Source organism: Doryrhamphus excisus, chromosome 17 (genome assembly GCF_030265055.1).
Source record: "Doryrhamphus excisus isolate RoL2022-K1 chromosome 17, RoL_Dexc_1.0, whole genome shotgun sequence".
Taxonomy (NCBI): Eukaryota; Metazoa; Chordata; class Actinopteri; order Syngnathiformes; family Syngnathidae; genus Doryrhamphus; species Doryrhamphus excisus.
This window is the reverse complement of record NC_080482.1, coordinates 7,614,976-7,687,064: the sequence shown is the minus strand read 5'-3', so window position 1 is coordinate 7,687,064 and position 72,089 is coordinate 7,614,976. Positions and strand designations below refer to the sequence as shown.

At 42.9% G+C, this 72,089-nt stretch overlaps 1 protein-coding gene across 1 annotated transcript; it reads right to left on the bottom strand.

Moving 5' to 3' along the window:
* Nucleotides 1–13,000: 13,000 nt before the first annotated feature.
* Nucleotides 13,001–71,806, bottom strand: LOC131105216 (forkhead box protein O4-like). The gene is made up of 2 exons (XM_058053104.1): nt 70,365–71,806; nt 13,001–17,829 (listed from the first exon to the last, which is right to left on the bottom strand). The coding sequence occupies exons 1-2, from the start codon at nt 70,854–70,856 to the stop codon at nt 16,183–16,185; spliced, it is 2,139 nt and encodes a 712-aa protein (XP_057909087.1). The 5' UTR covers nt 70,857–71,806; the 3' UTR covers nt 13,001–16,182.
* Nucleotides 71,807–72,089: the final 283 nt, after the last annotated feature.

Below are 72,089 nucleotides of genomic sequence, written 5' to 3'. Positions count from 1 at the left end.
ATACTCATTGTGACTGATGGTCTAAAAGATGTGGCTTAGTGGGGATGACCATTTGCTTCTTTTGTGCGCCTTCAGAATCCATCTTTTCACGCATCACATTAAGGCGGCTCATTCATTCAACTGGCTTGATCCTCTTACAAGTCATTAATAACATCATTCTATTATAATTATTGTTATTATTATCTGTAGGTCTTACATGGACTTACTATCGGCCTCACAAAAGGATGGTACGCTATTGGATCTGACAACTTTAATTAAGAGAGATTTCTTGTGAGTTCTATGTTGACCTCAGGTTTTGTGCACTATGAAAGCAATAACACTATTGCTTTTAGACATGGAGGTAAGATTTGAGAGATTTTTTTTGTATTTTTTTTCATGTCCCCTAAGATTTGGACGGCATTAAATAATGGAGGGTACACCCTGGACTGGTCGCCAGCCAATCACAGGGCACATATAGACAAACAACCATTCACACTCACATTCATACCTATGGACAATTTGGAGTCGCCAATTAACCTAGCATGTTTTTGGAATGTGGGTGGAAACCGGAAGAAACCCATGCAAGAAAACATGCAAACTCTACACAGAGATTGAATCGAACCTGTGTCTCCTAGCTGTGTGGCTGCGTGCTAAACACTTAACGACTGTGCTTTTATTCATTAATTCGTTCACATATTTGTATAGAAGGAGTATCAGGCCCATTCATAAGTGTTTGTCTATATGTGTCCTGTGATTGGCTGGCAAGCAGTCCAGAGTGTACCCAGTGTCTGTTGGGATAGGCTCCAGCATACCCGCGACCCTAGTGAGGACAAGCGATAAAGAGAGTGGATGGACTTATTTATTTCTTAATTTTTCATCCAAAATTTTGTATTTTTGACAATTTCTTTTAACAATTTCTTTAAATTTAAATAACCGTTGTGGCGACTTTGAAATCAGGAAAACGTCGAAACAAACACACACAGTATAAATTTCGAAATTCAATATCAATATCAAAATTTTGAATTGTTTGGCCTATGTTGTTATGTATTTTGAAATGTGTATGCTAAATTAGCTATTGGCTATTATGAGATCCAATATGACTGATGCATTCTGACTTCATTTTTATTTGTTTCTGTATTCATTTGATTTGAATTTAATGATTTTTTTATTAAAAATGTCTTTGTCCTGTCCAGCATTTGGAGCAGATAATTAATAAGTTGATCAGTTAATCAGTTAATCTATATGCCCTCACAGACTAAACAAATTTGCTCTACCAAGTGTAAAAATAAAATAAAATAAACATTTGGAGTTTTTATACACTATTTTGTATTTTTAAAAGTTTTATTTGAATTACATTTTTTGCAGTTTTTCATTCCAAATTTTTTTGTATTGTTTTTTAATTTTTTTTTTTTGAATGAGCGATCTTTCAATCGACAATGCCATTAGAAATGCTTAAACAAATAAACCTAATTTACTTTGGTTCCTTTGAATGAGTTTAGATCGTAGATGTGCCAAAAAAAAAAAAAAGTAAGCAAAAGAGAGCATTTGCCGCACAAGTACCGTTCATGTTCAGCATCAAGGTTCTTTCTAAGCGTGAGGAGAAGTTAGTCGCTGTGGAAGCTCCAGCTGCTTGGTTATTGCTCGTCTAATGCTCCCCTGTGGCTCGTTTAACCAGGCGAGGCAACAGACGAGAAGTAAAGGAGGCTTCATCGGACCGACAGAAAGCTCCTGGCGGGCCGACGTTGGTGAGAGAAAAAAGGTGACAAAAGAAACATGATCATCGAAGAAAATCAATGCACTGCTCATAAGACTCTTTAAGGTCTACTACACAGGTGATTAAGAATAAAAATGGACAAAAGCAAGAAGCTGAAATGTTCCTGCAATACACTGTGAAAAAATAGCGGGCGACGCATGAGCATTTACTCTGCACTTCAGTTGGTGACCATGGGGGTTAAAGGTCAAAACCAGAGGCCAAAAGCAATTGGTTCCCCTGAGGAGAGTCGCAATGCACATCTGGCCTTGAGATCCGACTAAGCATTTTCCTTCTCTCCAATCCCTGCTTTTTGTGCATTTGCTGCAGGGCGACCTTGGCAATTCCTTGCCTCCTTTATCCATCCATCCATCCTCCCTCCTAGTGTTCCTAGTCAATCCAATTGGAATCACACAAATGAATGATTAAAATTCCAGACCAGGCAAGGAACTGCATGTAAGTCTACTGCCAAGAGACTAGACCCTTGTGGGGGGCATCTACAGTATGTGTGTGGGAGGGTGGTCCTAAACATTTCCCAACATATTTCCTGGTGAAATGGAAATACTACATTTGCTTGGAGACCAATTTATCTTAACCTGGGCAGAATGCTAATAGCTATCATGCTACCAGCTAGCTTCAAAAGACTAACTGCCAAAGCCATAAAAGTCAGTGTGATATTCATATTAGACAAGAATTAAGTGACAATAACTACTTTGTACATAAAGTCCTAATTGTTACCCATTTTAATGTGGAAACATGTTCATGCTAACAGCTAGCTTCAATGGACTATCTGCTAAAGTGCTACATGTCGATGTGATATGCGAAATGCTGAAATGCTAACACTAGCACTTCAATGACTGTAAGTACTGTTATCAATAGACTATTTGCTAAAGTGCTAAATGTCACTGTCCCGTGCAAAATGCTCAAATACATATATATACGTATATATATATAAAGTCCTAATTGCTACCTATTTTAATGTACAAAAATATAAATGCTAATAACTAGCATGCTCACAGCTAGCTTAAACAGACTAATTGCTGAATGTTATATGGGAAATGCTCAAATGCTAAAGCTAGCAATTAGGTGACAATAGATAGTATGGGCATCCTGGTTCCCAATCTGGGGTACGCGCACCCCAGTGGTACACACATTGCTGGAGAATGAACGTGAATAAAAATTAAAAACGGCTTGAGATTTACGTAATGCACTCGAACATCTCATGTCAATAGTTCTACACGGTAGTACAGTGCAGAAGAAAGGTGAAGTTGTTAAATACAAATAAGTAAGTTTGACATTAAAAGCGTAAAATTTGTAGCACTTGAAGTATATTATAAGAATATTTGAAGTATATTTGTGCTTTCACAAATAATGTGTCTTCTTCGGGCGTTGCAGCCACTATATTTGGCAGTCCTTGAACACAACATGTGTGATGCAGATTGAGGCTTATGTGTATGATTTTCTACGATGCTGCACAAACACGTGTATTTTTCTATTGTTCCTTTCACCTCGTCCTTGTTCACAAATGTTAATGCTGTGCGTAAATGCACAGAGGTGAGGTTTAATAATGTTAGCTCTTTGCTGCTGTGCATTTTTGCTTGGTGCATAGTCCCATGCTATATGTGCTCATTCGTCCGTTTGGCTCTGTAATAAGCCTCGTATTGAATTAATTTTACACATTATGTGCTTTGTTTTCACAATTATTTATAATTCTTTCACGTGTAACATTTGTTGCATTGAACTGAGTTTTTTCCATGTTGTTGTTCTTCCAAGCACAACAAAAGAGCATAAAAATCACAGTTCACCCACATCTAACCACAGCTTGTCACCACTAAAATACTCAAAACACGTGCAAATACAAATGAATTCACCAAAACCGACAAAACCTGCCAGGAGATATCACCGTTTTAAATTTGTGTGCAGTTGAAAAATATCATAATATAATACTAATTTAATAATCTATCAAAGATATATAACTTCTTCGTCTTGGTGACATTGTTTTATGTTGTCTGGGCTACTGAGACTGAGGGCAGAGGCAGAAAAACACTCACAACATAACATATTTCATAATATATCAAAAATATATAATTTTTCACTATGGTGAAGTTGTTTTATGTTGTCTGCGCTCATTTTTTCCACTTTAAAATCTAGTTTATCCAAGAGGAGACTGAGGGCAGAGGCAGAAAAACACTCATAACATAACATATTTAATAATATATCAAAAATATATAATTTTTCACCTTGGTGAAATTGTTTTATGTTGTCTGCGCTCATTTTTTCCACTTTAAAATCTAGTTTATCCAAGAGGAGACTGAGGGCAGAGGCAAGAAAACACTCATAACAAAATATATTTAATAATATATCAAAGATACATAACTTCTTCACTTTCTTGATGTTGTTTTATGTTGTCTGCACACATTTTTTCCACTTTAAAATCTAGTTTATCCAAGAGGAGACTGAGGGCAGAGGCAAGAAAACATTCATAACATAATATATTTAATAATATATCATATATAGCTTCTTCACCTTGTTGAAGTTGTTTTATGGTGTCTGTGCTAATTTTTTGTCACTTTAAAATCTAGTTTATCCAAGAGGAGACTGAGGGCAGAGGCAAGAAAACATTCATAACATAATATATTTAATAATATATCATATATAACTTCTTCACCTTGGTGAAGTTGTTTTATGTTGTCTGCACACATTTTTTCCACTTTAAAATCTAGTTTATCCAAGAGGAGACTGAGGGCAGAGGCAAGAAAGCACTCATAAATATAACTTTTTCACCTTGGTGATGTTATTTTATGTTGTCTGCATTCAATTTTTCCACTTTAAAATGTAGTTTATCCAAGAGGAGACTGAGGGCAGAGGCAAGAAAACACTGAGGCTAAGCAACACTAAGCTAATTTTTGTGTTGTTGGTAGTGGCAACAGTAAGTATGTAGCGCCATGTCGAGCTGAGTAGGTACCATGCTGCGGAAAAGCCTGCCGGCATTATTAAGTGAAACTGAACCCAATGATGATCCACCCACATTCTGGTGCCAATAAAGACCCATCAGGACCCTCGAGCGGAGATTTGGAGGCCTCGCTCCACACAGTCAAGACATGAGCATCTCAACCCCATGCCTGCTGGGTGTTCTCCTGCATACGCTGATCTGAGATCAGCCTGCCAGGCCCGACTGAGCTGAGCATCAGCTCTATGGGCTCTGGTGAGTACTGAGAAATTAATTAAGAGTGAAACAGCAGCAGGAGGCAAGACAGTGAGGGGGGGAAAAGGAGGGCAGGTCTGGTTGAAGGGAATAGGAAGGAGAAAGGGGAAGGGGGGGGGCCTGCGGGAGGGGAGGGAAGGATCAAGACAATTATTGCTATTATCATGCTTTAATGTGTCTCTCTCTCTCTCTCCGCACTTGACTCTATCTTTGACTGTCGCCTCCTTCTGGACCTCGTTTGTGTCCCCCCCCCCCCATACATACACCCTCCTCCTCCTCCTCTCCTTCCCCCTCAGAGCAAGGACGAGCTGCTAGCTGGTGGTGGCCGCAGAGGAGGCCTAATGAGATGTCTATCGCCTCCGTCTAGACTGGACTACCCCCCCACCCCCCAAACAGCCCACAAGCAGCAGCGCACTAGCAATGTATTACACACTGTACTCTGTCTGCTATGCTCCAGCCCAGGGAATTGGGTATGTGTGTGTGTGTGTGAGATGTGGATGGCATGGCCAATGTGTCTTAAGGGGGTGTGCAGGCAGTGTGGTAGTGAGGAGAGGGGGGGGCATGCTGGTAGAACTGTGCTTGCACTCATGTTTGTGTGCATATGTTGACAGTGTGTGCTATAGTGGAAACGGTGCAAGGGGCGGACCCCCAGGTAGACAACACCATGATGGATGCCCTCGAACATACCCCCCCCCCCCCCCCCCCCCCGCCATCCATAAACTCCTCCTCCTCATCTTCTTCCGTTGTAATTGCCTCTCCACCCACCACCAAAAAATAATGGCCTCTAAAAGCAACCATCCTTGTTGTCACAGCCAAGCCTCCAGTTACACCTACTGCGAGGCAGTCCCACGGCGGAGCTCCGCCACAGGGACTAACCAGCACCAGGGGGACCTCAGTGGCCTCTCCATTGGCAAAGACACATCATGTCCTCCTTTTTTAATAGCTGATCTTTAGTCAAACTTTTAGGGATTTACAAAATTAATATCAAAGCAAGAGCTTTACTGGATTATTGAGTTTGGGTTATGTTTTTTAATTCAGAATTTATGTGTTATTCTCAGATTATATATACTCTTGGATGACAGTTAAAATGCTACTTTAAAACATTATTTCTCATAGGTCAGATTGGGTGAACCAGAATCTGGGACCTTAGATGACATACACAGGACACACAAGGCAATGTGACACGTACACGTGTGTACTTAAAGTGTATACCATAAAGTACACAGCTAGATGTAGCTTAGCACACATGTAAACAGATTAGTTAGAACTTAGTTTATATTTAGAGGCTGACCCACCATTGTTGTATTAGCATTAAGAACAGTGACGTGCGGTGAGGTTCATGGCTGGTGAGGCACTCCTTTGGAGTTTTCTTTCGTGTTTAATATAGGTCATGGGGTGGGCAAACTACGGCCCGGGGGGCCACATGCGGCCCGCCAAGCGTTTGAATCTGGCACGCCAGTTTTAATAAACAAACTGGCGACATGACTTGCCAGTCGGATGTCTTATTTAGTAAAAAAAAAAAATTAAAAAAAAATTAAAATTAAATTACAAAAAATAAATTATTTAAAAAATTATTAATAAAAAATATTAAAATTAAATTACATTAAATTACATAGTTACATAGGTCTGATGTTTAAAGTACTCCTGAAAAAAGGGACATGAGAACACACAGCTGATAGTATAACACTTTTACAGATAAAATTAGACAAATAATTCAAGGAAAATTATAAGCATAAAATAGTGTGTGTGTTCAATATATATTCTGGTCCCCCGGACAATTTTGTTAACTCAATGCCGCCCATGAGTCAAAATATTTGCCCTTGATATAGCCTAATAAATGTTTTCTAATTTTTACAACAGCCCAATTTTTGCAGATATTTATTGAAATTCTACACGTTCAAGTCCAATGAATGGCTTGGAATGGTGCAAAGATACAGGAAGTGGGGAAGTGCCACAGGTTACAAAAAAAAAGAGTGAAAAATAATGCGTATTTCGGAATTCGACAAAAAGGCCTGTTTCAGGGACCACAAAATGAGTTTATTTGTGTAGAAACTGAGGTTGATCAAACCTTGGCAGTTGGTGCAACTAATTCCTACAAACGACAACAACGCCAAGACAGGATGTGACAAAGTATATCTACATAGTAGTACTATTCATTCTGTGATATACCATGAAACTGGTAACCACCCTATGCCTAATGTTGGCTGTCAAATTCATACATTCAATCAGCAGAACATGAAAAAAAAAAAAAAAAAAAAAACAAATAATACGCTGGAAGGACAGCAGTGACAAGCATCTTCCAGGATCCCTTCAGGATGAAGAGGGTACTGCAGCAATATTTATGTTCCAAATGATTTAAATCATACAGAAAATACATTTATAAGCACATTACTGATTAAGAACAAGACCTATTACTGACAAATAAATGTTAAACTTCTTATATAAGCGCCCTATTTAATTTGTTATATATTTTTTTGTCAAAAAAGGGTCAAGAATATAGAAAAATGTAATCAGGATACCATACTGTAAATATTACGAAAGAACTGTTGTGATAAAACTCCCTTGAAAAAAAATCTGTTATCATGAAACCACGATAAATCAAGCGTACTGATGACATCATCAATGCGCTTCCTGATTAAAGGACAATTACCAGGCAGGAAATCCTCCCATCCATCTCTGCTTATTGCTCCAATCAGAGCGCCTTAATGAGTCCAAACCTTCTCACCTCTTTCTCCTCTTGTCCCCATGTCACCCTCATCATCCTCATCCTTCAGCCCCCCGCCCCCCCATCATCATCATCGTCCTCCTCCAGCACAAGCCACGTCTAATCAGATATTTGCTGGTCTCCTGATCCACTCAGGAAGGATGAGAGGAGGTGTTTGTGCGTGCCTCAGAGGGGGGAGGGGGGTTTGGGGGCGGGGGAGCTTTGAGGTTGAGTACATTGTGTGTGGCGGTAAGGGGGGGGGGGGGGTCAATAAAGTGCAAGACGACACAATTAATGTCAAATTAATGCCTCTCTCTCACACCGACATCACCTCCCTCTTGTGTCACCCCCCCCCCCCCCCCCCCCCACCCACCCACCATCACATTGCCCGATATCACACATCTCAGCCTCTGTGCGAGCTAGCTTCCAGATCACTGTAGCGCTAATAGGGGCTGGGGGGTGGGGGTGGTGGGGGCGTCTTCAGCCTGATTGGTGTCTCTAATTACGGCTTGATACTAAAGAGTAATTAATGAGTTTGTGGCTGATGGCAGCAGCAGCTTTAGAGCATCAGCCTCCGATGGCGGCGGATAAGAGCTGTTTGAGGCTGCCGCCGCCGCCGCTGCTGATCCCACGGGACATACGCTTGCACTCACGCATAAATAACGCAAAAGTGCCTCTGATTATTAAACGTCACTCCCCCCCCCCCCCCCACCCCCCTCTCTTCCAACTACTCCCTGGTGAAGTATAGCGAGGTGAAGCCAGGTGAAATATTTTTGGGTGATGCTAAATGCTAAATGCTAAAGACAGCAGTGTGGTCTAATGAGGCCTGCAGATCAGTGTGGGAGATACATGTTGGGGGGGGGGACTTAAAAGGCGAGTCACCTCATGTACCCTCTGCCGCCACCTGGGATAAGGAACGAGAGAAGGATGGAGAAGGCGGGACAACAAAAAAAAGAAAGAAAAAAGAGGCGGGGCCTCCCACTTGAGCGAGTAACTGGAGCAGACTTTCAGCATGGCTGCTAACGAGATCCCTGTCTCTCTTTCAGTTCTCTCTTTCTAACCCCCCCCCCCCCAACACACACAAGTGGTGCTTTAATGAACTGGATGTGTGTGTGTGTGTTGCAGGTTACCATGAGCGATGCCCCTCACACACACTCCAGCATCTTTGATTGTGCGCACACACAAAGAAGCAGAGGGAGGCCACCATGGTGACATGAGCTCTCCATCAACAAACAGAGATACGATAAGGTAGCAAAATATACAGCAGTTGAGTTGAATCTGGATCTGATCCAGATTCAAATGTAATGTGTAAACCCTCAATGTGACAGGTCCAAAAACATAATGCATGTGCCAAATCTGATCAAGTCAGGTTTGTCATTTGTCTTTATGATTATCTTAATGTATTAAAATTGTATTCATTCACTCGTTAATCTGACAGTGAACGACTCCTTCATGCCTTGGTGGAGGTCTGGCCCTGCCAATGGGAACTATGGTGGTGATGGTCGTGGTTATGTCTGGAACTGTGTAATAATATACTTTATATATATATTTTTTGTTTTAATATATTTATATTTATAAAATATATAATAAATATTATATAAATAAAATATAATAATTGATATAAATAAAATAATAAATTAATTAATAATAATTTAATTTTATATATTTATATTTATAAAATGTGGAAAAAGCGGTAGAAAATGAATGAATGAATAATAAAATATAATAATAAAGATAAATAAAATAATAAATAAATTAATATAATAAATACATAAATACATAAAATATAAAAATCTATATGAATAAAATATAATAATTAATATAAATAAAATAATAAATGAATTAATAATGAATTTAATAATAATTAAATTGTATATATTTATATTTATAAAATGCATAATAAAATATAATAATAAATATAAATAAAAGAATAAATAAATTAGTATCATAAATAAATACATAAAATATAAAAACCTGTATACATAAAATATATTAATAAATTAATATAATAAATACATAAATACATAACATATAAAATCTATATAAATAAAATATAATAATAAATATAAATAAAATAATAAATGAATTAATAATGAACGTAATAATAATTAAATTGTATATATTTATATTTATAAAATGTATAATAAAATATAAATAAATAAATATAATAAATAAATTAATATAACAAATAAATAAATACATACAATATAAAAATCTGTATAAATAAAATATATTAATACATATAAATAACATAATAAATAAATTAATATAATAAATAAACTAAACATAATAAAATTATATATATATGTATTTATAGTATATATACATTTATATATACACTCAACTAAAATAGTTACCTTGTTGAAATATTACACCATCAATAAAAGTAAAGCATCTTTTTAGATTGTTGACAAAGATTGTGTATTCGGTGCAGGTCCACTCGTAAAGCTCGTCATTGTACTGACGTGGCATCAGTTCTGGCGCGCCTGTGAACGTGTGTGTGTGTGAGATGAACTCAGCGTGATTACATTAACCGAATATAGACACCGCCATAAGGCGTCATGTGCAACAGATTATTAGCATGGTAGTTACGAATATCACGTTTATTGATGCATCTCACAATATGTAGCGCGTAGTTTTTAATGCATCACTGCAAGTCACGGAAAGTGATTGACAGCTCTATTTAATACATGGACTTATGGTGGAGAGCAACAACAACAGTGGTTATTATTAATGTCTGCTGCTACTGTTCAGGCTGTGTTTACATTAACATGATGAAGTGCAAGCCGTCTGAGGTAATGCAAAGTCTCCTCCTGAGGTCCGCTTTATGGAGCTTTAATAACTTAAGTTATGTCCACCAGGACCACTAATTGTTTGGGCCTTTGCGCACCAGTTGCACCCCTAATGTTTATTTTTTATTTTTGATGACCTCTTTGAAATGTATTGTCGCTTTTACAGCAAAAAAAAATTAAATACTGTACAATCTAAAACATCAATATATGACCATAAAATCTGCAGGTTGGCGGGTAGCGTCCCAATCCGACCTTTCCGCTCAGAGGGCGGTCTCCTCATCCACGATGGAAGGAAGGACCTTCTCCCAGATGCTTGAGTGGATGAGTAATGATGCCCTAACACTGCTTCTCTCTCTCTCTCTCTCTCTCTCTGATAATGAGGAACAGAGGAGCAGACCCTCCCCTAGGCATAGCACCTGGACTTGGCTGTCGACTGTACCCTGCATCCCTCTCTGGAGTGCCACACAAACTGTGGATCCAAGCCAGACTCCGAAGAGGCCGCCCCGCTTCCCGGCTATAATTTAGCACGTGTTTCCTTGCTGGCAAACGTACTCAAGTTAAGGTGACGCTTACTTGATTTGTGTCCACGTAACATTTTGGAGCCTGAAAAATGTGAAAACATTTTAAAGGTTTCCAGAGGTGTTCAAAGTATTGCACAGGAGCCACTTGTGGTTCACATCTTGTGTTTGTGTTGTACGTTCACTACAACAAAACTAATACTGTATGTATACTGACAAAATGTATTCAAAAGGTCCTTTTAAGAGTTGTACTCAATGCAGTAATGCATGTACATTGCGTTAGCAATCATTATGCTAGCATGAGGGTACTCAGCATATTTTATAAATATGCCTCTTTGCATTGTTCTCAAATGTGTATGTGCAAACATACGTGTGTACATGGAGGTGGGGTGAGGTGGGGTGGGGGGGGAGTGTCCCCCTTGGGGCCCAGCAGTATGGCACTGTAGTGCTGCACACTCCTCCCTGTGAAAACACCTCCGGTGGGACCGGGACAGCTGTGGCCAACCTATCCCCGCTTCATGGGCCATAACGAGCCTCATGACACACACCTATTACTCCGACACTGACAATCTGGCTACACACACACACACACACACACAGAGAGAGAGAGAGAGAGACAGACACAAAGCTTTTTTCCCATGCAGTAAGAAAAACAAATGACGCGTCCACATGTAATGTGAATCCACCACTATAGAGTTCTGTAGGCTTAATACAGTTGTCATCTGCCAAATAATATGTATGGAATATTAAGAATTACAATAATTCAACAACAAATTACTAACTGATTTCATCAGACGGACGTATTCGGCTTTCGTTTAGGGTTTACACAACATTGGAATAACTGTCAATCTGGATCAGATCAGGATTAAACACAGATTGACAGGAATGGGACTAATGCAATTTTGAACGTCTGTTTTTATATGATAGCTAATTCAATATAAAAGACAGATTTATTCATGAAGATCTGTCGATTCTTGCAAAAATGTAACGGGAAGCAACATTGATGATTAGCAAATAATTCTGATTTATTCTGATAATAATAGTAATTATTATTATTAATAATATGATAATTATTATTATATAACAATAATTATTATTATTAATATAAAAAATATTATATAATTATAAGTATTATTATATAATAATAATTATTATTATGATTTTTTTTTCTATTGAAGAAGGTCTCGAGCTGCGTGTTACGTCATATCTCAGCATTCGCTGAAAGAACGCACCCGGGAACAGGAAAAGATAAAGTTCAATCTTGCTAATATTTTATAATTAAGCTCGGCACATGTTTTATATAGATATGTATTTTCTTTTTTAATAAAACTGGACTTGTGAATGGCATATAGAAGGGTTTAGAATCTGTTCCACTGATGGCGGTAATGCACACGAAAGCTGCTAATAATAATAATAATAATTAGTATTATTATTATTAGCAGCTTTCGTGTGCATTACTGTATAATAATATAATAATAATTATTATTATTATTATGATAATATATTGATAATTCTGATAATAATTATGATAATTATGATCTATTTATATACAGTGGAGGCCTAAAGTATGGACATACACAACACAAGTGAAGGTCCCAAGAAATTCCACTACGCAACACCGACATGGCACACTTGATGACCTTGACGACCTTGTGAAGCTCATTGAGAGAACACCAAGGGTTGGCCGTAAAAAAAATGGATAAAATATGTCAAAAATATAAGAGATATTTAATTATTTACTGCCTTTTTGTTAAGTACATAATTCCACGTGTTCATTCAGAATTTTGAGAATTATTTTGTTTTTATTTTCATGTAAATAGATTGACTTTTCTTGATAGACTTGATAGACTTAATAGTTTGTAGGCTATATAAAAAAATACAAACCGAAACTTAAAATAATAACTCAAAACAAATATTTCTAAATAATATTAAAATATTTTTTTTCAATAATTCACATTTTCTTAATACTTGCACATATGGAATAAATAGCATATTTTGTGTTTTTTTTTATATTGCAACAAACACACAATCAGGGTTTTTTTGTTTGTTTTAAATGCATTTATTTAACAGTCACCAGATGATGAGATACATTCTCTTGAAAAAAAGAAATAGACATCAAAACTGATATTCTTTTGAGATTTTTTTTTCTTAAAAACTATTTTACAATATTCTTAATATATAGATTTTGTACAAAATAAATGTAAGTAAAACAGGGACGGGGGGGGGTTGACATCTTAAAAAACAGAGGCGAGGGGAGAGGATGTAGGGGGGTGGGGGTCAGGGGGGGGGTACAGGAGTTGACTCAAAACAACTACCACATTTAGGATTTGACAAAGACCCCATCTCTTTCATAAATAAATATAGGAAAAATTAGACATCACGTATAGCTCTCTTTTTCTGGCTAATGTATAGCGCAGGTTGTAGCACAACTTGCAAGGGGGGGGACGCCGGCCATTTTGCTTCAAAAAAAAAAAAGCACACACATTTTCCCGCAGCGTGGCCTAAAAGCCCTGCAATAGAGGCGTATTTGCCTCAGTAATGGGTCTGATAGTCTCTGCCATGTTTGACCTTTGGCTGGAACAATAACCACTCTACCCACCTACCTCAGCCCAAGCCCCACCCACCTTTTTGTGTACAAGCCCAAATGCAAGAAGATTCTCCTTGGGGGGGAGCGAAAAGGGGCGAAAGGGGAAAAAAAAAAAAAAAAAAAAAAGGATGTCCTCTCCATAACTCCCTCAAGGCCAATGATAACGAAAGCTTCAGACTAACCCACCCCACCGCCACCACACACTCCACTCCAACACCGCCCCCATCCTTCACTCACAAACACAGAGACAATTGAGCAAAGCACACATGTGGGCGGGCGGAATGGTTTTCCCGACCAGGAAGATGGGAGGAAAAAGTCATACTGCACTACATCATTTCACCGACAGAATTTCCTCGGCGCACACAACACACGAGCGCTGTTGGTTCGTAGAGTTAGCAACAACACAACGACAAAATACACGACAACAGAATAAACACACAGAAAAAAAGGGTTTTAGGGCAGGGGGGGACTGGTGTTTTGGGGCGGATGGCTTTGCGGGCTTCTCATCGACCTTGTTAAAATTGTTCTATTTGCATCAAAAGCGTAAGAAGCTCATGTTTGATACTCCGTCTCACCTAGTGAATATTCCTGGAACGGGATGGCAACTCGGCTTTCTCAGCACGTCAACGTCGGACAGGGGGCAAAGCGGCTGTCCCCCCCCCCCCTCCGGATGTGCCCCCCGGGGAGGTGAGATATGGTAGGACAATGTGTTAGCTTCTCAATAATGACGCATCGCTGCCGCATCACTTTGGAGATTAAAAGCAAGATGCTGAATTTCAATCAAGCCCCATTAATGGCTCGCTGTGAGTAATGGCCACTTTGTCTCTGCTGGCAGGCGGAAAAGAGAACGCCACTTTCCAGACAATGCCAGCGAGAGAGAGAGAGAGAGAGAGATATAGCGAGTGAGGCTCAGGAGGCCCAGGTGAGACAAGGTGATACAAGTTTTTAATTCACCAAATTGCATGCAAGCGAGTAATGATGGAATCCATTTGGTGATGTAGTGACAACACGCCTCGGACGATGGCGAAAAAGGACATTAACTAAACATTGCGTTCCAACGGAGGAGTCAAGGTGCCAAGGTCTGGATGTATGAGGCCGTAAATAACACGAGTGCTAAGACACTGGCCAAGATTGATTGGCTCTCATGAGCGTGAATTTCATTATGAGGAGGAAGTGACTCTGGATCATAAATTCATTTGCATGTATTGAGGTTTTGATAAGGTTTTACTTTTCAGGGGGATTTCTTGTACGTTTTTTTTTTTTTGGTCTGAAAAGAGGTCCCAACTTCAGACTATAGCCACGTTTACATGGACCCGAATATTCCAATTCCATTCAGAATCAGAATCAGAATCAGAATGCCCTTTATTGTTCGTTCGTTCGGTCATTTTCTACTGCTTTTTGCTCACGAGGGTCGCGGGGAGTGCTGGAGCCTATCCCAGCTGTCTTCGGGCGAGACTGGACGCCAGCCAATCACAGGGCACATATAGACAAACAACCATTCACACTCACATTCACACCTATGGACAATTTGGAGTCGCTAATTAACCTAGCATGTTTTTGGAATGTGGGAGGAAACCACAGTACCTGGAGAAAACCCACGCATGCACGGGGAGAACATGCAAACTCCACACAGAGATGGCCGAGGGTGGAATTGAACTCGGGTCTCCTAGCTGCGTGGCCTGTAACATCATTCATTCATTCATTTTCTACCGCTTTTTCCTCACGAGGGTCGCGGGGGAGTGCTGGAGCCTATCCCAGCTGTCTTCGGGCGAGAGGCGGGGTACACCCTGGACTGGACGCCAGCCAATCACAGGGCACATATAGACAAACAACCATTCACACTCACATTCATACCTATGGACAATTTAGAGTCGCTAATTAACCTAGCATGTTTTTGGAATGTGGGAGGAAACTGGAGTACCCGGAGAAAACCCACGCATGCACGGGGAGAACATGCAAACTCCACACAGAGATGGCCGAGGGTGGAATTGAACCCTTTCAGGACTGGACAAACGAAAAACTGGCAATACGGAGTTATTTCAACAAGTGAAAGAAAAACTCAAGGAAGTCGGTATAACGGAATGTTGGTGTTTACGTTTTACTGGGCATGCCCCATTGACTATTCTGGTTGATTATAGCGGCGCATGTAGACACGCGATTGGAATATTCCTTTCCATGTATACCATTGCTTTCGGAAAGAGAAAAACTCCTCATGTAAACGTGGCTATTGACTGATTAAAGGTCCTATTTAAGTTTGACTTCTGTCTTTAATTTGTTCATGCCCAAAATGGTACAGCCTTCACATAAAAAGTTGCGCAAGAGCTGTTCCGCCAGATGAAGACCCACTTGCAATAAAGTGCACTGAGAGTTCAGCTCTCATGGTAGATGAGAAGCAATGATGCTGAGAGATTGTCATCACAGTATAGCTGATATGAGGAAATATGTAACGAGACATGAGTTAGATCTCACAGGGAAAGGAGGCGGGGCAGAGGAGGGAAAAAAAAGGAGGAGGGGGGAGTGACAGACAACAAAGAAAGACATGGTCCTATAGTCTCTGTGTCAAGTCAGGAATGTCACAATTAAGCACAGTGCTTTATGGGTAACATTGTTCTTTTTGTGAGGGACCGGTTGGGTCCTATACCGGATTTCAGCCGGGGACCCAGCTCTGGTTGCTATGGGCTTGCTGTGGACCGGCGAGTCCGCTCATTCCCATCCCCATGCCCATTGTCACACCCATTCCCATACCCATTCCGATTCCCACCCCCTGAGCAAGGGAGCAGTCAAAGTTGAAGTCCATCTCCTCCCCGGAGTCCATGATATCGTGGAGGAGGATGGACTCCACATCGCAGTCCAAGCTGCCCTGGAACATATCGATGTCCAGGTCAGCTGGTAGTCTCTCATGCGGGTGGGGTTGGTGGTACCCGTGGTGGTAGCCCCCGCTGCCGTTACTGCCACCCATGCCCTGGCCCAGGTGGAAGGGTCCGTTAGCCATGGCTTGGTGTTGCGGCTCAGGGTAATGGTTGTGACGGGGGTGCGGATGAGGGGCGGTGGCCAAATGACAAGAGTCCTGGGGCATGCCGAGCATCCCCGCCGGGTTAGGCGGCAGGGTCGTTGACGCCGGTAGGTGGGCGTGAGAAGGTGGACTGTACAGGTAGGGCGATTTGTGATTGTAGGTCTGCAGTTGGTTGCCGCACGGGTTGAGGGGCAGCGCGCGGGGCGGCGTATGGTTATGGCTGATGCTGTTATGACTGAGACCGTGAGATGAGTTGTGATTGTGTGACGGAGTATGGCCGTGAGTTCTGTTGTGACTGTGAGATCCGTTGTGGTGACCTGGGAGGTGGCCGTGGGGGTTGGAGCCGTTACAAGCCGGGCCCATCATGGGGTGACTTTCTCTCTTGGGGGCCAGCATCATGTCCTTTGGGCAGTACGCTTGCCTGGCCGATCCCCCCGTCAGAAGACTCTGCAGGGCGTTGCTGCTGGAGTATGTCCGCATTGTTCCCGAGAACCTGGCGGGTTTGTTCTCCTGGATGGTTTGCATGGGCGAGTGGTGGCGCATCATGCCCATGCCCGTCGCACCGTACCCCCCAGCACCATAAGATCCCTGGCTCTTCACTCCAGAGTTGTAATGGTAGACCGAGGTTTGGTGCTTATGTCTGCCAACTGAAGGATGCTGTTGGTGTTGCTGCTGTTGTGAATGATGGTGATGATAACCTTCCTCCATCAGCTGCTCATCAAGACTGATGGCACCTGTCAGGTTGGCCAGCTGAGGCAATTGCTCAAGGGGAGGACAACGGTTCCCTGTCCCCATGGACGGAGAGCGGGCAGTCGGTGAGGGATAGAGGTGTGGGGAGGTGGAACAGGACAGACCTCCCTCCTCTGGTTCCTCCGGTTCCCCTTCAGCAAGAATGGGCGAAAGACGCCCGCTCAAAGTGGAGGCCGATGAGCTGGCCCTGGAGTGGAGATCTGTCCAGGCGTCGAACTCCCCATCGGTACCGGATGCACCTCCGGAGCCAGGGAGACCTTTATGTGGTGGGCTGCCGTGATCAGGGGAACCCTGAAGTCCGACGACGGTGGAACCTGCTCCAATTCCAGGGCGTCCAACTCTCTTGCCCCTGATGCGACCTTTGCTCTTCAGATACTTGGTGTTGTTGTCCATGGAGACTGCTCTCCGCCGGGGGGCCTTGCCCATCTTCCCACCATCAGGGTTGAGCATCCACCAGGAACTTTTTCCTGTGCCCTCATTTTGAACACGGATGAAGCGTGTGTGCAGGGAGAGGTTGTGACGGATGGAATTCTGCAGAGAAACAGAAGCAAAGATGTGTGTTAGCAATCACATGACACTGTAGATCATATTCCTGGGTCAAGGATTGGATGGTTCTGGCTTCAGGCCTGTCACATGGTATATGTATGTCCTATTTGTGCTTTGGGTACACTATGGTAATGGTAATGGTAATGGTTTGAATTCATTAGAACATGCATCAGATTACAATTGAATGCATCACATAATCAGTTCACAGTTCCACATGTCCAAAAGGAGTAGGAAGAAGCAAAGCTTATTAAATCCTACCCCTCCATCTGGTACTTTTACAATCAGTAACTGTTACATTTGTTCACTTCCTGCTTTTCAAGTTTTTTTTAAATATATTTTTTTAATGTTATTTTTAGGGCTGCACGGCGGTCGAGTGGTTCGCACGCAGACCTCACAGGTAGGAGACCAGGGCTCAATTCCACTCTCAGCCATCTCTGTGTGGAGTTTGCATGTTCTCCCCGTGCATGCGTGGGTTTTCTCCGGGTACTCCGGTTTCCTCCCACATTCCAAAAACATGCTAGGTTAATTGGCGACTCCAAATTGTCCATAGGTATGAATGTGAGTGTGAATGGTTGTTTGTCTATATGTGCCCTGTGATTGGCTGGCGACCAGTACAGGGTGTACCCCGCCTCATTTGATGACATTTTTAGCTAATTGGTTATTTTTAGTATTATTTTATTATGTTGGAATGGATGATTGTGAATGATTGTCAGATGATCAGTACAGCTCGGATAGGATTTATTCCCGAAATGACCCTGATAGTTGGTATAGAAAATGTATAGATAAATGTCCTCGCAGAATTGCAACATTTTGACAGCAGACGTACAAACACAATCACAGCTCCCAGCCGGACTTTTGCATCTTCCATGTCTGATATTCCCGTACTCTATGCAATCAGTGTCAAGCAAAAGTCACGGCATCATTAAATCGGGAATACCTTCAAGAAACACAAACACGGCGTTCGTCAGCGAGGCGTTATATAGCCTGTCAGTCGCCGACAAACCCCGAAACGACCGGCGACTCACAACTTTATAGGTTCTCTCTCAGTACGCACGTCAATCCCCCCCCCTTACTTTCATTTCCATCAATCCATCTGTCCTCCTCTACGTCTTCCATTCAAGCTCTGGCTTGATATAAGCTGCCAAGAATGTGTGTACTGTATGTTTGAAGTCATCGCCAGTCTGGCTTACTGCCAGCCATGTTGCTCTGTGAATGTCGAGGATGTATCACAAGATTGAGCCGGGGGGGCAAGGAAGGCTAATGGATGTATCCCAATTTCCAATATCTATTGCCACTGCCAATCTCCTTCCTTCCCTGCCTCCATTTTTCTGTCTCCATCACAATCCCGTTTCTATTTTGTCACTCAGTGAGACCGTTTTTTTTTTTTTTTTTTTTTTACTGACTAGTCTTGATTTGCTCTTCTCTCATTTCTTTTGCCCACAACAATCATTTTCTACGTCTGCTTTCAATCGCTCCGTCGTCAATTATGCAGTGTGTCACCAATTACTTAGCCATTATCCTGGCAGCGTGTACAGTCGCTAACTCCGAGGATATCATTTTTCTATTATCATTTACATTTCAAGGGTTGCTAGATGCTGAAGTTCCTGATGCGCAACAGCGTCACTCACTTGCAGCAATTTGGCTTCTTTGTTGCCATGCCAAGCGTTTTTTTTTTTTTTTTTTGGCGCTCCATTCGGAAAAAGTATCACATTTATAAAAAAAAAAAAAGCACCCCCTGTGGTTTTTGTGGAATATAGTAGTACAATAGGTTTATTGAAAGGAGGGGTATGTGCACTTCCGCCATCTCCATTATATCGTAGATTATTTGTATTCACGGCGACGTGCGTGGCGAGGGAAACAAATAAATCAAATTCTGGCAGAGAGAACACCAGAGATGGGAGGCGAAGTGAATTCAGGTGATCTGTGAATGCCTCCTTGGGTTATCTCGCTGTGACACACCGCCAGCGCCGTCGCCATGGCAACCGAGTAAACGTGCAACTGCAGAACTATATCATATTGTGGCAAGAGAGAGAAAGTGCGAGAGAAATGGAAAAAAAAAAAAGGGGGAGTAGGGGGGGATGGGGGAGTGGTATAGAGGATGCGAGAGGTTCTTTTGATGCCGCTGCTCCAACACTAAACAGCCTTTCATCTCGGCTGTACGAAGGCCCGCAGGGGGGTGGTGGGGTGGGGGCTGGGGGGTGGGGGGGGACGCCCGCTCCATGCTACCGACGGGCTTCTCGGCATCACCAACTTGCCCAACCCCTGCGCATCCTTCCATCATCTCAACTCTTGACGGGACCGTTCACCTATCGCACCGCTCAAAATCAACGCCATCGCTTCCTGCTTGGAAACAGAATACGCCGACGTTGTCACATGACAACCACCCATGTCCGTTTAAAGCGTGTTTTCTAATAGCAAGTATCTCCACTTGCTGCCACAACGGTCCGTTTCAGACCACACTTTTCCCAATCACTTTGTATAGAAAACCAGGAAAGACTTGGTTTTAATGAATTTTGGGTAATTAACCTTCCTCTTGTATTAGGATCGGCACCGACCCGTTTTACATTTTCATTCATTCATTTTCGGGGGATGATGGAGCCTATCGCAGCTGTCTTTGGGCGAGAGGCGGTTTACACCCTGGACTGGTCGCCAGCCAATCACAGGGCACATATAGACAAACAACCATTCACACTCACATTCATACCTATGGACAATTTGGAGTCGCTAATTAACCTAGCATGTTTTTGAATGTGGGAGGAAACCGGAGAAAACCCACGCATCCACACAGAGATGGCCGAGGGTGGAATTGAACCCTGGTCTCCTAGCTGTGAGGTCTGCGTGCTAACCACTAGACCGCCGTGCCGCCCCGACATTAATATATATGAGTCAAAATTGACCCAAACACCATAGATGTTTCTTTAGTGATTAATTAGTGACTAAAATAAGAAAATAAATAAAACTAATTGATTTAAGAGATATGTTCCAGGTAACAAAATAACCTTTCATTAATATTAATATAATTCTTTTGAGGTTCAGTTTACCATGTTTTGGAAATTGAAATCGAGGGGTATAGCGACAAAAAAAAGGCCTACATGCCCACACCAGAAGTATTAAAACCAACATTTTCATGGATGAGGAAGTCTAAGAAGTTAATGGTAATGGTTTTATTTCATTTGAACATGCATCAGATTACAATTGAATGCATCACATAATCAGTTCACAGTTCCACATGTCCAAAAGGAGTAGGAAGAAGCAAAGCTTATTAAATCCTACCCCTCCATCTGGTACTTTTACAATCAGTAACTGTGACATTTGTTCACTTCCTGCTTTCCATAATACAGTTTAAGGTTTTTTTTTTGTTTTTTTTTTAAATAATGTTAACCAAGAGATGAGAAGCAAATTTGATGGTAAATTATTGTTTTTTGTGTATTTTATAGCTGATTTAATACATGGGTCAAAACCGACCCGTTAACATGAGAGAACATACCAGAATGGTTTGACCCAAATACCATCATATAAATGTACCATTTGACCATTTCCTGTATTGCAACATCCTCTATTTCAGGTTACCGTCACTCTTAACCCATGAAAAATCTAAAGAAAAAGCAAAATACACTTGTGTTAGTTCATCCTTTAGATTCCAAACTGTCAACGTTTTGCGGCACCGACAAGTACACGTCAATAATTGTAAACATTTTGGCGCATCTTTTTCCGAAATACTAAGCCGTTGCAGCAAGGCCCCCATGGCAAACTCTCACCGAGCTTCACTTCCACTTCAGGCTGCAAATCTGTGTGACCCGTCTGAGTCCAAATCTCCATTTTATCCCCGTGTGAGGGAAGAGCAGCCACACTGAACTTGGAGGGATTTGCCGTCATTCCCAAACCCTCTTTATCTGATGAATCCACCTGCTAGAGAGATTTGGGAGATTTTCGGATGGTGGCCATGCATGGCACCACCATCACAATCATTCCGGTGAAGGTCTTGTTCTAAAAGTCCTGTTTTTAGCACCGAAGAACAAGACAACTGGGTTTTTCAGGTTCTGGTTCTGCTTCGCTATTGCCTCACTCTGAGTCAGGGGGGGCAATTTGGCCAAACGATGGCCCTCACGCCCCCGAAACAGGCAGTCACTACTAATCCCTCTCTATCCCAGAGTAATCCCAGACAATCCTGGGCTAATCCCAAGTAGATTCAGGGGCACTCCCAGCTGGGTGTCTCGCACAGAGCCATGCCAGGTCACCATGGATGCAGTGGGCGGCATGGATGCACTCTGATCCAATACTATAAAACAGGAATAACTATAAAACTATTCCAAATGTATTTGGAACATGTATTCCTGTTCCATAGCCAGGCCAACTACCTTTACTCTCCGCCGTCCTTGAGGAGGGGTAGCCTTGCCACATTTTTACCCCCTTCAGATTGAATAGAATAAAATCAAAAACTTTATTATGTATTAAATATTCATAGAATGGAAATTCTCTTTCAGCCCCCTGGCTTGCCGAGGCAGACAAATGAAGCCCACAGAAACATACAATGACAGGGGAACACACACATCACACGCTTGGGTCCGCCAAGCTACTTCCTATTCAAATCATACCACCCCCCCCAAATACAACGGGCCTTCTAGAAAGGGCGCTAAATAATTAATGAAGCAGTGGCGGTGCTTGTACTTTTCTGCTACCATAATATTCCACAGAAGGAACAAAACAAAAAAAAACAAAAAAAAACAAGAGTTGTAAGAAAATGGTTGTTTGGTTTGCTGCTAGCCAAACGCTCACAAAGTGAATTAGGTCAAAAAGGGATCATTTGGTTGGACAGTAAAAGAGGATAAGATCATTGAGACCAATCACAGCCAATTAAAGTGAACAAGATTCTCCTGGGCTAAAACAGCAACCTCGCCGATTTGGCAGTTTGGACAATAGAAAACAACACACAATTCCAAGATTTTTCCTCAACAAATCCAATGTAGATTTTTTTTTTTTGTACAGCCATTTGATGCACAGATTGCCTGGGCCCATTTCCGAGGGATCAAATCAATGAAATTTGTATGATGATGTAATCCACCTGCAGCATGAGACCAAATGGTGTTGCTCAATATGCCACATTTCTCCACAAGCTGTCAATGCCGAGACCGTTGGAACAAAATGTAATCCAATATACTCTATATCATATATTATATAAATATATATATATATAGGAAAAGGTAACAAAGGGAAAATACTAATTCATACTGGAAATACTGGAAAAATCACAAAGTAACCTGCAGAAAGGGCGAAAATACTATATATAGTAACAATATAATGAAAAATTTCAAAAATATATATTATAAAAAAAACACTAATCTGTCATAATAGTCATAATAATTGACTAATATTTACTCAATATAATAATTGAGTAATTAAAAAACTCAAGAATAAAAAAAATATATTTTTGTATATAGGAAAAGGTAACAAAGGGAAAATACTAATTCGTACTGGAAATTCTGGAAAATCACAAAGTAACCAGCAGAAAGGGCGAAAATACTATAGTAACAATATAATGAATAAATTCTAAAATATATATTAAAAAAACACTAATCTGTCATAATAGTCATAATAATTTAGTAATATTTACTCAATACAATAATTGAGTATTTAAAAGACTCAAGAATGAATAAATAAATAAATAAAAATATCTATATATAAAAAATAGGAACTAGGACTGTCAAAAAAATTACAAATTTATTCAGATTAATCACAGTTTTTAACTAATTAATCATGATTAATCATGTGTGGGGAAATATGCCCATTTTCTATGTATTTAATGAATAGAAAGATAAATAACAGGACAGGATTATATATATATTTGTATGTATTAACAGCTCCAAATGACCCGAGTTCAATTCCACCCTCGGCCATCTCTGTGTGGAGTTTGCATGTTCTCCCCGTGCATGCGTGGGTTTTCTGCGGGTACTCCGGTTTCCTCCCACATTCCAAAAACATGCTAGGTTAATTGGCGACTCCAGATTGTCCATAGGTATGAATGTGAGTGTGAATGGTTGTTTGTCTATATGTGGCCTGTGATTGGCTGGCGACCAGTCCAGGGTGTACCCCGCCTCTCGCCCGAAGACAGCTGGGATAGGCTCCAGCACTTGACATGATTTTTTAATAATTTAAGGTAAATCAATTTTTTCAGTATTACTAATGTGCATATTATGATGTCACCAGGCTCAGGAATGATCTCTTGTCTCCACGATGCCCATTAAGCTCATCAAAATGTTTGATCCACCTGTCACTCTTCCTCATCTGTCACACAAACACAGCTATCATCATCATCACCACTTACAGTAGATCTTGAACAGCACTGCTGCCTTCTCCGCTTTAAAAGTGTATTTTCTGCCGCACATTCTGCCACGACTATCTGTCCCTATTTCCACGTTTTCTTTACATCTCTGTGTGAGTGACCTTTGGAGTGTCCCTGAATGCATCTTGCATTTGTGTAATGACAATGAGAAAGGATGAATGAAGTAGAGATGTGTGGATTAGAGATACTGCACATACACTATGTTGTTGGTATTGTACTGCGGCGTGTATTCAGGTCTGAATGAAGTTATAAAACAGTGTCAGGTTCTGTGTGACCGTGAGGACACTCCATTGTGTTTATGACGTCATACCTGAGGCGTGCTTGTTCTGGTGTACATGTCTTAATTACACCAAAAATATTAATTAGTTAATGCGTTATTTTTGACACTGCACTGTGGAACAACAGGTTTCAGCATTAATTTGTTCTTAAAAAGGGCCTATTATGCTCATTTTTGGCCCTTTGTATTGAGCTGTGGACTCCTACAGAGCAGCTACACACAATAACCGGCACAGAAAGATTTTTAGATCTTCCAGAATCTGCACCTATTCCAGCTGTATGTCCTTGGACATGCCCACTCCGCAGTGATTGGTTCCACTCAGCTTGTACAGCTTGTACCGGGGCATGCCCATATAAGGAAGTCACCGGCGGGATAGAGCCAAGAATATAATATTCTAACAAAATTCAGAGGTCAGAAATTTGGAAAAAGTTATTTTTACTGGCCTTCAGCTCATTTAAAAAATACAATTAAACTATGAAAAAAAACAACAGCAGTTAAAATGGAAAAAGACAAGTAATTTTACAAGAATAAAAATTAATTAGTATAAATTAATTAATTAGCATAAAGTTGAAATATTAAAAGGAAAAATAGTAAACAAGCAAAACAAAGAATAAAGTTGCAATTTTGGGGAAAAGACAAGTAATTTTACAAGAATAAAAATTAATTAGTATGAATTAATTAATTAGCATGGAGTTGAAATATTAAAAGGAAAAATAGTAAACAAGCAACACAAAGAATAAAGTTGCAATTTTAGGGAAAAGACAAGTAATTTTACAAGAATAAAAATTAATTAGTATAAATTAATTAATTAGCATGGAGTTGAAATATTAAAAGGAATATTAATAAACAAACAAAACAAAGAATAAAGTTGCAATTTTGGGAAAATTAGGCTGGGAAAAGTTATTATATTACAATAATAAAGTCCAAAAATATTATGGCAATGAAAACATAATATTCAGAGAAAAAATCTACAAGGAGAAAATAAAATTGAAAAAAAGAAAAAAATTATAATATAAGGAAAAAAAATTCAGATGAATCCACGTTACTGGTAACACAAAGCTGAGATGCAGGCTGTTTAATATACATTATTATCTTTGTATATCTAAAATGTAAAAGTATGGAAAAAGTGTTAAAAGTTTGTACACCTTTGCTATAGACCACTGAAGTAAGTGATGCAGTGTTGCCATGGCAATGACAGGATGATAGTCTCCTTCTTCCAAGCCAGCGTAGCATTGAAATTAGCTCTTTTTTCGGGGTCAAATTATTATCACATCTTGTTGCTTTAAGTGAATGGCTGTCGTAAAGAGGGGGTATTCGGGGTGGGGGGGCGCAGATGATTTGTGTGGGATAACCAGACTGGCATGATAGCAGCTGCGCTTGAGTGGGGTAGGGGGGGTAAAGGATGGGAAAACTGAGGTACCACAAGGGTCACCCCCTATTATTATTATTATTATTTCTGTCCCCCGCTCGAGAGGAACCGGGTCAAACGGTTTGTTGGCATTGAAAAAGGGGGGCGGCAAGCGGGCTCTGGGAAGAAACCACTCACCCGATTCAAACAAGCTCAAGGGTGAAGCGGCGTGGCGCTCTCGTCCCGCTAAGAACACAGCAGCTGTTCTTGTAGTGGCACCGGGTAAGGGCCTGCTTGCCACACTCGACTGGTATTACCCAACTATTTCATGCAGAATGGAGCCCATTATGTTCCGTCAAAAGGGGGTGGAGGGCGGATTGGGAGGGGGGGGGGGGTATCCCACCGCGGCGTGCATTCATTTGACGAGGCTAAATCAAGAGGGAAGCAACAGAAGCGTTAACTGTGTTTATTGTGATGCTGCCTTGCGCGCAAAGCGGCGGGGATCAGGGAGGCGCGGGGTGGGGGTGTCGGGGGGAGGGGGGGTAGCTGCATCTCAACACAGGCAGTTTTGTTCGGCGCAGGAATGAGTTTTGTCAGCTAAGCCTGTCTCCAGGCTATTGGTGGAAATTAGCGCCGGCTAAATATTCGCTTTCCCTGATTGATGTCACGGCTCGCGTTGTCCCCCCCCCACCGCCCTTTTGAAGGGAAATTTAGGAGCAAGAGGATAAATGGGGTCGGGGTTGGTGGTAGAGAGGGGCGGGGGATTTGATGTGTCTGTGGGAGCCTTGAATGGCGGGTCTAAGGGGCCGAATGGCTGCACAGATATGACACAAAAGAGCCGAGACAATATGTTGCATCGACGACAAGGCTGTATGACAGGGAATACAAGCAAGAACATGGGAAATGTGTGTGTGTGTGTGATTGTGTGTGTGTGTATGAGAGAGAGAGAGATGTAGCTATTTGCCTGAGCAACTTCGAGTTGAGATGATTAAAATCCCTTTAGGAGGCTTCTTTAAGAGAGACAGATGGGCAAGGCGGCCTGTTTTTTTTTTTTTTTTTTGGAACGCAATCAAATTGGGAAAAAAAAAAAAAGATTGGAAATAGGCGACTCCTCGATTAGGAGGTGAGAAACAGTTACTCCTCTGCCACATGACGTTGTCACCTCTGAACCAGCAGTCACGACACGCTGAATAATAAACATGCCGTCGCTGATATTAGCGGCGGCCCCCGTTTGACTCTTGTGGAGGATTGGCACCAATTGGAACATATGGCATATCTGTACAAAAAATATTTATATTAGCAGCGCCCCCTATGGGTTGTGGTCAAAATGCTTCGGTCAGTGGCTTATCCGCAATTAGTTGCTGTAAGTTGAATGATTATTTTATGCATTAATCTTGAAGATGGGCGGCACGGCGGTCTAGTGGTTAGCGCGCAGACCTCACAGCTAGGAGACCAGGGTTCAATTCCACCCTCGGCCATCTCTGTGTGGAGTTTGCATGTTCTCCCCGTGCATGCATGTTTTTTCTCCGGGTACTCCGGTTTCCTCCTACATTCCAAAAACATGCTAGGTTAATTGGCGACTCCAAATTGTCCATAGGTATGAATGTGAGTGTGAATGGTTGTTTGTCTATATGTGCCCTGTGATTGGCTGGCGACCAGTCCAGGGTGTACCCCGCCTCTCGCCCGAAGACAGGTGGGATAGGCTCCAGCACCCCCGCGACCCTCGTGAGGAAAAAGTGGTAGAAAATGAACGAATGAATGAATTAAAATTAACTAAATTATTATATTGTTGTTAGCACACCTGTTTTATAATGACTTCGGTACTTTTACTGCAAGGTGAGGAAAACCTAATAAAGGGAGGCGGGGTCGCTGTGTGTGAACGGCCAATCACAGAACAGGAAGAGTGAATACATAAGAAGTTACCCAATGAGTACAGATAATAACGAGTTGTACTCATTTTATGCTCGTACTCGGCAAAAAACTAGGGTCGCTGGAGCCTATCCCAGCTGTCTTCAGGCGAGAGGCGGGGTACACCCTGGACCGGTCGCCAGCCAATCACAGGGCACATATAGACAAACAACCATTCACACTCACATTCATACCTATGGACAATTTGGAGTCGCCAATTAACCTAGCATGTTTTTGGAATGTGGGAGGAAACCGATGGTCGAGGGTGGAATTGAACCCTGGTCTTCTAGCTGTGAGGTCTGCGCGCTAACCACTCTACCACCGTGCAGCCAACATGAAATACTTATCATTAGTATTTAAAATTGTAGTTTCAAAGTTATTTGTGATATGTTGTGATACTTGTAACCCAATATACATGAACAATGTACATAATTACTTATATAATCATTTATTCATAATAAAAGGTAGATGTTTGGTCCTTTTAAAAGTATCTGAAAAAGTGTTAGCACCACTGTTTCTTAATTTTAAGCTAGATTTCAGATAGAGAAGAGAATATGATTCATATTTCCGGCAACCAATGGCAACACATAACATAAATGATAAATGATAAACATGTTTTTCATGGTTTAGCGGCCATGTTTACAGTGTGAGCATTTCCATAGACTACAGCATTTTGTCCAATAATGTCCAATAATCTCAATGGTTAAAAAAAAAAAAAAAAGAGTCCTAGAGTCTCTTCCCCGGGCGTCCATTGTACTCAAATTGACTGAGTTTGTACAGTTGAGTGATTGAAACGCTGTGAAAGGTGCTCTGTAGTCGACCCCATTATTCCGCAACGCGGCGGGAGTGCCATTCATGAAAAGGCTCAGAAAAGGAAAAGCGAGTGCTTCTATGACGGGGGGCCGGCCGGGGCGGCTTCGGATCAGGAAGTGGTCGTGGAGAGGGGGCGTCTGTGATGGGAGTTGGTGGGGGATTCCTGCCCGACTGTGCACTAATTGCGGCCAACGCTTGGCCGGGCATCAAGCGAGGCCGCCCGTGTTGCCAAAGGGAAGCGTTGGCATGGCGGGCGGGCGGCACGACGAAGGGCTGCCACAGCTTTTGGAGGGTAAAAATAGAAGCGGACAGATTAGCGGAGCATCTGAGACCCGGACAGGGGATCGGAAAATCCACTCGCCTAATGCCAGGGACAGCTGAGTGTTGCCGGTGGGCGTAAAGGGGACACAATCTGGGCCTCGCATCTGACGCCCACTCATGTTAAAAGGGAAAAAAAAAATGTTGTGTTGGTGGACACATGAACGTCCCGACAGAAGCGTGTTTGTATTTTTTTTTTTTTTTTCCACGAATACCTGCAAGGGTGGCCGAGCTCACACCCACCCACAGAGGATTCACACAACAGGTGTTTGGGCTCGGCCACCTGTGGGGCCCGCCGCCTGCTCGCACTTCACACACTCCGTCGAGGGAGCGAAGTAAGATTTTCCACTGGGCTTGCCATGCCTTTGTTCGCAGACACGTGTCTAGAGAGGCACTTTATGGGCCTTTTTTTTTTTTTTTTTTTTTACAAGACGTGCAACAACATGCAAGTCCACGTGTGCACCTGAAAGCATCATTATTTACACATCAGACTGCTTTAATAAGCAACAATGTGGATTTCATTATGGTTCCCTTTTCTTGCTACGTAGCAATGCGGCCTTCTTTTTTATTCATTCATTTTCTACCGCTTTTTCCTCACAAGGGTCGCGGGGGTGCTGGAGCCTATCCCAGCTGTCTTATGGGCGAATTTTAGAATTTAGTCCATTCATCTATTTTCAATGCTGCTTGTCCTCACAAGCGTTGCAGGGGTACAATGGAGCATATACCAGCTGACTGGTCAACAGCCAATCACAGGACACATATAGACAAACAACCATTCACATTCATTTTCTGTACCGCTTGCCCTCACTAGGTTCGCGGGTATGCTGGAGCCTATCCCAGCTGACTTTGGGCGATAATTGGGGTTCACCCTAGACTTATTCACCCAGAATTATTCGTTCATTTTGTACCGATTATCCTCACGAGGGTCGCGGGGGTGCTGGAGCCTATCCCAGCTGATGTTGGGCGGCCATTGGGGTTCACCTTAGACTTATTCACCCAGAATTATTCATTCATTTTCTACCGCTTATTCTCACGAGGGTCGCATGGGTTGCTGGAGCCTATCCCAGCTGTCTTATGGGCGAGAGGCGGGGTACACCCTGGACTGGTCGCCAGACAATCACAGGGCACATATAGACAAACAACCATTCACACTCACACGACAATTTGGAGTCGCCAATTAACCTAGCATGTTTTTGGAATGTGGGAGGAAACCGGAGTACCCGGAGAAAACCCACGCATGCACGGGGGAGAACATGCAAACTCCACACAGAGATGGCCGAGAGTGGAATCGAACCTTGGTCCTCCTAGCTGTGAGGTCTGTGCGCTAACCACTCGACCGCCGTGCCGCCCCCCTTTTTTTTTTCGTTTATTTAGGCTCCACCTAATCTCATTCATAACGGCGAAAATCTCATTTCCCACATTCTAAAGGTCAGCGAACACCTCTGATCACACTTTAATGAACATCGTTCTCGCCGTTTAATTCAATTTCAGCAGTTGCCAGCGCAAAAAAATTCCTTGCATTGCCCCCTTTAATCGCTTCTGTTGAGAAGATTCCACAGTGTCACAATAATAAAACACTAATACACACACACACAGACACACACTATAGTGGAGGGTGAAGATAAGCCATTCAAGTGCTAGTTTGGGTTACATGTTAATAAAATAAGCTTCTTAATTTTTGGCGCATGGGCATCTCTTCATCATCGCACATTTTATAGCTCTCACCTAAAGTGGGAAGGGGGGGGGACCTAAAGCCACACATACACTTAACACACACACGCACACACACACGGTGGCATGACACAAAGCCTGGCACACCGGGCAAACTCATTACCGCAATGCCAAGCTACCAGTTGCTAAGGAGACCTGTGGGAGAAGGAGGGTTCCATGTTGTTGCCATAGCAGCACAGCGAGCTCCCTGCCAGCCTGCTCCCTCGGGGGGGGGATAGTTGTTGGCGGTTGGGAGGGGGGTGGCGGGCGGGGAGTAAAAGGAGGTTGGCGGCAGTGGTGGTGAAGTGGATACAAAGGTAGGGGGGCCAGCAGGTTTAATAAATAAGGCTATGGAGGTGTCACCGAACTTCATTAGGGCTGAACGCCGCCCACGGGCACGCACGCTCCAGATGCTGACCGCCACTTTCTCACGCACTACGCACAACCGCCCCCCCTCCACCCCCCACCACCACCACCATAACCTAACCGCACACCTCCATGCCTACTTGCACTTGCTTGTATTTGAGGATGCTTACAATGACAAGCATGGAGGTGGGTGGGCGGCGAAAGACGGGGGTCTTGAATGCAGCGCTTGGAAGTCTGACCTTGACCTTCAAGTCTAGCATTGCCCCCCCTCCCCTTAAAAACCAGTATGGTACATATATACATAGACATGAACGCACAGTCATGCTGTACAGTATACATACAGTGTACTGTTCTTAATAAGCATGTGCATATGCATGTATTAAATATTACTACATTTGCATTGATGCATTGTTATTGATCTCTCAAATGTCAGTTTTGTTTATTTATTTATTTGTATTTTATTATTTTTTTTACAAACAGCCCCCTTGTGATCAAAACATTTCTCTTCTAATTAGTTAGCCAGCAAATGACCACACAGCTAACCTAGCCTAACCCCCCCAGGTATGAATGTGAATGTGAATGGTTGTTTGTCTATATGTGCCCTGTGATTGGCTGACGACCAGTCCAGGGTGTACCCCGCCTCCCGCTTATAAGACAGCTGGGATAGGCTCCAGCACCCCCTGTGACCCTCATGAGGATAAGCAGCAGAAAATGAATGAATGAATGAATAATAACAATGGGATGCACGGGGAGTGGTTATCGCACAGGCCTCACAGCTGGGAGACCCGTGTTCAATTCCACCCTCGGCCATCTCTGTGTGGAGTTTGCATGTTCTCCCCGTGCATGCGTGGGTTTTCTCCGGGTACTCCGGTTTCCTCCCACATTCCAAAAACATGCTAGGTTAATTGGCGACTCCAAATTGTCCATAGGTATGAATGTGAGTGTGAATGGTTGTTTGTCTATATGTGCCCTGTGATTGGCTGACGACCAGTCCAGGGTGTACCCCGCCTCTCGCCCATAAGACAGCTGGGATAGGCTCCAGCACCCCCTGCGACCCTCGTGAGGATAAGCGGTAGAAAATGAATGAATAATTCTGAGTAAATAAGTCTAGGGTGAACCACAATTGTCGCCCAAAGTCAGCTGGGATAGGCTCCAGCATACCCGCGACCCTAGTGAAGGCAAGCGGTACAGAAAATAGATGGTTCTATAATATTGTAAAAGGCTTCTATGCACAGTCAATTAGAGGAACGGTGACATGTTTTGGGTCAACCGCTAATTTTTTTGTTCCGTAACCGTCAGGATCTTCTAAGAAGTTAAAAATGATGGTCTTACAGCGTCCAACCTCAGTGGCAATGGTACGCTCCAAGAGGCCTAGCTTATGTAGCTCAACAATCAATCAGCATTCAAAGAGAAGGCTTTTTGGCCTTTGCCATCAAGAGATCATGACACTGTGAATATCTGACAGAAAAGGACATTGATTTTGGCTTTTAAAGGTTATGCTCATAACATTTTGACGGTAATGCTTGTTTGCAAACAACTGCTGACTCCGATGTTTTTGGAAGTGAAGAATGTACATTTTTGTCATTTTTTTAACAGTTTTAAGAAGGTTCTTCAAACTGAAATTTTCATCATGTGTGCTGTCGTTGCTGGGATAGACTCCAACTTCTCCAACTGACCCTAATGAGGACAAGCGGTATAGAAAATGGATCTTCTAAGTCCATTAATCAATTTGCGCTTTTATGGCTGCGGCTAGGATTTTAATATATTACAGATATTATGGTAAACATGGCCTCATTAATGGAGTTCATATCAACATGATGAGTGACTTTCTGTCACGGAGACTGCTCTCATTATCTTCCCGAAATCTGATTACGTGCCAAACGTTTTTTTTTTCTCTCTCTTTTTTTTTTATGTGAAAGTTTACCATCCTTATCCAATTGAGAAAAATGTCAAAATGTCAAATGTCTCCTACCGGACTTAAACGAGCGCCTTTAAGTCAGCCGGAAAGCTAATGAGCATCTTCGCTCTATAATTCGACTGTTTTTTGTTTTGTTTACAGGTTGAGTGACAAAAGAATATGGACGCACGGAAGAAAATACACAGGAATAAATCTGTTTTCAAGGGAAAACTCCATTTTGCAAAAATGATATATAATCCGTTATCAACAGGAAGAGAGAAAAGGGTTAAAAGGTGAGATGGCATCGATGTATTGAACGTTCACAACAACACGGTTTGCATGAGAGATACTTGACCCCCGCTTATCACTTTCCGTCCAGCTACAACCAAAAAAGCGTGCCGCAAGTCATTTAATCAACTTAGTACCCCCCCACCCAACCTCCCCCACACCCCTCATGCGCTGTGATAAGCGACAATCAATCCTTCACACTCTCTATTTTAGTCTACTGGTAGTACTGCAAGTTTTTTTGTTTACTAAACTCATTTCACGCAGATCAGATGACTGCAAATGATTAAAAAAAGCAAAAGAAAGGGGAAAATTGCAAATTTTACAATTTAGTCCATTCATCTATTTTCTATGCTGTTTGTCCTCACAAGGGTTGCAGGGGTACAATGGAGCCTATACCAGCTGACTGGTCAACAGCCAATGACAGGACACATATAGACAAACAACCATTCACATTCATTTTCTGTACCGATTGCCCTCACTGGGGTCGCGGGTATGCTGGAGCCTATCCCAGCTAACTTTGGGCGACAATTGGGGTTCACCCTAGACTTATTCACCCAGAATTATTCATTCATTTTCTACCGCTTATCCTCACAGGGGTTGCAGGGGGTGCTGGAGCCTATCCCAGCTGACTTTGGGCGACAATTGGGGTTCACCCTAGACTTATTTACTCAGAATTATTCGTTCATTTTGTACCGATTATCCTCACGAGGGTCGCAGGGGGTGCTGGAGCCTATCCCAGCTGTCTTCGGGCGAGAGGCGGGGTACACCCTGGACTGGTCGCCAGCCAATCACAGGGCACATATAGACAAACAACCATTCACACTCACATTAACCTAGCATGTTTTTGGAATGTGGGAGGAAACCGGAGTACCCGGAGAAAACCCACGCATGCACGGGGAGAACATGCAAACTCCACACAGAGATTCACAAACAGAGATTCGAACCCCGATCTCCTGACTGCATGGCCAATATTCTAACCACTATGCCAGGGGTGCTCATTACGTTGATCGTGAGCTGCCGGTAGATTGCCAAGGTAGTTTGTGTCGACCGCGTAAACGTCACTTTGTAGATGTCATGTGACATCTGTCACATGTGACATTAAACTCCACTCCTGATTCAGTCTTGCTACCCCCGGCGGCGTTTCCAGCGACATACATAGATCCAACTATCGTCTTTATTATTCTGAATATGGATAAAGTAACTCAACGGCTAGTTATGCTGAAAAAAGTGTATCTATGTCAATGCTGACTTATGCTTGAACTTTTTTGTAATGGTATTGGTAATGGTTTTATTTCATTTGAACATGCATCAGATTACAATTGAATGCATCACATAATCAGTTCACTGTTCCACATGTCCAAAAGGAGTAGGAAGAAGCAAAGCTTATTAAATCCTACCCTTCCATCTGGTACTTTTACAATCAGTAACTGTTACATTTGTTCACTTCCTGCTTTCCATAATACAGTTTAAATTTTTTTTTAATAATGTACCTCGTACCAAAGTCCTTTAAATTTAAAGGATTAAACTTTTTTTAAACTGCAGAGAAATAAAAGAATGGTAAGATTTTAGCATGTTTTTTTTTCTTTGTGTGACTCAAAATAAAGGCCATTCATGGACATCTACTGCTGCGCTCTCGTCAGAGTACATGCTGCTGATTGCAGAAACATGCCGCACAATCCCAGCATGAGATATGAGATATTTAATGTGTGCTCATTAACAACAGCTGCAAGTTAAACTGAAAAAAAAAACGCCACAAATAAAAACGTTGCATCAAAGAATGCGCATTTGTTTAAGGAAAGTTAAAATAAAGTTTTTGCTTTGGAACTGATGCCTTTCCTCCTCCCGTTTCAAAGCTGGCATGATGAGAATGTGATCCAGGGAGGTGCCTCTCATCTAATAGGAGATGGGATTGGGGGGGGGGGTGTAAGGAAATGCAGAAGTACCCCCTCTTCATTCAGTTCTATGAAACAAAAAAAGAGCCCAATTAAGTCAGTTTGAGTTAGGCTCTTTGTATGTGTGTGTGTTTATTGTGATGGGGGGGGGGGGGTTGAACTGTGAATGCAATAAATGGAAATAAGGGGGAAATACACTAAGCGGAGACTATCTAAAAGGCGGCAGTGTATTGGGAGGCGGTGGACGGGAGAATGTGGGTGGGGTGGGGTGGGGGGACATTTTCCCTTTGCTGTTGTGCGCCCACACCCCACCTTCTCCCCCCCTCCACCCGCCTTGGAGGGGCCAAACTCTCAGCTCCTCGACGGGAGACGCTGAAATATTAATCGCCACGCTCCAGCCGCCGCCGACGAGCGAACACAATCGCTTCAAACTCCCACCCTAATGAGTGTGTTCATGAATGGCTAATGCGCACAGATGGGTGGCTGATGACTGGATGGATCGCGATGGGGAGGTGAGGATGGGAAGAGGGGGCGGGGGGGGGGGGGGGGGTATGAGGAAGATGAGAAAGGAAGGAGGTGGGGAGTGTGCAAAGTGAAATTGTGGCGGGGGTGCGGAGGATGCTGGTTTGGTGAAAGGGACGCACACAGGCACGCCATGACCTTTTAAGAACCTTCTGAAAACGTAATTAAGACTAACCTACGCTTCTCAATACTCTCTCATCAACACACACACAAATACACACACATACACACACAGTATCTCCACCATCAGACTACTTTCCCACTAAATATACAAAAAGCAACAACTAATACTACATGTAAGACTATTTATCCTGTAAAATAGGTGGCACTACGCTCCCTTTTCAGATTTTCTTCCGCTGTTTCACATCATCAAATAAACAATTAAGCTAGTGGCTAACAATGTGGGGCGGCCATCTGTCTCGACCAGTTGGGTTAAGATATAAAAATAGAGGTATAGGTGGTAGATCAAGCCAAAAGTCCAAGGAACATAAAGGACACATATCAGCCAATCACAGGGCACATATAGACAAACAACCATTCACACTCACATTCATACCTATGGACAATTTGGAGTCGCCAATTAACCTAGCATGTTTTTGGAATGTGGGAGGAAACCGGAGTACCCGGAGAAAACCCACGCATGCACAGGGAGAACATGCAAACTCCACACAGAGTTGGTGGGATTGAACCCTGGTCTCCTAGCTGTGAGGTCGGATCAGTTTATTATAATTATATAATCATTCATTATAATTATATGCCTTAAAAAAGAGGTAGGTTTTGAGTTTATTTTTAAATAAAGAGGGTTCCTGTCCTGTCCTGATCAAAGATGACACCACGGTTTTCTGCGGAGGGCAATAATATCATTTGGGAACCAATTTAATTATAATTTCAGTCATATTTTAATAGTTAAAAAGTGTAATGTCCAGCTCGTTATGTCATTAAAACACACCTGGAGTTTAGACAGCTGATTAGTCTGGTTAGGTTTCATTGATAAGTACAGTTGTGTGACATATAAAGGCTGAACATTACAGGTCGTGGCATAGAACTCTGTGGGATACCATGAATTACTTTGTCATATCTGGATTCTTTATTGATAATGGATACAAACTGCAAGCGAATTGACCAATAAGACAGAAAACATTTCAATGCAGCTGAAACTAATACCGACACAAGACCTCAAGTAGATGATTGTTTTGAAGGAAATTGTATAACTAATTGGTAATTAATTGGCAATTAATCGGCACAGAAATTGGATGAATGGAAATACATTTTTATATAATCATTCATTCATTTTCTACCGCTTTTCCTCATGAGGGTCACGGGGGGCGCTGGAGCCTATCCCAGCTGTCTTTGGGCAAGAGGCGGGGTACACCCTGGACTGGTCGCCAGCCAATCACAGGGCACATATAGACAAACAACCATTCACACTCACATTCATACCTATGGACAATTTGTAGTCGCCAATTAACCTAGCATGTTTTTGGAATGTGGGAGGAAACCGGAGTACCGGTTGGCCGAGGTTGGAATTGAACCCTGGTCTCCTAGCTGTGGGGTCTGCGCGCTAAACACTCAACCACCGTGCCGCCCTATATTTTTATATAATATTTCAAAATGCCCTGGTGGTGAAATTTAACACACCACTGCTTTGTTGCCTGCAGTTAATTTTTTCAGGTTAGTTATATTTTTACGATTAAAAACTTGTGCACTTATTTCTGTACACATTTTTCCATAAAAGATTTGATTCAATTTTAATTTCCATGATTCCATGATTTGACCACATAGTCTAATGTGGTGAAAAGCCAGTATCTTTATCATGTGGCCCAGACAAAATAGTCCTCACAAAGACAAATACCCCCCAGAAGAAAGATAGACAATCTCTCAGACTGTTCATATTCCAACCGCATCCTGATATCATCAAAGTACACATCTGAACAGAGCTACGTACGTCCTAGAAGAAGAGAAGAACCCTGAAAGGACAGCCCTCACCTTAACTGACTTTCACAGAGAGCACAGCGGGCAGACAACAGACTGTGAGGGTCAGGTTGGTGAAAGCGTGCACGTGCACTCATTACCATTTAGAGGTCATGTGCCCGCTGACGTCACGTACAGAAAATGCGGGTTAACGCGTCTTCCTTTGCGTTACCACAAAGGCCACCTGGGGATTAAGAGCAGCCAGCGTGCGGACGCATATGCAGACACACACACACACACATATGTAACAAACACACTCTAGGGCTGCATCTAATTAGAGGATGCTGTGACCTAATTCCTAACCTCTCCTCCGCAGTCATTCTCAGGGCCTCTGTCGCTCAGATCACTTGGATTAGGCGGGAAAATAGAAAGTGTGTGGGAGCGAGACAGGATTCAGACAGGAAACCCGACACCGAATCTTGCAAAACTTAATTTACACAATACAAAAGTATTCTGTAAGGTTTATGCATTTGGCACAATGCAAGAGTACTCTGTAAGGTTTATTCATTTGGCACAATACAAGAGTGCTCTGTAAGGTTTATTCATTTGGGACAATACTAGAGTATCCTGTCAGGTTCATTCATTTGGTACAATACAAGAGTATTCTGGAAGGTTTATTCATTTGGCACAATACAAGAGTACTCTGTAAGGTTTATTCATTTGGCACAATACAAGATTATTCTGTAAGGTTTATTCATTTGGCACAATACAAGCGTATTCTGTAAGGTTTATTAATTTGGTACAATACAAGAGTATTCTGTAAGGTTTATTAATTTGGTACAAAACAAGAGTATTCTGTAAGGTTTATTCATTTGGTACAATACTAGAGTATCCTGTAAGGTTTATTAATTTGGCACAATACAAGAGTATTCTGTAAGGTTTATTCGTTTGGTACAATACTGGAGTATCCTGTAAGGTTTATTCATTTGGCACAATACAAGAGTATCCTGTAAGGTTTATTCATTTGACACAATACAAGAGTACTCTGTAAGGTTTATTCATTTGGCACAATACAAGAGTACTCTGTAAGGTTTATTCATTTGGTACAATACAAGAGTACTCTGTAAGTTTTATTCATTTGGCACAATACAAGAGTACTCTGTAAGGTTTATTCATTTGGCACAATACAAGAGTATTCTGTAAGGTTTATTCATTTGGTACAATACTAGAGTGTCCTGTCAGGTTTATTCATTTGGTACAATACAAGAGTACTCTGTAAGGTTTATTCATTTGGCACAATACAAGATTATTCTGTAAGGTTTATTCATTTGGCACAATACAAGCGTACTCTGTAAGTTTTATTCATTTGGCACAATACAAGAGTACTCTGTAAGGTTTATTCATTTGGTACAATACAAGAGTACTCTGTAAGGTTTATGCATTTGGCAAACTCAAATGAGAATCTTTCACAAACTTGTCATTTTGCCTCAACAACAACAAAGTTCCATCCTGGTTTTGTGCACGGAATCGTCAGACATACATTAGAAGATACATTTTCTCTAAAAAAAAATAAAAGGATATTTTAGAAACAGCTCCCAGCATGATAATAATAATAATTGCATATTGCTTTGAGACCTAGCTTTCTTCTAACGGTAAGCATCACAACTTTGGAGGTTGAAATCAAAATTGACCTTGTTTGCCATTTTTTTTTAATAAAATATGCACCTTGATGCAAATTTGAATCTCAAGGTAAATTTCCCCCATTCCTCTGCAAACTAGGGCAAAAAAATAAATAAATAAAAATCAGCAATATTTGCTTGTAGACATTGTTAATTAAAAACTATTTGTAAAGACGAAGCACTTGTATTGAACCTTTAATGAGAATCTTTAATGGCAATTTTCCTCTTTTGCTACAATGAACTACATTAAGACCAAATGTTATTGTTCTTGTATTTCATTGTGCGCAAGATGAGACATAAAAGTGGAATATAGTATACACAAGGCCAGCATCCTGGCATACTCTATGTAGTACTGACAAACAGAAAAACTACTTATAGATATTAGTGCAAAACCTTATATGCTTAAATGCTTATACGTGTTAAGTCAAGTTTTAAGCAATAAAATTATATTTTTATTCTACATGGTCTGCAGAAATATGATTGACTTATACTGGGAATCATAGAAATCCAGTACCTACAAGTACCTAATATGCACAACCATGAGCGAATTATTATTAATTATTATTAAATTATTATTATTAATTTATTATTATTATTATTAAAAAAACAATACAATCAGTTGATGTTTGCTAAATACAAGGATGAAGAGTCTTGAACCAGTCATGATGTGCTATAAATATCACTATATTGACACTTACTATGGTACCCATTATATAATTGTATGGTCATATCACCTCGTACTTTAGTATGTGACAAAAATAAAATGAAAAAAAAAATAATAATTTATATAAAAATGTGCAGAAATAAGTGCACAAGTTTTTAATCATAAAAACAATAAAATATAGCTATCCTGAAAAACTTAACTGCAGGCAACAAAGCAGTGGTGTGTTAAATGTCACCAGCAAGGCATTTTGAAATATTGTATAAAAATGTTTTTCCATCCATCCATTTTCTGTGCCGATTAATTGCCAATTAATTACCAATTAGTTATACAATTTCCTTCAATCATCTACTTGAGGTCTTGTGTCAGTATTAGTTTCAGCTGCATTGAAATGGTTTCGCTTGCAGTTTGTATCCATTATCAATAAACAATCCAGACATGAAAAAAAACATTCATGGTATCCCACAGAGTTCTATGCCACGACCTGTAATGTTCAGCCTTTATATGTCACACAACTGTACTTATCAGGGTATATTAGGAAAGCAGGAAGTGAACAAATGTAACAGTTACTAATTGTCAAAGTACCAAATGGAGGGGTCGGATTTAATAAGCTTTGCTTCTTCCTACTCCTTTTTGGACATGTGGAACTGTGAACTGATTATGTGATGCATTCAATTGTAATCTGATGCATGTTCAAATGAAATGAAACCATTACCATTACAAACTTTGAAACACACCACCCTTGATTGCCGGAACAGCCATCTTATACTGTAGGTTTGAATTATGAAAACCCGACGTCACTTCCTGTCCATCCACTACTTTGGTCTTGTAGCACCGGAACACATTTATAGCAACACATGGGAGCATGAGTCTTATTTATGTCTTAAATGTCTTATTTTTCCTATTATGTCTATCATTTTGCGAGTGTAAAATGACTATAGGGGTGTTACATCATGTTTATAGTGCTCTAATAATGTTAAATACTGTACTTAGATGGTCTTAAACATGTTTTGTATGTTCTAACTATGAAAATATTCCATTTATGAATAAGTAATCCTACTATGCGGACATTCACTTATCACGGTTGGGTCTGGTGCCAATTAACAATTTTAAAAAATTTCAAACAAGGTCAAAAAAGTGTTTTCGTTTTAATACGCAGTGTTGACGGCTGACATAGAAACAAAGTGGATTTCCACGCGAACCCTGACATGTGCTAATTGAAGGACAAAAAATCAACTACACAAATATGTTGTGTATTGCAACTCCTCAAGGACTTCGGTACGAGGTACATTATTAAAAAAAAAAAAAAACTTAAACTGTATTATGGAAAGCAGGAAGTGAACAAATGTAACAGTTACTGATTGTAAAAGTACCAGATGGAGGGGTAGGATTTAATAAGCTTTGCTTCTTCCTACTCCTTTTGGACATGTGGAACTGTGAACTGATTATGTGATGCATTCAATTGTAATCTGATGCATGTTCAAATGAAATTAAACCATTACCATATTTTTTAGCGTTCAATTCCACCCTTGGCCATCTCTGTGTGGAGTTTGTATGTTCTTCCCGTGCATGCGTGGGTTTTCTCCGGGTACTCCGGTTTCCTCCCACATTCCAAAAACATGCTAGGTTAATTGGCGACTCCAAATTGTCCATAGGTATGAATGTGAGTGTGAATGGTTGTTTGTCTATATGTGCCCTGTGATTGGCTGGAGACCAGTCCAGGGTGTACCCCGCCTCTCGCCCAAAGACAGCTGGGATAGGCTCCAGCACCCCCGCGACCCTTGTGAGGAAAAAGCGGTAGAAAATGAATGAATGAATATTTTTTATCCTACATGATCTGTAGAAACATGATTGACTTATACTGGGAATCACAGAAATCCAGTACCTACAAGTACCTAATATAGAGTCCAGTGAAGTACTATGTGGTGTTGTCCCTTTGCATGATTATCCGTCATAATGCTCAAAGGCGGCTGAGAAACACCGGGATCACCTGCCTGTCCATATGCCCATCAAATCTACAGTTCCTGGCCAATGCAGGTGTATTTAAAGCGAAGGTGCGTGACAGGGAGGGCTGCCGTGTGTGCAGTGACAGACACATCTGTCAGCATCTTTGCATGAGCTGATACACACATGTGAAAAGGTGCTGCACCTTTACATCTTATATATATATATATATGTGTGTGTGTGTGTGTGTGTGTGTGTGTGTGTGTGTCACAGCTCTCCTGGAAGAAAGAAAGGAGGGTGATGTGGAGGAGTACGGGGGAGGGTGTGTGCGCTAGGCTAGGCTGCAGCAGCAGCAGAAGCAGCAGTTTCCGCCTGAGTGCGACTGTCAGTGGGCATCACTCAGCCCGGCAGTGTGGCAGGACGCGGGGATCATTAGTGGAGACGGAGGGACCAAGAGAGGACCAGAGTGGAGCGTAGGAAAAAAAAAAGGGGGGGGGGAGAAGCAGGGCTGTGTGAGTCGGGCCGCGCGGCGTCTTAATATCCCGTCTTGAGAGCATTACGCACACGGCACTGCACTTTCCTCTCAGTCACGCAATCGGCCCCTCCGCCGAGACCCTGGCCCAGGCCTCCTCCACCCCCCCACCGCCCCTTCCCGTGCTCTGTCACTCTTCCTTGCCTGCATCCATCCTCACCTCCCTCACCCTGCATCTATGTCTGACCCCGCCCCCCCCCCCCCCCCCCTCCCTCTCTCTGAAGACATGCCCTCACTTAAGAAGGGGGCATCACAGGTTTGCGCCCCCCCTCCGCCGCCCCGGCCTTCTTGGCGTTCCACCTCAGCCCATTGTACCCATTTTTGAACTTTACATGCCACCGCTGAGCTTCTCTTCTCATGCGTGTGTAGGTGGAACAGCTGTGCAACACATGTCCACGCATGTACGCGACGCAGACAAGTGTTGGGATGAAGGGGCATTTCTGAGGTCACTAATGTGGGACGAGAGGGAGGGGGGCCCGCCTGGCTCTCAGAAAAAGGGTCTTCCCTAAATTGCTCCCACTATGATGGAAGCACACATTCATTTTCTGTTCCCCTTTATCCTCAAGGGTCATGGGCATGCTGGGCGAGAGGCGGGGTATACTCTGGACTGGTCGCCAGCCAATCACAGGGCACATATAGACAAACAACCATTCACACTCACATTCATACCTATGGACAATTTGGAGTCGCCAATTAACCTAGCATGTTTTTGGAATGTGGGAGGAAACCGGAGAAAACCCACGCATGCACAAGGAGATCGTGCAAACTCCACACAGAAATGCCTGAGGATGGAATCGAACTTGGGTCCGAAAATTTCTTGCAAGCATGAAGGATTACGACTCAGTCGTGATATCCATCCATCTAATTTCTATGTCACTTATCCTTACTGGGGTCGCAAGGTATGCTGGAGCCTATCCCAGCGGGGTACACCCTGGACTGGTCGCCAGCCAATCACAGGGCACATATAGACAAACAACCATTCACACTCACATTCATACCTATGGACAATTTGGAGTCACCAATTAACCTAGCATGTTTTTGGAATATGGGAGGAAACCGGAGTACCCGGAGAAAACCCACGCATGCACAAGGAGAACGTGCAAACTCCACACAGAAACGCCTGAGGATGGAATCGAACTTGGGTCCAAAAATTTCGATTCGGTCGTGATATCCATCCATCTAATTTCTATGCCAATTATCCTTACTGGGGTCGCAAGGTATGCTGGAGCCTATTCCAGCTGTTGCTGTCAAGACAATTGTGGCTGTGTATCACAAGGTTCTGTGAAAAAGGCACCGACAAGTAAATGCCAGCCAAATCTTCTGTTGTAGTGCTAATCTCTGTGTAAAAGAAGGCTTCTGATACCTCATCTGACGTCAGATTATTGGCGGGAAAGTGGGAATTAAACATAAAATCACTGGTTAAAAATGATGTGTACATTGAAGTATACATTTTATTGTCAACCAATCAACAAGAAGGTTTGAGAACAATACGGGACGCTTGCCTGGCCTTGATGTTCCAATGTTTTCTCATTGAAATAGAGAAAATGTTCACATATTCCAAAACGCCATTTTGCTAAGCCCCCCTTGTGTCTGTAGTCCCCCCCACTCTCTCTCTCTCTCTCTCTCCCTTCAATCCCTCACTCTGCCGTCGTCTGTCATGGCCAACGCATCCCTGTGATCTCCTCCCCCCCACTCCCTCCAGGTCCGTGACCTGTGCCGCCGTGCCCTATGCTGAATACCAGAATCAACATTGCTGACATTTACCAAACAGAACGGGCGTCTACAAAAGCTAGCCATGTTAGCACAAATCCTCCCCTGGCTCGCTCACTCGGGTGGGTTTTCCAGGTTCACGGCTTCCATCTGTTTGCTTTGCTGTCATAGCATTTACTGCTATGCTATGCAAACACTTTAATGGCTGCTCCGCCATGCGTCTGGGCCTTGGATTTGGCACCTGCAGAGCGTGTAGTTTAGCATTATGGTATGCTAATGACTTGCATAGCTGCGTGATGTCACGGCGATGGTACAATTTGGACAGACGCCAGGGAGATTTTAGAGTCAGACAAGCATGGCGATGTAGAATCTGTGACCAAGCCGGTGCAAAGAGGACATTCATTCATTCATTCATTTTCTACCGCTTATCCTCACGAGGGTTGCGAGGGGTGCTGGAGCCTATCCCAGCTGTCTTCGGGCGAGAGGCGGGGTACACACTGGACTGGTCGCCAGCCAATCACAGGGCACATATAGACAAACAACCATTCACACTCACATTCATACCTATGGACAATTTGGAGTCGCCAATTAACCTAGCATGTTTTTGGAATGTGGGAGGAAACCGGAGTACCCGGAGAAAACCCACGCATGCACGGGGAGAACATGCAAACTCCACACAAGGATGGCCGAGGGTGGAATCGAACTTGGGTCCAAAAATTTCTTGCAACCATTAAGGATTACGATTCGGTCATGATACCCATCCATCTAATTTCTATGTCACTTATCCTTACTGGGGTCGCAAGGTATGCTGGAGCCTATCCCAGCGGGGTACACCCTGGACTGGTCACCAGCCAATCACAGGGCACATCTCGACAAACAACCATTCACACTCACATTCATACCTGTGGACAAATTGGAGTCGCCAATTAACCTAGCATGTTTTTGGAATGTGGGAGGAAACCGGAGTACCCGGAGAAAACCCACGCATGCACGGGGAGAACGTGCAAACTCCACACAAGGATGGCCGAGGATGGAATCGAACTTGGGTCCAAAAATTTCTCGCAACCATTAAGGATTACGATTCGGTCATGATATCCATCCATCTAATTTCTATGTCACTTATCCTTACTGGGGTCGCAAGGTATGCTGGAGCCTATCCCAGCGGGGTACACCCTGGACTGGTCGCCAGCCAATCACAGGGCACATCTCGACAAACAACCATTCACACTCACATTCATACCTGTGGACAATTTGGAGTCACCAATTAACCTAGCATGTTTTTGGAATGTGGGAGGAAACCGGAGTACCCGGAGAAAACCCACGCATGCACGGGGAGAACGTGCAAACTCCACACAGAAACGCCTGAGGATGGAATCGAACTTGGGTCCAAAAAAAGGATTACGATTCGGTCGTGATAGCCATCCATCTAATTTCCATGCCACTAACCTAGCATGTTTTTGGAATGTGGGAGGAAACCGAAGTACCCGGAGAAAACCCACGCATGCACGGGGAGAACATGCAAACTCCACACAGAGATGGCCGAGGGTGGAATTGAACCCTGGTCTCCTCGCTGTGAGGTCTGCACGCTAACCACTCGACCACCGTGCCGGCAAAGAGGACATAAAAAGTCATTATTTGTAGTCGCAACCACACAATATAAGACGACTACTTAGGGTTTGGTTGTACTGCAATACCAATCTCGTTTTATACTACATTTGGAAGTCAAACACAATCAATTCATAGAGGCGTGTTGGGATTTGGAGCTCCTTTTAGGAGAATAAAAGTCAGGAATCAAACTGTGATCACCATTTAAATGACATTAAAGGGCATAAATGCAATGAATGCGTTTGAATCTCCGCTTGGGCTTCTCTGTGTAGAGTTTGCGTGTTCTTTTGTGTGAATAGTTGTTTGTCTATATGTGCTCTGTGATTGGCTGGCAATCAGTCCAGGGTGTACCCCGCCTCTCGCCCAAAGTTACCTGGAATAGGCTCCAGCATACCCCGTGATTGACCTCTGTGATTTTGTGAATTATGAATTATTATCCTCATTTGAAGTGGGGGTGCCCATTACGTAGACCGTGAAGACAGTGTGGGTCGATCGCATGTGTCACCCACGTCACTTTGTAGATGTCATATGACATCAGTCAGCTGACATTAAGCTCCCCTCCTGAGTCGCTGTTGTGCCTCCGCAGCAAAGTTAAGTAACAGATGTCTCCAATGAGACACAGAAGTGCAACTTTCAGCTTTACGATTTCAATGAAACTAACTGAGCTAAGAAGTCTTATCTATAACAATAGTTATCCATTCACTTGTAGTGGCTAATTATGTCGAAAAAAGTCACTTGTTTGATGGTGGTTAGCACTCAGGCCTCACAGCTAGGAGACCCGAGTTCAATTCCACCCTCGGCCATCTATGTGTGGAGTTTGCGTGGGTTTTCTCCGGTTTCCTCCCACATTCCAAAAACATGCTAGGTTAATTGGCGACTCCAAATTGTCCATAGGTATGAATGTGAGTGTGAATGGTTGTTTGTCTCTTGCACGAAGACAGCTGGGATAGGTTCCAGCACCCCTTGTGACCCTCATGAGGATAAGCGGTAGAAAATGATCGGGACAGGGCCAGTGCCACTTTGTTTCACAGCAACTATGGTGCATTCAAGGACTATCGAACAAAGTGGGAAATTGCAACATTTGATGAAAAAAACATAATAAAAAAAAAAACGTTTACATGTTTTTTGCCTTTTTTTTTTTTTTTTACATGGAGCTTGGGGACCATTTGCGGCTTGCCCATCATTATAAAAATAGAATATAACAAGGAAATAAAAAAATCAGCAGTAATTTTACAAGAATAATTTCAAAAAAGTAAGAGAAAAATTATGTCATCTAACAAGAAAAAGTTAAATTTTTATGATAATAACCTAATACGAGGAAAAATGTCAGTTTACGAACATTAGCATTTAGCAGCAATTTTTAGAAAATTAGGTTGTGGAAAAAAAAAGTTATGTGACAAGAATAAAGTCATATTTAAGAGGAAAAAAGGTCAGAAACAGCTGTAATTTTATGAGGAAAAAAAAAGTGAAAATATTCTTATAACAAGAAACATGTCCCAATTGTACGAAGATATGAATGTTTGATAGCTGAATTTTGCATCCTCCACTATAGACATGTTTTTCTACACTTTCATAATTAACAGGAAAATGTGCCAATTGCTGAAGACTTATTAATACGTTGCCTTGACTTCAGTTGCACTCTCTTTTACATAATTATTTGTATCGCTTTTATATCTGTAATGTTTGACAGCTAACGCTAACTGCACGTAATAAATGAACTGTATTTACCGTATAATGACCGCCATCTTGACTAGGAGGTACTATAGGCTAAAAAAAAGTGTAAGTAACGCTGATTCGGATTGACCTTCATCTTAATTTTTTGGTATAAAGATCATTTCGGGGTATATATTCCAAATGTAATGAATGAACAACATTTACGGCGTAAGTAAACACAAGGTCATTGAACGTCTCACACATTCCTCAAAAGTCTGTGTGTGGCTCCCGTAACTCACACACAAACTTGCCCTTGTTTTATTACAACCTAATCACTATTCCAGACGCACACTCACCTCCCCTAGACGCGCACAAAGACACAGACACCCACAGACAGGCTGGACCCCCCCTCACCACCACCACCACCACCACTACCACCAACCACTCCCCACCCATCCTCGACTCGACCTCCCTCCTTGCCACACTCATCTAGATCCCTGCCTGGCCACGGATCACTTGTGAGGATTTAAGGAATACTCGACTAAGTTGATTGCTGCGATAAAGGGTCACGAGAGGACGGGGTGGGGGGGGCAAATTACCACACCGCACACATGGGGTGAAACTATTTGGCTCATGATTTGTCTTATGTAATACAAACTGCAAGTTGCTCCTGATACACACACACACACACACACACACACACACACACACTAACCCTAACTGTGCACCATTTACCCATTTGGCACTAATTGAGGGATCTTTTTTCAGAAGCTGTAATTGCACACATTTAATTATTTATTTTTATGGGATGCAATCTGGTGGATGGATTGTGTGTGTGTGTGTGGAAAGAGCTCTGGTGGGTGAGATGGTGCAGGTCAGAGCAGCTTTTTGGGTAAATGTGTGCAAGGCGCAGATCTGCTGTAAGCTAACTGTCTGCTGGGATTTGAATGTATGAGCCATATATGAGGAATTCACTCAAATGCGAGTGTGTGTGTGTGTGTGATGCATCCCAAAGTGCATGGCTTTCTGAGTGCAACGGGAGTGCACTAATGGACGCACACTTGAAGTGAAGTGTGCAGAATGTAGCTGAAGTGCAGCCAAGTCTGGCTTTGGAAGCTTGTGTACTCTCCGCTCTCTTCGTCGTCTATCAGCTTCATATTTTCATCCCCTTCTCATTGACAGAACTAGCCGCCCCCCCCGCCCTCCACCATCCACTCTCTCTCTCTCTCTGTGTGTTAAATCTCCTTATCCTGGCTTTCAGAAGAAGAAGACGTGCGGCTCAGGCCCCGGTCGCCGGCCGTTCCACCCCCCCTCCTCACCCACCCACCCATCCCTCCCACTGTGCTATGAGCAGAATGAAATAAGGGGAGATGACATGTAACCACCAGTAGACTTGACCTTTATCAAGCTCCAGTGCCCAAGGCAGGCTCAGTGAGACATTAAGAAAATGACTGAGTATTATTAACCTCTACTTACTTACTTACACACACATACGCTCTTGAACCAACTGGTGTGAACGGTGGATTTCATGTCTTTTTTGTATTTGGGCCCTGAAAGTTAAAAGGGATCAAACTGAGATTAAAGCTGTGCTGAAAGTGAATTGGTGTTATTGTAAATGACACAACTGTAGTGTAGTGTAGTTTAAAAGTAATTGCTAAAACTGTTTGGTCTAGAGCAGGGGTCTCAAACATGCGGCCACTAGTTTGAGGCCCCCATCTTGATATGAAAGTATGTTAGTGTGGCCCGCGCAAGTTTGATATGGATGCTGTATGGTATCATGTACCCAGAAAAAATGATTACATTTGATTAATGTTCATGTTAAAGGTTAAATAACTGTTAATAGTTATCCTCCCTATCCGTGTGGAAGTGGTAAGTTTTTGGCTATTTATGTTTAAAGGAAATAACTTGAAGGAACAGCATGAGCAGAGATACAAACTGAACCAAATCATGTCTAATGTCAGCAGGTTTCTGTTTCGTCACAAAAAAATGAAGGACACATGGATGGTGGCGCCCCCTATTGGATGTGGTCAAAATGTCTTGGAAGACTTGTTAACATATAAATGTAATACAGATATTCTTAAAGTTGTATAATCATTCCATAAATCAGCTCCCGTTGCGTTCCTTGGGAAACAAAATAGCTAAGATATGGTCCGCATCGCAACCGTGGAAAAAAATGGCTTTAAAAAGTTACAGAAAACGATGAGCTCGCGATGTCCAGCAAGTTTCGCAGTCACAATTATTTCGCACGACAACATCACAAATATAACAGGAAGTCCGACACAAAGCCTGATGCAGTTGACAGGTTGACAAAATAACCGTAAAAATACTACTGTTTAATTTATTAAGCATTTTTTAGTTTATTTATAAGCTTAATCATTTTCATTTATTAGCTGAGGATTTGAGCATAGACAAACGTTTGTTATAGCAGCTATTTTTGGGTGATTTTTTGTTTTTTTTATGTGCATCTTGCATAAAGTTTTGAAATTTCAAAATAAAATCCTCATATTAAGTATTTATTTTAAATAACACACTTTACACGCTTCTCCCTGTGCATGCGTGGGTTTTCTCCGGGTACTCCGGTTTCCTCCCACATTCCAAAAACATGCTAGGTTAATTAGCGACTCCAAATTGTCCATAGGTATGAATGTGAGTGTGAATGGTTGTTTGCCTATATGTGCCCTGTGATTGGCTGGCGACCTCCTCTCGGCCGAAGACAGCTGGGATAGGCTCCAGCACCCCATGCGACCCTCGTGAGGATAAGCGGTACAAAATGAATGAACTTTCCACGCATATTTGGGAACTCACTTTGTACCCCGATATTGTAAATATATTATATATTGATATTCAACCTAAATATATGGAGATATGAGTCCATATCGCTAAGCCCTACATTAATGTCTGTGTGTATTTTGAGGGGGACAGCAAATTTACACTGTTTTCGGTGACATTTCACGTTTTTCTCATGACTGCAAATGGCCCCCAAGCCGCACTATGGTGACCTCTGTCTTACAACATACTTTGACTTTTGATTGATCCTGTATGTCCTGCTTCCACGTCACTTTTTCCTCTTAGAGGAGCTTTTATGAAGACGCCAGCAAGTACCAGTGCTTCAAAAAAAAAAGATGTGAAACCTGTGAAGGACCAGATGTGAACCCTGACATGTGACAACTTCCAACATTTGCTTTGTCTTTTCTGTCTTCTTTCTTACTTTCCTTGTGAACGAGTGGCCACCCTGCTGCTCTGTAGTCCATCAATGAGCAGTGACAATTCCCATAGTGACATTTACGCAGAAGAAAGACGGGCATTTATCACTTTAGTTTGGAAGATGGGAAAAGAATGACTGAATGAGTGTGTGTGTGTGTGTGTGTGTGTGTGAGAGAGTCTGAGGGATCGGGAGAGAGAGAGAGAGAAAGAGAGAGAGAGAGCTGGCAAGAGAGTGAGCGCCACAGATGAAAAGGGGATTTCAAAAGCACATGAAAGCATCAGGAGAAATGAGCGAGGAAAGAGGGAAATGAGCGATAAAAGGCTACTTTGTGGGGAGGAGTGTGAAACGGAACAAGTGAGGAGAGAAGAGGAGGAAGAGGAGGCCCGCCAGTGATTGACAGGAGCAAAAAGGAAGAAGAAAAAGAACAGAATCGAGAGCGAGAGAGAAAGCCCAGGGTGTGGAAAAGGAGGGAGGTATAAAAACCGAAGGAAGAAAAGATAGTGGGGGCTGAGGAGAGACAGTAAAAAAAAAGAGCTGTGGGCGTAGGGAGGAAGAGATGAAAAAAAAAAGGGGGGGGGGGGTTAGCAGAACCAGAGGAAAAAGGCGTAGACAGTCAGAGAGCGAGGCAGACGAGCTGGGTTCATTCGAGGCCATGAGCAGCTTCGGCGCTCAGACCTCACACGGTCAGCATACTAAACACCAGACCCGGTCCTGACCCAGATTAACGCCAATGACATACAAATCCAATTGGGAAGCATTTTGAGCCCCCCCCCTTCTTGTCTTGACTGCCACCCTCGCCTCTCTGTTCCAGCTTGTAGTCTACAACTAAATCCTAGATGTGTTCTAAACAGATGAGTTTAACACACAGCGCTACAGTAGCTACGTCAACGCTAACATTTGAGCGGGGTACACCCCTGGACTGGTCACCAGCCAATCACAGGGCACATATAGGCAAACAACCATTCACACTCACATTCATACCTATGGACATTTAGTGACAGTTAGTGACGGTCGTCTCTTATGTGATCCTGTAGCATGTGCAATGTGGTGTAAACAAAGAATATAGAGTGTAAAGGTGACCATAGGGATGCTACTTCATATCTACAGGGCTCTAATAAAGTTCATTCATTCATTCATTCATTTTCTACCGCTTTTCCTCACGAGGGTCGCGGGGGTGCTGGAGCCTATCCCAGCTGTCTTTGGGTGAGAGGCGGGGTACACCCTGGACTGGTCGCCAGCCAATCACAGGGCACATATAGACAAACAACCATTCACTATGCTACCTTTTCAGCTTTTTAATGTTGGGATTTTTTCCGTTGTTTCACATCACTAAATAAACAATGAGGCTAGTGGCTAACAATGTGGGGCGGCCATCTGTCTCGACCAGCTGGGTTAAGATATAAAAATAGACGTATAGGTGGTAGATCAAGCCAAAAGTCCAAGGAACATAAAGGACACATATCAGCCAATCACAGGGCACATATAGACAAACAACCATTCACACTCACATTCATACCTATGGACAATTTGGAGTCGCTAATTAACCTAGCATGTTTTTGGAATGTGGGAGGAAACCGGAGTACCCGGAGAAAACCCACGCATACACGGGGAGAACATGCAAACTCCACACAGAGATGGCCGTGGGTGGAATTGAACAGTTTTTTGTTGTTTTTTTTAGAAAATCAGGGTCAAAAGGGTGTATTTTGCATGGATAAAGTTTGACATAAGAACTGATAAATACATAAGTAATCATCCTAAGTATTTTTCATTCCAGTCTGAAATCCTTCCGTTCGAATGGATTGAATTTGAGCTTCATTTTTTTTGTCTATGGTTTGATTCAAACCAAATTGAAGGGCAAAGTTTAAAGGGGACCTATTATGCAAATTTTTCAGCACTTTGTATTGAGTTGTGGGCTCCTATAGAGCAACTACACACAATAACAGCACAGAAAGCTTTCTAGTTCTTCCAGAATCTGTACCCACTCCAGCTGTATTTCTTTGGATTTTGTGTTTCCTGCGAAAAGGGTCTGTTTTAATGTATTCCACCCACGGCCCCCCTCCAGCCACAGAAACCCGGCACTTTGTGACATCATTATCCTCATTATCTGAAATTTCGGCATCGTTTAACACGAGAATACAACATTTTAGCTTCATTAATAGGTCAGAAAAGTGGATAAAGTCACCAGAGTGAGCAAATCTGTGGCGCCCCCTATGGGTTGGGTGGGGTCAAATAAATTTGGAATAAATGCTGGCATACAAGTCATTCATTCATAAATGATTGTTGTTTTAGTGCAAAAATATTGAAAGACAAATTGTATGTAGTATTCTGGTCACCGGGCACTGCATGTCGTCAGCCATGGCAGTGAAAAAAAAGGTCTCCTCCCATTCTGTGTGAAAGTGGTAATTTTTGTATTCTTATTTTGTCTTTCTTCCCCACACCTTTTGAAATCTTTGAATGAAAAGATGACTATAGGGATGTTATTTCATGTCTACAGGGCTCTAATAATGGTAAAGAACAGAAATTCACTCATCACGGTTGGGCCTGGAACCAATTAAGGCAACAAAAGGGAATTATAATACCGGTCATGGTTACGTAGTGCACCCTCACTGCCGCCTTATTACATACTGTACATTATGTATTTGATATTTTGCTAACCCTCAGACGAAAAACAAATTCATACTGAACAGTTGAAACTAAACAGAGCTTTAACCCCCCCCAAGGTCAGCTCCTTCTTTTCAGATCAGGTAAAGCCGACATTAGTGCTCTCAGTGGGGGGTGCTAGGCAGCTACCGCTACCCCGAGGTGACCTCCGTTCCATCCATCAGCCTCGGCTGCCACAACTCAGCCACAGCCTCTCCGCCATCCATTAGCATAACAAGCATCTCTCTTGAACATAACTCTTGCTGTTCCTCCTTTTTCTATCAACCTGCTGCAATCAGTCACCGCTAACCACATTTCCCTTTGTGATGCAGACACCCCCCCCCCCCCCCCCCCCACTTCTCCCTCCTCACCCCTACCGCTTCTATGACTTCCCAGCTCAGGTAAACTGATGGACAGGCCCCCTATCCCCGACCACAACCCCTTTCCGCTCCTGACAGGGCCTTTGATGGACAGGCTGAGGGGCGCACGGGGCTGCCGGGAAAAAAAGGTCCAGAGATGGAGCGGTCGTGAAAGACGGTGTTTAGCCCGGCATGCATCATCGGGTACGGTCGTGACAACGTGCGTGGTCGCATAAACACACCCGGCCATCCATCCCGTGCATACAGGAGGAGGTATCAAACAAAGGAGGGGTTGGGTGAATCAGGAAATGGGCGCTATGATTTGTAGAAGGCCCCGTTTTGCGTCCGGGAGAGCAATCCAGCTTGGAGCACACTTCATCTTGCGGGAGGACGCATCTGTGTTGTTTATCTAAACCCCCCCCCCCCCACGCATCTTGTTACAATGGCTTGATTTGAAATATTCATATACATGTATGACAAGATCAGGCCCATTATGGCCATCTCTCCACGGGGGCTCCGCTGAACGGGCGGAATAGTGAGCCATCAGTCAGAGTAAATTATGAAGACAAGATACATTTCATAATCCTATAGATAGGCTTCAAGTGGAGTATTATTGCAGGCTGACATCAATCATGGCGGCGCGCATTGTACGGTGTCATCAGTATGATAATGCGCTACAGGCTATTTCAAGGATAAACTCGCTATTATAATATTTCACAAAGCATGTAAGCAAAGGAAAACACATTAGGGCCTTGTGTGGTGCACATCATCGGGTGTCACATGACTTATGCTTGCAGCGGATCGGGGCATGTAAGCAAATGACGTGTCAATTGCAACGCACTATAAATTGCACAATATGCTGGCGATAAATGATGACTGTTTCCTATAGGTTAATCATAAACTGCAGGGAATGATCTCATTTATTAATGTTTTTAAGATCAAATTGTACAAGGAGGTGTTTTGATGTTGGTTGGTTGGCAAGATTAAGCAAAATTTGATGTCATTTTTAAGGAGGCAAAAAGAGAGATACAATTTTGGTGCATATCTGGTTAAAGATGCACACAGAGGATTACTATTGCAGAGTAAATATGAGGTTAATGGTACTGTCCATCCAATGGTAAATATTTTTTATTAAAAAAATTTTTAATATATTTTTTATTAAAAAAAAACTGTATTATGGAAAGCAGGAAGTGAACAAATGTAACAGTTACAGATTTAATAAGCTTTGCTTCTTCCTACTCCTTTTGGACATGTGGAACTGTGAGTGCACAAGTTTTTAATCGTAAAAACAATAAAATATAGCTAACCTGAAAAAATTATCTGCAGGCAACAAAGCAGTGGTGTGTTAAATTTCACCAGCAGGGTATTTTGAAATATTATATAAAAATGTATTTCCATCCATCCATTTTCTGTACCGATTAATTGCCAATTAATTACCAATTAGTTATACAATTTCCTTCAAAACAATCATCTACTTGAGGTCTTGTGTCAGTATTAGTTTCAGCTGCATTGAAATGGTTTCGCTTTCAGTTTATATCCATTATCAATAAACAATCCAGACATGTCAAAGTCATTCATGGTATCCCACAGAGTTCTATGCCACGACCTGTAATGTTCAGCCTTTATATGTCACACAACTGTACTGATCAGGGTATATTAGGAAAAGCAGGAAGTGAACAAATGTAACAGTTACTGATTGTAAAAGTACCAGATGGAGGGGTAGGATTTAATAAGCTTTGCTTCTTCCTACTCCTTTTGGACATGTGGAACTGTGAACTGATTATGTGATGCACTTAATTGTAAATTATGTTTACTTTATATGTTTTTTTTGTAATTTACATTTTTTAAATTACAAAATTATGAAGACAGGATACATTTCATAATCCTATAGATATGCGGATATAGCGGAGTATTATTGCAGGCTGACATCAATGTAAATTCATAACGTTCAAATGAAATAAAACCATTACCATTACAATGGTAATCCCTTTTGTCTTCCTGCATGAACCAGGAAGTTATCCGCTACCAGCAAACAAAGGAACCATCTCCTGAGTGCTTGTTGAGTTATATTCAGGTTTTCCCAAACTTTTTAACTCAAGACATTCCATAAAAATCCACCAATTTTGGCTCCAGACTCCAAGTTAGTCAAACCCTGCTTATGTTTATTACATGAACCAAGAGACAGTACCATGCAAATCCATGTCGACCAACAAAAGAAGTCGCTCCACAGCCAGTAAGCCCAAACAGAAATCGCTCTCATGAAAAATATATGAGGCATCTTTAAGTACAAAATAAAAAAATAGCGTATTTCGTATTGCATTACAGCTATTACAGTGTACGCTAATAAGGAGTAAGCCACCCCGAGGCCACGGCTGCCACGGTTACGTCCCGGAGACCGAGCAGAGCCGAGTGGGGCAGAACGGGCCCCGTGGTGGTGGTAGTAGTAGTGGTGGTGGAGGTGGAGGAGGAAGAGCCAGCGTGACTACCGCCCGCCCGCCTGCCTTACTGAGTGCAGCAGCCTGCCCGCAATTACGGTGGAATCAGGGAGAAATCTGCGCTGCCTTGATAATGAGGCTCGTCTGAATTATTAACGAGAGCTGTTCCCCCGGGGACCCGGACTCCCACTGAGCCCATCAAACCCACCCCGATCCTACCCGCCCCCCCCCCCTTCTCCCCCCCAAAACACCCACATACACTCACATTTAGAGAAGGTAGAGAAATGCATGCATTAGACTCCACAACAATCCTGCATTATGCACACTGACACAAATGAGCAACAGTTTAGCACCGTGAGGGCGAATGCACTTTATCTACGGCCCGCGTGCAGTCAACAACAAAATACGACTTTTTTTATGTGCACAAAGTGCTTGGCTTGAATGTCTTTTTTTTTTTTGTAACATGCCTAAATATTTCACACATCAGAAGTGAGCTTGATATTGAATTCTGTCCAATCGATGCATTAAAGAGCTGCCGAGGAGTTTCCTTTCTGGCACGCAGTCTAGGTTGTTCAAGATGAGTCCTTTATTACAGATTAGTCTTTTTTGGGGGGGCTGGGGGGAGGGGGTACTGTATTCCAAGTGTTGTACTTGTATCAGTATATTCAGACTGTGTTGAGTGAAATGCCTTGGCATTCCACTGACATGAGCACAATAACACAGCATTCCTTATTATTAAAAGTCTCATATAAAACACTCTGCTCTGTGATATGTGGAAAAGAGATGATATGTCCAAATTTTGATATAGTTTGGGGAAAAAATGCATTTCTACAGCAAAATTTAGAAAAGCGCACACCTCACAGCTAGGAGACCAGGGTTCAATTCCATCCTCGGCCATCTCTGTGTGGAGTTTGCATGTTCTCCCCGTGCACGCGTGGGTTTTCTCCGGGTACTCCGGTTTCCTCCCACATTCCAAAAACATGCTAGGTTAATTGGCGACTCCAAATTGTCCATACATTAAAAACACAGTTGAACTCACACTTATCCTCACGAGGGTGGCGGTGGTGCTGGAGCCTATACCAGCTGACTTCGGGCGAGAGGCGGGGTACACCCTGGACTGGTCGCTAGCCAATCACAGGGCACATATAGACAAACAACCATTCACACTCACATTCATACCTATGGACAATTTGGAGTCGGCAATTAACCTAGCATGTTTTTGGAATGTGGGAAGAAACCGGAGTACCCGGAGAGAACCCATGCATGCAAATGGAGAACATGCAAACTCCACACATAGGGTAGAATTGAACTCGGGTCTCCTGCATGCTAACCACTCAACCACCGTGCAGCCAACTTTAAACATTGCCTGATATCAGAAGCTTCAGAGAAATGAACCAATGACAAATCAGTGAATTAAAGTACTTGTTTTTAGTCACATTGCTTCCTAAAATAGTCCCTTTTCAATTCTTTGGAATGTACCACAGGGCTGGGGGGGGGCCCACTACAAGCCACTAGGACAAGCAGTGTCCTATTTTTACTGGTACCAGAAGAGTAGCTGCAGGATAATGAGCAGGGACGGGGGATGTTTATTCCTATTTTATTGAGATGTGGTGTGTGTGTGTGTGTGTGTGGTGAATGGAAGGCCCCCAAGTGCATCCAGCAGAAACTGGCGTGACTCATAAACCCCGTCTCAACTGTTGCCCCTCCTTCCATGCCCCAATTTCAACGCATTTCGCAGAAAGTAACCAATCGTGCAGCAATCGCCCCCTGCCATCAAATGTCCGTGACATCAAACTTTACACAGACAGCAACACATGTCTGTCCCTACAGCTGGGAAGGATTTTGCAACCACTCCACCCAAAAAAAAAAAAAAAAATTTAATGACAAAAAATTTTAAACTGCCTGGGCACTTACTAAAAAAAAAAAAGCCACGCCTCCCTCGTGTGAGCCAATCGCTCAAGTTTCAAAACAAAGCAGAGGGATTGTGGCTTTACCCTGCCCGAGAACACAGTGTTCCTCCATGGGTGGTTTGAGGAGGCATAAGTATTGTGTGTATTTCATGCAAATATGTGAGAATAGGTGGCACGTGGTCGAGTGGTTAGCGCGCAGACCTCACAGCTAGGAGGACCAGGGTTCGATTCCACCCTCGGCCATCTCTGTGTGGACTTTGCATGTTCTCCCCGTGCATGTATGGGTTTTCTCCGGGTACTCCGGTTTCCTCCCACATTCCAAAAACATGCTAGGCTAATTGCCGACTCCAAAATTGTCCATAGGTATGAATGTGAGTGTGAATGGTTGTTTGTCTATATGTGCCCTGTGATTGGCTGGCGACCACCTCTTGCTCGAAGTCAGCTGTCATAGGCTCCAGCACCCCCGCGACCCTCGTGAGGATAAGTGTGAGTCCAACTGTGTTCTTAATGTATTTTAATGACAAATGTCCTTGTTGGCAACCTATTAGGATGCATTCATTAGCATGAATGTGAGTGTGAATGGTTGTTTGTCTATATGTGCCCTGTGATTGGCTGGCCACCAGTCCAAGGTGTACCCCGCCTCTCGCCCGAAGACAGCTGGGATAGGCTCCAGCACCCCCGCGACCCTCGTGAGTAAAAAAGCGGTAGAAAATGAATGAATGAATATGTGAGAATAGGGACGAAAAACAACTTGATTTAAGTAAAAAATGAACTGTAAAAAACGTATAAAATACACTTAAAATTGTCATCCAACAGTTGCTGATGAATTTATTTTTTTAAGCAGCCATGGCTAACAGGCTTGGTCACAAACACTTTAAGCGATCAAGCTCCATTCAGCTGAAAAGTACGTCTAAATTAGTTCAAGCCTGTCGAATTGTGAACTTGACGCTCTCATCCCCCCCCCCATGTGTTCTGCTCCAAAAGCCCCAAGTAGCTCAGGGGAGAGGAGCAGAGAGGGGGGGAAATCCGGCATTGTTATCCTATTATCTGGGAGATAATGTGAGATATGAGATTTCCTCTTAGATTAGGAGGAGGCGTATACTGCTTAAGGCAGTCTAGAGCAATGAAGCTCACCATCCTCAGGCTCTTGGGAATGACTCCTCTTCACCTTGTGTGGCCTTTGTGACAAAGAGAATGTATAGAATGTATAGGAATAGACAGATAAAATGTACGGCATGAAATCACATGATGTTCATTTAATTCATTCATTCATTTTCTACCGCTTTTTCCTCACGAGGGTCGCGGGGGGTGCTGGAGCCTATCCCAGCTGTCTTCGGGCGAGAGGCGGGGTACACCCTGGACTGGTCAGCCAGCCAATCACAGGGCACATATAGACAAACAACCATTCACTATGCTCCCTTTTCAGCTTTTTCATTGTGGGATTTTATCCGTTGTTTCACATCACCAAATAAACAATGAAGCTAGTGGCTAACAATGTGGGGCGGCCATCTGTCTCGACCAGTTGGGTTAAGACATAAAAATAGACGTATAGGTGGTAGATCAAGCCAAAAGTCCAAGGAACATAAAGGACACATATCAGCCAATCACAGGGCACATATAGACAAACAACCATTCACACTCACATTCATACCTATGGACAATTTGGAGTCGCCAATTAACCTAGCATGTTTTTGGAATGTGGGAGAAAACCGGAGTACCCCGAGAAAACCCATGGGGAGAACATGCAAACTCCACACAGAGATGGCCGAGGGTGGAATTGAACCCTGGTCTCCTAGCTGTGAGGTCTGCGCGCTAACCACTAGACCGCTGTGCCGGCTGAAGTGTGGGCACATTTTGGATTTCTACACAAAGTAGGGTGTGCAGAAATTAATAATAATAATAATAATAAATTTTGGTTAGCGCGAAAACCTCACAGCTAGGAGACCAGGGTTCAATTCCACCCTCGGCCATCTCTGTGTGGAGTTTGCATGTTCTCCCCGTGCATGCGTGGGTTTTCTCCAGGTACTCCGGTTTCCTCCCACATTCCAAAAACATGCTAGGTTAATTGGTGACTCCAAATTGTCCATAGGTATGAATGTGAGTGTGAATGGTTGTTTGTCTATATGTGCCCTGTGATTGGCTGGTGACCAGTCCAGGGTGTACCCCGCCTCTCGCCCGAAGACAGCTGGGATAGGCTCCAGCACCCCCCGCGACCCTCGTGAGGAAAAGCGGTAGAAAATGAATGAATGAATGAATTATATACTGTGATATATCATATTGTGAGCCTAGTATCGTGATACGTATCGTGTTGCCATATTCTTGCCAATACACACCCCTTAATGTCGGCTGGTTTGAAGAAATGAGCAAAGTGGGCAAATTCGCATTGTTTTTTCCATACTGACACCCCCTGATTGCTGTCTACTAGATTTGAATGCGTGCCCATGCTTTGGTAATTTGCATGTACATTAATCATTTTCAGTGAGAAATGAACTGCCACGGCTGCCTGAAGGCTTCAAGGGAGGCAAGGGAGAGGAGGGAGGGAGGGGGGGGGGGCAAAGACAACGTGCATCTTGGCATCATCAGACCCTAGACTCAAAGCGAATATACTGCCTGAATTCAACCTGGCTCGCGCTGCTTGAGCCGAGGGGAGCTGTAAGGTGTTCATAATCCTTCACCGTAAATCTGTCCAACATGCATCATATGCTCTCATTCTGCAAGTGTCTGTATGTGTATATGTGTGTGTGTGTGTGTGTGTGTGTGTGTGTCTGTCGCACTCTCAAATTACTCCGCTCCCCTGAGCCAAGACGGAGGATAAAATATGAATCAGCTGATGTCTCGGATAGTTTCCAGTCTCTCCAGACTTCCCGGGCCAATCATGAAGTGACACAGGCGTGCACATAAGGAGTCCCACACACACACACACACACACACATATATACACATATTACACACACAAATCTTGTTACATCATTCACAGTGGCCGAACACACCCTGCCGCTTGAAATCCTTTTTACCTTAACCTTTAAATCAGTTATCATATACAATGGAACCTCATTCATCCTCGCTCATTAATGGTGTAGCCATATTGTACTGAGCAGCCAAGACGAGAGGCAGGTGGTTCTAAGGTTACTTCTAAGTCTTGTTACGAGACTGCGATTTAAGTCAAGTTTTTGGTGTAGATCAGCTCTTAAACGTAAATCATATCTAATTTTAATCTAAATCACTAAAACTGTACACAAACCACATAAAGGATGTAAAATAGAGAAAAAGTAACATAAAATACGAAATGCCAGTCACTTTCAGAGGACCAGCAACCTGGTAGTTATGTGTACTGTTAAGAGTTTTGTGATTTCTGACCGTCTTTCAACGTGACGTGAGTCCTGACTGTGTGTGTGTGGCTGCGTGCAGAAATGTTGTGGATGTTGTAATGGCGTGGTTTGGTCAACAGTAGCCTGTTTTGTTTTTTAAATAAAGAAACTGTTGATCGATCGCCTTCTCCTCTTCCTTACAACATATCTGGGTTTAGCTACTTCTTGAGTGAGTTTTGTGTTGACGGACTAAAGTTATGTAAGTCAATTGTAGTCAATTATGTAAGTCAACTGAGGCCCATTTGTGTCGAAACGTTACATTGTAATTCTTTACATTTCCGGTTCATCATTTAGATGCTAACTCAGCTAAAGTCTCATAAAATATGCTGACATTTTGCTTGATGCAACGTCAAAATTTATGGTTGAACTCCAAAAATGCATTTGAATATTTTTTATCTATCCACGCCGCATGTGGCTCTTCAGCCTCTTTGTTGTGGCTCCCTTCAAAATGCTCAAGTATTTTTTTTTTTGGTAATGGTAATGGTTTTATTTCATTTGAACATGCATCAGATTACAATTGAATGCATCACATAATCAGTTCACAGTTCCACATGTCCAAAAGGAGTAGGAAGAAGCAAAGCTTATTAAATCCTACCCCTCCATCCAGCACTTTTACAATCAGTAACTGTTACATTTGTTCACTTCCTGCTTTCCGTAATACAGTTTAAGGTTACAGTTAAAGATCTAAACATGCATGTTTTGTAACACCTGAATGAGGAAAGTACGCATCTTGGTAATGACTTTTTAAAAAATCGGACTCTGAATGAATCCTGGCAGAGTTCTGACTAGTGATTGGATGAGGAATGGAGGGGAAGCATGCTTCCCATGTGGCAAGAAACAACAGTGTGTTGTATTCTGCTGTTAAAACTGATAAAATCAAGAAATATTCATTCATTCATTCATTTTCTACCGCTTTTTCCTCACAAGGGGAAAAGAGGTGCTGGAGCCTATCCCAGCTGTCTTCGGGCGAGAGGCGGGGTACACCCTGGACCGGTCGCCAGCCAATCACAGGGCACATATAGACAAACAACCATTCACACTCACATTCATACCTATGGACAATTTGGAGTCGCCAATTAACCTAGCATGTTTTTGGAATGTGGGAGGAAAACGGAGAACCCGGAGAAAACCCACGCATACACGGGGAGAACATGCAAACTCCACACAGAGATGCCCGAGGGTGGAATTGAACCCTGGTCTCCTAGCTGTGAGGTCTGCGCGCTAACCACTAGTCCGCCGTGCCGCCCATCAAGAAATACATATATTGTTTTTAAATTATTCTTTTGCGGCTCCAGTCTATTTTCCTTTGGTGAGCGTGGTGGTAATATAGCTCTTTTGATAGTAAAGGTTGCCGACCCCTGTCCTAGAAGAAGTTTCATCACTTATCCAAGAAGTTCATGCTCAGAGACTAGGTAGGAAAGTTCTATTCTATTGAACAGTTCCTTACAGAACTCTACAACCTCAGGGAGATTCCAATTTCCATGTTCAACTGCAGTAAAGCTGTTTACCTGACATTTCCTACGGGTAACTCAACGGTAATTTCCAGGTTACTAAAGACTGAAAGGTCCAAACATGCATGTTGGCAGTGTTAAAAATAACTCTCTAGTAGCTTTGGATGTCTGAGCGTCTGTCTGTCACTGTTGCCAAACCTGCCGCACAATCCCCTCGTCAACTCCCGATGCCGGGAAAAGCCCTACAATGCAGACACAAAAGGCTGAACGTGACACAGATTTGAGAATCATTGCATGTGCCTGAAGGTGCCATGTGAGGGCATTTGTCGACATTTCAATATCATAACCATCCAAGAGCGCCTGTCCATGCAAATATTAAAACTGGGGGGGGGGGGAACTTATGTGACATTAATGAAGTTTATGTGCACCTCAGCCGATACACCCATCCAGTCCACTTCCAATCCCGCTATTAAGCAAGTCAGGAGCAAAAACGACGCCCTGTTCTCTGCAGCGACATGCTGTCAGGCCAATCACCCTCACTGAGAATACACGCCTATGGAAGTAGACAGCCCCTCCCTCTGCAACGGCGCCCCACAACACACAACACATATGACAACCCTGATGAGTTCCCGCAGCCTCATGTGCCTCCTATCCCGTATTTACCTGTGGATGCTTCTGATTGGATAACTACAAACAATATAAATACACTAGGATAGCATAGGATAAAACATTGAAACCACGCAAGCAGATCAGATTATTGCTCAATTTTAGGGGGTTTGGACAATCAAAGCCAGGGGTCTCAAATTCAATTTACTTGGGGGGCCACTGGAGCTAGGGTCTGGGCGAGACTGGGCCACATCAGGTTTTCCAAAAAAAAAACAAAACAAAAAAACGCATTTATTAAAAACAAAAAAATGAATAAACTTAAATATAACTAAAGCTCTGATAAAGCATTCCACTGTTCTCAAAATATCTTGCTTTTTATTTTTCTACACAAAATAAGATGAAAAATAAATAAACAAATCAAGAATAAAGAAAATCAATCAATCAGTAATAAATAAATAAATATAATAATAATAATAATAATAATAATAATAAAACAGCAAATAATAAAAAACACATATAGTTGGTGGGTAGACAATTTTTTTTTCAGATTAAAATGAACAAAGCATTATTAGAGCCCTGTAGACATGACAAAACACGACTGTAGTCACATTTATACTCTTTTTTATTTACAACATATTGCGCAACTGCAGGGTCTTGAGACACATGCTAACTCGCAAACTAGACAGCTAGCGACCTAAACGGTAGCCTTCAAGTTATTTCCTTTAAACTTAAATAGCCAAAAACGTACCACTTCCACACGGATAGGGAGGATAACTATTAACAGTTATTTAACCTTTAACATGAACATTAATCAAACGTAATAATTTTTTCTGGGTACATGATACCATACAGCATCCATATTAAACTTTCATATCAAGGCGGGGGCCCTTAAACTAGTGTCCGGCGGGCCACATTTGGCCCGCGGGTCCGCGTGTTTGAGACCCCTGATCAAAGCCAATTAATCTCCCCTGCTGTGGCGACGAGTGCAGCTGGGAGGCGGGAGGAAGGGTTCAAAAGTGCACAACGCTTCCTAAACTCCCTCTTGTAAGACGGTAATTGGGAAGTCATGACCTGAGGAGGATGCTGCCTTCCAAGAAGTCAGAAGCCATCAGGTATTTATAGGAGCTTAATGGCACTGTCTAGGTGAAGCCCTCATCTAGTGCTCTGATCCAGCCTTCCTCTCTCCAGCGTGACTCACGGCGGAATAATTTACCCAATACGCCTTTGAGGATTATTTTTTCCCAGAACTGCTGCGTGCGGTCCGGGTTCAATATGTAGTCCCTAGAGGTTGCTTTGCTTTTAGTTGGCTATATAGCTGCCCACCCCCGTCGTGATCCCCCCCCCTTCCACACTGACTGGCCTCCCACGCAAACAGCCAAGCTATATAGCACTTCATTTCATTTTATTTCATCAGCAGCTTACCAACAATTATGCTGCCTTTTTTTTTTTTTTCGAATTCTCCTCCACATCAGAAAGTGAATCTGCAAATGTTATTGTTGGTTGATGATATTCTCCCATGTACGCCGCTGCTAAATGTAATTACCGTATGACTAAAGAGGCTTCAATTGGTATACACAGACGAACATGAACTTTGTCAAATGAAGGTGCATGTTTTAATTTAATATTCAAGGTCAATCCTGAGCATAGCCTATAAAGTAGGCCTTTCATTAGCCATTCATTCATACTGCAAACATTTACAAAAATACAGTTGCACGAGCCAGCGTACTTAATTGCATCACAGTGCATGCATAGTGCATCAAAGTGAAAACATACCCACTTCCTGTTTTGTTTGGCGACCCCATGTGACCGTGTGCTTACATATTAGAACTCATTCATTCATTCATTTTCTACCGCTTATCCTCACGAGGGTCGCGGGGGTGCTGGAGCCTATCCCAGCTGTCTTCGGGCGAGAGGCGGGGTACACCCTGGACAAGTACATTGGAGAGGCTAAATAGTTATCTCGGTAGTTCGCGACGGTCGTCTCTTATGTGATCCTGTAGCCTGTGCAATGTGGTGTAAAGAAAGAATATGAGTGTAAAGGTGACTATAGGGGTGCTACGTCATATCTACAAGGCTCTAATAAAGTTCATTCATTCATTCATTTTCTACCGCTTTTCCTCACGGGGGTCGCTGGAGCCTATCCCAGCTGTCTTCGGGCGAGAGGCGGGGTACACCCTGGACTGGTCGCCAGCCAATCACAGGGCACATATAGACAAACAACCATTCACACTCACATTCATACCTATGGACAATTTGGAGTCGCCAATTAACCTAGCATGTTTTTGGAATGTGGGAGGAAACCGGAGTACCCGGAGAAAACCCACACATGCAAACTCCACACAGAGATGGCCGAGGGTGGAATTGAACCCTCGTCTCCTAGCTGTGAGGTCTGTGCGCTAACCACTCGCCCGCCGTGCCACCCCACATATTAGAACTCATTCATTCATTCATTTTCTACCGCTTATCCTCACGAGGTTTTGCGGGGGTGCTGGAGCCTATCCCAGCTGTCTTCAGGCGAGAGGCAGGGTACACCCTGGACTGGTTGCCAGCCAATCACAGGGCACATATAGACAAACAACCATTCACACTCACATTCATACCTATGGACAATTTGGAGTCACCAATTAACCTAGCATGTTTTTGGAATGTGGGAGGAAACCCGGAGAAAACCCACGCATGCAAACTCCACACAGAGATGGCCGAGGGTGGAATTGAACCCTCGTCTGCACGCTAACCACTCGCCACCGTGCCGCCCCCACATATTAGAACTGTCCGCTTTAAACGTTCTTAGCTAATCCGCCATCATTACCTGCAGTGGGCCTCACACGTCTGTGCTCTGTGGCCTGAAATAGCCCACGACCGCCACCTTCGAACCCTCTAATTTGCAGTTACATAAATAGACGCAGACATACTGTAAATGTTGCTTAAGCTAAAGTGGCCTTGCGCTTTGAAGGAGTTACCTGCTCGCCGGGTCAGTCGGGAGTGTAGGACTAATAACGTCTACCTTGGAGACATGCCTTTGCGGAGTTCACTTTAATGGGACGGGATTAAAGTGTCAGTCGGGTGCTTGGGCGCTTTAGGTTGAGGAGGCCAAGTTGTCTTTACTCTCAAATGGTAGCAGAGTTTATGTTATGCAACGCTGCAACACAAAAAGGTAAATAGCAAATAGGAGAGAAAAATGAACGGGCATATTGGCGTTCGATTATGGGCACGACACGCCTAGACGGCGTGGTATCGGAACAATGTGACAGTTCCATGGGATAAATTTAGCAGTATGAATACATGTTCAATAATGAGATTAGAGAGGAAAAGAGAAAAAAAGGAGGCAGCTATTGCTAAATCCCGCTTTGTAGCAGCGGATATCCTCCAAACCCAGATATCATGTCATGTATTTGACAGGAATCCCAACAGCTCTACAATGCGGCCTTCTCTGTATATGTTCTCACATCGCCATAGAAATAGCACTCCATTCATACGCAAATGTAACACAGAGGCTCAAGATCTGCACTCAGGAAGGTGAGCGATCTTTGTGGTCCCCCACCCCCCCATCCTCTTTCTTCTCTTGTGTGCACAAATAGCCACAGGAGCGATGACAAGGCGACAAAGAGAGCCTGATAACATGTGGAGATGTCCATGGGAGGGTGAAGGAGATTACTCCCGGGCTCACGGACAGATAGACGGCGGCAGCGGTTGTGCTTTACATGCGCTCGATTCTCATCATCATCATCCTTTTGAATATGAACACGCTGTGGGCAGCTGACCTGTAACCTCCTACGAGTGTGAGAGTGCTATTTGTTTTAATAATTGAAATACCGCCACGTGTACGTGACTTGTCAGAAATATGAAGTACAGTAGTAGAGCCTTAGAGTGCAATCTGCACTAATGTGCCCCATGGGGCTAATTACCGGACACTAAGGTAACTGTCTATCAGGGCCAAAACAGTACAGACACATTAGCAAGTATCAAAAGTAGTATTTGAAGCTTTGAAGTAATGTATAGTCTTATTTTGTTTATCGCGGTTAAAGTAGGTTGATGACTAATACTTTATTAGAGACGGCGGTCGAGTGCTAGGAGCTAGGAGACCAGGGTTCAATTCCACCCTCGGGCATCTCTGTGTGGAGTTTGCATGTTCTCCTTGTGCATGCGTGGGTTTTCTCCGGGGTACTCCGGTTTCCTCGCACATTCCAAAAACATGCTAGGTTAATTAGCGACTCCAAATTGTCCATAGGTATGAATGTGAGTGTGAATGGTTGTTTGTCTATATGTGCCCTGTGATTGGCTGGTGACCAGTCCAGGGTGTTCCCCCGCCTCTCGCCCAAAGACAGCTGGGATAGGCTCCAGCACCCCTCGCGACCCTTGTGAGGAAAAGCGGTATAAAATGAATGAATGAACTTTATTAGAGCCCTGTAGATATGACGTAGCACCCCTATAGTCACCTTTACACTCATATTCATTGTTTACACCACATTGCACAGGCTACGGGATCACATAAGAGACGGCCGTTGCTAACTACCGAGATAACTATTTCGCCTCTCCAATGTACTTGTTCTAAACTTAGAGTATTTCAAATGCAGTGTAAAATAAGAAGCCTAAAACTTATGACTTCCACACGGAAGGATAACTTTTTTTCACTGTCATGTCGGACATGCCATGGCTGACTCCATGCAGTGTGAAGGTAATAAAATATAACATCATATCTGGCCAATGTAACATTATAATACTACATACTACAATATTTTTGACTAATAATAAGCCCTAGTAAACTAAGGAAGAGCAATTATTTATGAATACATTTTTAAAAAACCACAACAGAGTTATTATGCAATGCTCAAAACCGTGATGTACTGATGACAGTACTACTTTTGTACCCTATTATACCATTATTACTCATGGAAGAGGTATAGATGTATGTAGTACAGTTCATGTACAATGTACCTGTACGGTCAGTAACTAACACCTAATTCACTGCTATTTTCTGGCTGTGACTTCAGAGCCATATTTTTTTAAGATAAAGGTACTAATCTCAAAAGTGTCAATGGTACAGAAGAAGTGTCTTTTGAGGTCTTTTTTTCACCGTTAAAAGTACCATAATACCACCAATCACAATGGCTTGTCACTGAAGCAATATGCTGCTTTTCTACCCTCGACGGCCTTTGATTTTTTTGACCAGACTTTGGCACAGGGACAGTAATGGATGCACCAACGAGATGTCATCTGTACATTTTTAAACATTTGAGGTTTGCGGGAGCCGTAAAAGTACCTTTATACCACCATCACTGACTTGTCGCTGAAGAAATGTACTGCTTTTGTACCTTTGACATTGTAACTGCTTGAGAACCTTTAATTATTTGGCTGTACTTGGTCCCGGAAGAGACATAGACTTATATCCGATACTTATTTTAATATATACTGTACTTGGAGTGACAGTTATGGACACCGAATGACACCTAAATGCACATTTTGTGACAACATTAGAAGTCATAGTCATTTTTATTTTAATATATAGAAGCCCAAACCTCAAAAGTATTGATCATACAGAAGTAGTATATTTCAGGTCTATTGTACCCCTAACAAATAATACCACAAACTGGGTTGTCAGTGAATAAACTGCTTTTTTACCCTAAAAAAAACCTTTTGATTCTTATACAGGTGGTTCTTAGAAATGAGTTCCATTCCCAAACTGTGATGGAAGTCAGGTTTTAGTGTAGTGTGAATCAGAACTTACACCTAAATTGTTATGTATGAACACATATAGGGCATATGAAATATAGTCATAAAAGATTTAATCCAAGAATTAAACTAAATAGTAATAAAAGAGAATTAATCTATGTACCTTCTAAAAATATCATCCCAAGCTAGTCTGGAAAGACAACCTCTTCTACTTGTCACAGTGCACAGAATCCATGACCCCTCTATTATTCATTCATTCATTCATTTTTCTACTGCTTTTCCTCACGAGGGTCGCCGGGGGGGGGGGGGGTGCTGGAGCCTATCCCAGCTGTCTTTGGGCGAGAGGCGGGGTACACCCTGGACTGGTCGCCAGCCAATCAAACAACCATTCACACTCACATTCATACCTATGGACAATTTGGAGTCGCCAATTAACCTAGCATGTTTTTGGAATGTGGGAGGAAACCGGAGTACCCGGAGAAAACCCACGCATGCACGGGGAGAACATGCAAACTCCACACAGAGATGGCCGAGGGTGGAATTGAACCCTGGTCTCCTAGCTGTGAGGTCCCCTCTATTATTCATTAGCATTCAATAATATCCTTAATGATGGTCGTAGGAGTAGAGGTTGGGACCAAAAGAGTTGCTAATATTGGTTGCTGTTTTTCTCTTTGAGGTTTTTGTGATGTTTGTTTACGCTTCCATGACGATGGCTTTCATTTTCTTTGTCGCACAGCCGCTTGGAAGACAGTGAAATCCAAAAAGTTAACTCATATATATATTCTTCTTCCTCGGTCTGGCTGCGCAGGAACACACTATATTTGATATATATTCTATATACTATATTCGAGTCTTGTTTTTACAGATTTGGCCAAAATTACTTATTATTTTCAATAAATTTATGGGAGCGCTGTCACAACCATGAAATGTTACATATAACGTCATAAACTGAGAACCACCTGTACTGTTTTTGTTCCTGGAAGGGGTATAAACATACGGTAAAGGGACACTTATATTCCGGGGTCCTAAAGTATCCATACTGCAATGATACCAACATACTAAACAGTCACCTTTCAGCCAGGTAATAGGTCACATGGGTTAAATGAATGTATTAAGAGAAAACAAAAATGGACTCCTAGTGGGATCTTTTGGGGATTATAGAGGTCCTAATCTGAAAAGTGTCAAAGATACACCACCACTGACAAATCCCTGATTACTCCCCAAAGGTGTACTAATGTACTTTTTTTCTTCTGTATGGGTGATATTCGGGCGTTATCCAAAAAAAAAAAGAGGGGCGGGTGGGGTGAACTATCCAGTCTGCCAGCCTTGTTCCACACACGCTGGAAGAGGCGCCACTCCAGCCGATAAGTGAATCTAGCATCGATGATCTATTAGAAGGATCGGCCGCCTTAATGAAGCACGACGACCTCTCACACCTTCCGGTGCATGACAGGCGGACTAACAAAGGCGTGTGTGTGTGTGTGTGTGTGTGTTAGTCTTACCTTCCATCCGGCCGAGCTGTTACTGTCGCCTTTATCCTTGAAATAGGGCACGTAGCGGACCATCCAGTCGTAAATCTGCGACAGCGTCAGCCTTTTCTCCGGGGTGCTCTCGATGGCCCGGGTGATGAGGTCCGCGTAGGACTGGTTCCCCCACGCGTTCCGACGTGACGACTTGGCTTTGCGCAGCGGTCCGCTCACGTCGAGGCACGGGTGCGTGGCGCCGGCGGGTGCCGGGGCGCCGGCCGGATGCTTCAGATCGCCGGTCAGTGCGCCTCCACCGAGAAGCGCGGCTCGGCACGCCGGCACGTCCTCCGGCTCCACCTTGATGCCGGCTAGCGGAAGCCCCCCGCCGTTCACCTCGTGTGCGGCGGCGGCGGGGGGGAAATCCTCCGGGCACGGCAGCGGCCAGGTGCAGGAGCGAGGCCGGCTTTGCGGCTCAAAATCCGAATCAACCTGATGAGCGTCCAGTTCGTCGTCCTCCATCATCAACATTTGAGTGGGAAGTGAGTGGAGGGGTGGGGGGGGGGGGGGGGGATCAAAGCTGGGGTGTCGTGGTGCTGGGTGGGGGATACATCCACGATTTGTTCCCCCAACCGTGCGTGTCTTTGCTGGGTGACTTGGGAGATGCTCACACGGCTATTAAACTTACGGATCAATGAGGGAGGGGGGGTCGACGACAGAGACGGATCATAATGAATGGAATTACGGCGTGCAAGGACAGGAGCAGCAATAAAAGTAACAGCACCTTTTCGTCCATTTTATCCTTTCCTTATCCTTGTCTTCATCATCGGATTCCAGATTCCTCCTCCTCTTCCTCTTCCTCCGGTAGGTATAGCAGCAACAGATGATATTTAAGATGCGTGCGCAGCTTCTTCAAACGCTCGAGAAATCCTCCAGGAAGGTGTACGGGAAAAAAGGAGGCAAAAAAAAAAGATCAGCGGAGCATCCACGCAAGGCGACGAGGCGTGATTGTGGCGTAAATTATTCAATTCTCTTCCAAGGGTGATGGAGCAAGTCAGCGGCGCACAAGTGTCTGCAATTCTTAATGAAGAGGCGTGACGCTTCCACGAAGCTTCAGACAAGAGATTGAAAATGCCGTTCACTTCCGTCAGCTTGAATTAAAAAGATTTCCACACACACAAACACACACACATACACACATACAATAGAAAGGTGACACGCAAAGAGACAAGAGTGTGTGACGCGCACCGTGGTCGTGGAGTAGAAGATATGCTGCCAATTGTGGAGCGCGCTCACAGAATCGATACACTCCCCATCGTGATCACATTGAGATCCACAACTCTTACCTCCTCTCTCTCTCTCTTTCTCTCTCTCTCTCTCTCTCTCTCTCTCTCTCTCTCTCCGCCTTCTTTCTCTCCCCCTTCAATCCCTCAATCAAAAAGCCGCCTTGTGAATGTTCGTTCTGGCGCAGCGTCGCTTTGTGTGTGCCAGATTCCACGCCCAGCAGCCCTGATATGTGTGTGTGTGTGTGTGTGTGTAGGGGGGGAGAAAAAACAACGTGACAACTACACAAGGGGTTGTATTCGTGCACACTGCCACTCCATGTGTGCACAAAGAAATTAAATTAATAATAAAATAGAGAGGGGGATTTGCGCCTTTGTGCGTGACTGGGTGTCCAACGTCCAAATGTCCTCCACGGGGACCGGAGGGAGCTGCAGGTTTCACCTCATCAGATTTGGCGGGCTATATACCCCAGTGAGTGTA

What these genes read in the sequence shown, in the direction of transcription:
- LOC131105216 (XM_058053104.1), bottom strand. Translation starts at nt 70,856, where the DNA reads ATGTTGATGATGGAGGACGACGAACTGGACGCTCATCAGGTTGATTCG. An exon ending in ACAGCTCGGCCGGATGGAAG is followed by an intron (nt 17,830 to 70,364) that starts GTAAGACTAACA and finishes GTTTCTCTGCAG; the next exon opens with AATTCCATCCGTCACAACCT.